At 42.7% G+C, this 59,050-nt stretch overlaps 1 long non-coding RNA gene across 2 annotated transcripts; it reads left to right on the top strand.

Annotated features, from left to right (window-relative positions):
* The first annotated feature begins 319 nt into the window (after positions 1-319).
* Positions 320-43,278, top strand: LOC114230273 (uncharacterized). Of its 2 annotated transcripts, none has more exons than XR_008558596.1 (6): positions 320-404; positions 3,938-4,040; positions 21,853-21,900; positions 31,725-31,831; positions 39,646-39,739; positions 42,962-43,278. It is a non-coding gene; the product is annotated as an uncharacterized LOC114230273 (long non-coding RNA). The 2 variants fall into 2 exon arrangements; XR_003616149.2 differs by having other exon boundaries at positions 344-404; positions 3,932-4,040.
* Positions 43,279-59,050: the final 15,772 nt, after the last annotated feature.

The raw sequence follows: 59,050 nt of genomic DNA on the forward strand, positions 1-59,050 counted from the left end.
TTTGAAAATCACAGTGTTTAACTTGTTAGCAGTTTAATTCACTTTTTAAAAGATTAACCTGACCAATTATTCATCAGATTTCACCATCTTTGTCAGCTTCAATAAGGATCCTTTGTTACAATGATTAAAGTGTTTTAATTGTAGCTTCTCTCAGAGCAATAATTCGATCGCACAGTATTTGACGAAACTATGGAAATCATGGAAATGCTTTGACAGCTGAGCTATTCTTGGGAAATGAAAGTAAAGGAATATATGTAACTAACAAAAAGTGTTTTATAGCATATGATTAATATAGATTTTCCTTCTCTGACAGACCTTACTCTATTGCAGTTCGTGAAACTACTTACCATGCATGTCAACTTGTCATCCAGAAACTCTCAGGAGGTAGAGATCATTTAACACAGGTGACTGGACTTTTTGGAGTTTGTGACCTCAAACATGCTAATCATTGTAATAATTACGGTAAATATACCTAAGTCACAGGAAAAGTTAATCAAATTAGCCAGTGTCTATAAATAATCATCCAATTAAGACACTGGATTCTGTATTGACCACTCTGTTTCCTACCCAATGCTTCATCTTCACTCATCATCTTCACTCATTTACAACATCAAAAAGGTGTCTGTAGAACTGCTAAATAATGAATTGTATGTGGCCAATACTAATTTCTAACTTAAAATGTGTTTTAATGTTATTATTATTTTCAGAGTGGAAAAGGGAGGGAGAGAAAGATAGAAACATCAATGATAAGACAATAGCATTGATCGGTTTCCTCCTGCATGCCCCACACTGGGATCAAGCCTCCAACCCAGGCAAATGACCAGATGGGGAATCAAACTGTGGCCTCCTGGTTCATAGATCAACGTTCAACCACTGAGCCACACCAGCCGGTCAATGTTATTATTTTTTAAAGCACAATGGTTCTAAGCACTTTCAAGCCAGACAGATCTGGAATTGATTCTTGGCTTTATAAGCCAGGTAACCTTGGGAGAAATTAGCAGTACTTAGCCTCCCTGAGCCTCAGTCTCCTTATCTCTAAAGTAGGTATAATAATACTACCTCATAGTAAGGATTAAAATGAGGCATCACATGTAAGACCTACCACAGTGCCTAGACTAAGTAAACATAATAATTATTTCTGAAAAAGCTATGGGCCTTTATAGTTTAAGAAAATCATATGTATGTACCGTATTTTCCGGCATATAAGACGACTGGGCATATAAGACGACCCCCAACTTTTCCAGTTAAAATATAGAGTTTGGGATATACCTGCCCTATAAGATGACACCCGGCGTATAAGACGACCCCTGACTTTTGAGATTTTCCTGGGTTAAAAGGTCGTCTTATATGCCGGAAAATACGGTAAGTATTTCTGTTTCTCATAGTAACTCTGATACAAGTAGGCAAGGTGTGCTGCTGTTATGGTTGTTGTTTTTCACAGAAGAGAAAACTAAGCACAGAGGGGTGTGGTAATCTTGGTAAACATGTCATAATGTTCATCAACTAACTACTTAATCAAGCACAAAGGGTGCTTTAAAACCTACAGATGCTTATTCCCATTCCAGTGGGTTTTTTTGTGTTTTTACTGCAACCTTAGAGGCACCAAGGGCTTTGAATGAGTACAGTAATTAGTCGAGGATAGAATAACTAATTCATTATTTGTTGACAAATATTAGCCCCACTGTTGGAATAAATACATCATTAGTAGCTAAGAGCCAGGCATTACCTGATTTAATTCATAGAGCAAGCCTAGGAGGTAAATATCACTATTACTGTCCTTTCAATAGCTGAGGACACTGTGGCTTAGAGATATTATGTAGCTTGTTTGGGAAATTGAAACCCAGGTCTGTCCAACTCCAGTGTCTGTGTTTTAACATACATATTCTGCCTCCTACCAATCCCACTTTACAAAATGTTGTTCTAAAAAGGGAGTGCTTTGAGACCTATGAGGCCGATAAGATAACCAATTACCATGCTTTAAATTACTGTCCTAGTGGTTCAGGCCCCATGACTCAAAAATTTCTTAACTTCTGAACCAGAGGTTAGCATAATGTTGTTTTTTCACTTAGGGAACAGCATCAGCTATGAAAAAGGTTTATATGGTCAAATATTTGAAAGTAAATTCTCCCTTGGATATTCATAATACACATTTAATTTAGAAAATACCATATTTTAAAAAGGTTAATTATGTTAAACCTGATTCATAAGCTTATTTGACCACAGAACCCTTTTTTTGTTTTTTTGTTTTTGTTAAAATCAGTAAGAAACTCTGGGAACCCATTTAGGTTCATTTAAATAATAATTGTGGCCAAATTTATGAAGCACTTAGTATATCACAGACACTGACCTCAGAACTTCCCATATATTAACTTATGCTATAACTAGAGGCCCGGTGCACAAAATTCGTGCATGGGGGTGGGGGGGTGTCCCTCAGCCCAGCCTGCACCGTCTCCAATCTGGAACCCCTGAAGGGATGCCCGACTGCCCGTTTAGGCCCGATCCCACTGGGATCGGGCCTAAATGGGCAGTCGGGCATCCCTCTCACAATCCAGGACTGCTGTCTCCCAACCGCTCACCTGCCTACCTGCCTGATTGCCCCTAACTGCTTTTGCCTGCCCAGCCTGATCACTCCCTAACCACTCCCCTGCCAGCCTGATTGACACCTAACTGCTCCCCTGCCAGCCCAGTTGCCCCTAACTGTCCTCCCCTGCAGGCCTGGTCTCCCCTAACTGCCCTCCCCTGCTGGCCCAGTCACCCCTAACTGCCCTCCCTTGCCAGCGTGGTCGCCCCTAACTGCCCTCCCCTGCAGACCTGGTCCCGCCGCCAACTGCCCTCCCCTGTAGGCTTTGTCCCTCCCAACTGCCCTCCCCTGCAGGCCTGGTCGCTCCCAACTGCCCTCCCCCGCAGGCCTGGTCACTCTCAACTGCCCTCCCCTGCTGGCCTGGTCACTCCTAACTGCCCTCCCCTGCAGGCCTGGGTCCCCCCAACTGCCCTTCCCTGCAGGCCTGGATCCCCCCAACTGGCCTCCCCTGCAGGCCTGGGTCCCCTCCAACTGCCCCCCCTTGCAGGCCTGGTCCCTCCCAACTGCCCCCCCTTGCAGGCCTGGTCCCTCCCAACTGCCCTCCCCTGCTGGCATGATCACCCACAACTGCCCTCCCCTCCTGGCCATCTTGTGGTGGCCATCTTGTGTCCACATGGGGGCAGCCATCTTTGACCACATGGGGGTGGCCATCTTGTGTGTTGGAGTGATGGTCAATTTGCATATTACCCTTTTATTAGATAGGATACTCCTATGAGAAAAGTGTTTTCAGAATAATCTTATGAAGTAAATGTTTTTCCTAAACAACTTTCCCCAAATCACAAACTACTGACTGGCAGAACCAGGACCTGAATTTAGGTGTCTCTATCCAGAACCTGTGCTCTCACAGCTGCCATGGAAGAGCTGATTCAGCATGTCATACTCAAAGTTAGATCAGATTATTTTCTAAATTAAATATGCAATAAGCATGCTATAGCAAATTTCCATTCTTATTAAATTCATCCCACCGAGGGGAAATAACTGGCAAAACCACCTCCCTGAGTCAGACACTCAACACAATCAAATTTGTTTATCTGATATTAATAACTATATTTTCCCCTAGAATTCTGTTTAATTCTTAAAATATTTGATCCAGTTATAGACATATACTTATATGTTGTATCAGACACAGAAGTAACATCCTCTTATCACCCATCTCTTCCCAGGTAATAATCACTTCAGTTTTCCTTCAGGACTAATGCACCAAGATCAGATAGATAACAGTTCTCACTGAGAAAGTTGGTTGATCACCCATCTGAAATAGGAAAGATGTTATTTATCCCAATAAGGCAAAGGCACAGAATTTTTTCCCTCTTCATTGCTTTTTATCCGCCCCCCCTGCCCCTTTTTCAGTTTTAGGTGGAGCAGTGGCTTGTGGAGTGGCAAAGTTTGGGACTCACTCACTTAACTGAAGATACCCCAGCCTAGAAGAAGGACCAGTAGAAAAAGCAATGCCTCAAAGGTACAAAAAGCCCAAAGAAAGCTTCCAAGTACTGTTATTGCCTTCTTTTTCTTTTGATCCTTTCTCCCCATAGAGCAGCTGTTTTTTAAAGCATATTTTTCCAAGTTGTTACATTAACAAATTTGCACTGATTTCTTTATCTAAAGACCACCTTGTCGGTGGATGGTGAACTTTTCCTTCATGCCAGACCTGCTACACTGTCTAATGTCACAAGTGTCTGCTCACATTAGCTCCCGGAGACTGGAGAAGATCCCGCATGGGGCTTTTCCAGCAAGTTGATTTGACATATTGAGTCTCCATGCTAGCTCATGGCACTTAGTTAGTCAGCCTTCCTCGGGGAGGAGAATTTAGAGTGCACCATATTCAGTTTCCAAATCAACTGCTGTCCCCCCAGGAAGCCATGTGTTGCATTATTAAAAGAGATGCCTTCAACCATAGCACCATATTTAAACATTCATCCCCATAAAAAATAAAAAGTGGAGGGGAGGGGACAACACAACAGGGCTCTACACCCTTCACTGTGTTAACTCTTTCTCCTCATATTTCAGCTCTCCCTCAATGAACAGTCCTATAATTTGGTGAGCATAAACACTTGCTATTTTGTGAATTTTACCTTTATTTAAAAAGGGGTGCTTTTGCATTTACTTGGAATGGCTATTAAACATTCCCCTAAATTGTAAGATCTTGGGGCTGAGACTAGCATCTTCTTAATCTCTTCATTTTGCTGAGCTCTTAATTACAAAGTTAAATCCAAAAATCTAGCCATCAGAAATAGCAATGGCTTATCTGTTACCTACCTGTCCCAGGAGTTCAAAGGAAATGCAAGAATTGGTTCTGAGTTGAAAATTAACATCTCAAACTCATACTTTAATAATTATAATTTTAGATATTTTTAATTTTAAAATGTATGTCTGGTTTACCTTTAGCTTTCCAAAGGAGAAATTGACAAGAATGCTGGAGAAAAAGAGGGATCCTTTTTAAAGCTTTATGTTGATATAAATATGAAAATGGATTAAACTCTGCTTCCAATTTCCAAACATGTGTACTTCAATGAATATTAAATAGAGCCCCTCTCATCATCATGACTTATTTACTCACCAGAGTTTTATCAAAAAGGGTCTGGAATTGCTTATGGAGCGTGAAAGTCTCCTGTAATTGAGTTTAGAGTGGTCAATCCACTAAACAGGCCATGGCCCCAGAGACACCCCTGAAACCCACCTGTCAGCTGGTGTTAGATCACAGCTCAAACAAGGCATGGTGCCTGCTCCTGCTAAACACTGGCCCAAAACAAAAAGAGAAGTTGTTCCCCAGGGGATGAGGAAGGGCTGGGGGCAAATCATGGGGGTTGGGACGGCAGGCGAAAATCTCTCATCTAACAGCTGCCCGATGTCAACTGGTATCATGATCTGAAACTCAGCTTGGGTGGGGAACTGGCGAGGGCCTCACTTGGTAAGGTGTCATTTCTTTATTCTACATCCGTTCGGTAGTAGCGTAATGGAGTGGACAAGAAGCTTTTTCATCACGGTTGAGCCACAGAAATCAAAGCCCAGAGTTTCAGTGAGGATAAAGATACAACAGGCAGGAAGGTCCACATCTGAAAATGGAGGGAAGTGTCCAAATAAGACATGCTGGATCAGCCAGAGATGAGAGTAGGAACATTTTATGCTAAGGAACCATCATTCATCTAATAAACATATATTAATTGTTTACTAGTGCTGATTACTATATCAGTTGCTGACTTTATATAGATAAGACACAGTTCTTGCTCTGAAGGAACTTAAAGTGATGTAGTTGGGGAAACACACAGATACGTCAACTATTACAATAAAGTGTGTCAAGGAGCAAAAATATGTGCTTAAAACAATAAGTTAGGAAGACTTCTTGGAGAAAGTGACCGTTAAACTGTTTTGTTTTTTTAATAGAATGAGTAGGATGTAGCCAGGCAAAGGAGAAGAGTAGGATGTGTGTGGGGTTGCTGGTATTAATAAGAATAGAGATACACCATCAAAAGGGATGGTGTGGTACTCTTTTGGGCTCCCAGAGCTTGATGTGGCTGGGCCATGTGTGATGGGTTAGAGCAGGGGAGGGGAACATCTGGCCCACAGGCCGAATAAGGCCTGCAAAATCATTTGGTCTGGCCCTGCCAAAGCATTAGGGTGAGTTAATTATAGAGTGAGTTAATTAAACGTTTGACCGAATATAGCAGGCCAATTTTTAAGTTGATAATTTTGTATAGCCTGAGAATGATGTTATAAATATCCAACTGGTCCTTGGGTTAGAGCCTGAGAGGAATGGGACTATAGATAGAGAGAAATCTAATGACCAAGGGCTTTATCAACTAAAATCAGTTTCAAATTTATCCTGAAAGCCATGGGGAACTGAGGAAGGATTTTAAGCGGAGAAGTCCTGTGGTCAGGTTTGCCTTTTAGAAAGACCACTTTACCTGTTGTGCATGAATTAGAAGGGATGAGGCTGAAACAGGAAGGCCAAATGGAAGCCAATTAAAGGAGCTTTTAAGAAAGAGAGGGCAGCCAAAACCGGTTTGGCTCAGTGGATAGAGCATCGGCCTGCGGACTGAAAGGTCCCAGGTTAGATTCCGGTCAAGGGCATGTACATTAGTTGCGGGCACATCCCCGGTGGGGGATGTGCAGGAGGCAGCTGGTCGATGTTCTTCTCTCATCGATGTTTCTAGCTCTCTATCCCTCTCCCTTCCTCTCTGTAAAAAATCAATAAAAATATGTTAAAAAAAAAAAAAAAAGAAAGAGAGGGCAATGGCTCGAAGTAGGAAAGTCACATGGAGATAGAGAAGGAGGACAGAATGAGAAATATAGAAAAGAATCAGCAAGACTTGGAATGCAATCAAAAATGGAAAAAGAGGAAGGAATTCAGGATGGCTTGAAGTCTTCTGGCTTGGGTGTAGGGTTGCTAGGTTTAGCAAATAAAAATACATTCAATATTTGTTCTGAGCATTGTCTGTGTTCTGTATTGTCTGATTGCTTTCTTGTAGAGTAAGGGAATGTGTTCCTCTACCCTCTATCTTTCCTGTAAACTGGTAGTTATCTTTAGAGCCTTGCTTAGAGTCAATCAGTATGTTTAGGCACCAATATTTCATAGTGGCGCTGTTATTATCAGGCATATACTGTCTGATTGTTTCACTTTTAATGATGCCAAGATTGATCAGTGGGTAGTGTCACCCACAAAGTTCCCTGTTAACCTTTTCGGTTGCTTCCCATATGTACCTCAACTGAGGATCAATAAAGCAAACTAGGTATGTGCCCTGATCGAATCCACGACCTTTTGGTATATGGGACAATGCTCCAACTAAGTGAGCCATCTGGCCAGGGCTAAAAAAATTCTTTTATTCCTTCTCTATTTATTAGCTGGAACTCCTCCAGCTCCAGAATACTGTTGATCAAGGGAATAATGGAGTTGCCAAGCAATCAGGCCAAGTGAGGGTTGGCCTGGCCTTGTTCCATATTTAAAAAGATTAGTTCAGACTTGTTCCAACTGAAGTGACCCTTTGTGCTCAGATAATATTGAAGTCAGCAAATATCCTATGAGATGGGGGAGTGGAGGGGGGGGGGGGGAAGGAGTGTCTCCCTTTTGCTCCAAGATAAAGGAGTTCTTTTTTAGTTTTAGGAGAGGCCTTTTTCAGGGCACACGGAGCTCAGGGCTGCTGAGCACCTGAGGCCTGACCTCCAGGGGACTGGCTTTGCTGGTGTGGGGAGGCCTCTCTTGAGCCTCTCCCACCTCAGTCAGGCTTGGTCTGAGGCTTTGGCTCTCCTGTTTCTCTCCAGGGAAGCAATGGCCATTCAACCATGAACCCAAAGGATCAAATATCTGAGCCTCTGATTCTGTGACCTCCTGGCCCCTCCCTCTGAGTCCTCAGATGGAAGGCCCTTTGCTACCCTGGTGTGAGCACTAGACTCCACACCTTCTTTGAGAAACAAGAGAGCTGATCTCCTGCCTCGTGTTCCTCCTAAATATGAAGTCTCTTCAGAAAGCCTCATGACAGTCTCCTAGACAGGGCGTAGTTTCTGGGTTTAATACTCAGCTCTGAGACCCCAGGACTGAGTGGAGACTGGGCTCCATCAGGTTGTATGGACAACTCCCTACTCAGCAGCAGAATAAATCAAACAGGCCATTCTCCCTTTCTTACAAAAGACAGGCCTGCATGGAAAAAGCAGCACCAACATTCATTTCTTGGAGGAGATATATTTTAAATTCTTCTAAAAATGTACTTTAGTAGGATTCCATGGTATACATTATTGTCTTTAAAATAATGAGACTTTTAATCCCCTCAAGGGACTAATTGAAAAAAATATTTTGTTTTTCAAAATAGTTGCCTGCCTTTAAGATGGAAATCTGTGTTATTTGTCTTCCCACCAGTATCCATTTAGCTTAGAATGACTTTTAGCTGTTTCTAGAAAATCAAATCCACTCTGAAAGCACAGTGGTTTTCCCTCACGGAGGGTGGTGGGAGAATTTGCCACAGGCTGAGCACAGCTGGCAGGACAAGGGAAGCTGCTTGCCCCTGCACCTCTCCCCCTTAGACACTGGGTGGCAGACTTACCTTCCAGATGGAGGCATCTGGTGCCTTCGATCTAGAGGGAAGCGACTGGCTCTGGCATCCTTTCCTTTGCTTCTAGCTGCCACACACTCTCAAGCAGATCCCAGGAGCATCTGGTGGGCTCCCAGGGAGAGTGTAACTGAGCTTTGGTGGAGAGAGGGGGTGGCGAGGGGAAGAGGTGTCTGGTTTGGACCGCCTGCCTGGCTGGCTGCAGCTGCAGTGGCATCAGGCCAGCGCCTACTGGATCCCAAACTTCATGGTTTATGGCTACAGTGACTCCACTGTGTGCCAGCCACGCCTCCTCTCCCCTCCCTGCCCCAGGTGCGGGGCTTAGAAATGTCTCCAGCTTCCCTGGGCCAACTCAAGGTGCATGGTCTTTCAGATGTCCCAAACCTGGGGAGGTTATGCTTTATGCAAGCTTCCATCAGATAAGGGGTCTTGCCCTGAGGGTGGGCACGGCTAACTGCCAGCAAGGAAATGCACAAGCCTATACTACCATCTGGGGATTCATTAACATTCAAGGAAGTGGGAAATAAATTCATGGAGACAGACCTCCTCCCATCCCACGCAGGGTTTAGATATCAGGATGCATAAGTCCTCTTTGGGGGCAAGAAACTTCACTGGTTTACTTCTGGATCCCTGGTGTCTGGCACATAGTGAGGACTTAGTGAATGTTTGCTAAATGGATTCATGTTGATTCATTAATTAATGTTAAAAATCATTTAGTTTAACCTCTTAGTTCTAGAAATGGTTCTCACTGGATGGGAATGTATGTTTTCTAGGATGCCTGCCTTCTTTCTTCCTTCTTCCTCACTTCCAGTTGATTCCACCCCAGCATCTCAATTTGGGATATGCCTGAACCTGTCTTACATCCAGCTGAAATCTCCCACACTGCAATTTGAGACAGTTCTTTTTGTGTGCGACCTCAGTGCAAGTTGATGATTGGATTGGGTACTAATATCATTATGGGCTGAATTGTGTCCCTCCAAAATCCCTATGTTGAAGGCCTAACCCCCAAGTTCCTCAGATTTGGAGACAGGGCCTTTGAGGTGATTAAGGTAAAATGAGGCTGTTAGGGTGGGCCCTTATCCGATGTGATGGTGTCCTCATAAGAAGAGGATACTTAGAACACAGACCCCAGAGTTCATGCAGTGGGAGGACTATGTGAAGAGACAGCAGGAAGGTGGCCATCTGCAAGCCAAGGAGAGAGGAAAGCAACTCTGTTGGCACATTGACCTTGGACTCCCAGGCACCAGAACTGTGAGAAAACACATTTCTGTTGTTGAAGCCATCCAGGCTGTGGTATTTTGTTATGGCAGTTCTAGCAAACAAATACAAAATGATAGGATACATGATTATATAACACACATGATATGACGCACAATGTTTTGCCTCTTTTGTTGGCCTGTCCAGTGTCTAAAGGGCTATAACCTAACTGATGTGATGGTGGTTGAGTTTTCCACCCCTCCTCTGGCCCCCGGCTCTTGCTCAGTAGGCTGTTGGGGATGAGAGCAAGACCTCCTAAGAAAGGACAGGTGTTGCTGAAATCTGTTTGGCTCAGTGGATACAGCGTCGGCCTGTGGACTGAAAGGTCCCAGGTTTGATTCCGGTCAAGGGCATGTACCTTGTTTGCGGGCACATCCCCAGTGGGGGGTGTGCAGGGGGCAGCTGATCGATGTTTCTCTCTCATCGATATTTCTAACTCTCTATCCCTCTTCCTTCCTCTCTGTAAAAATCAATAAAATATATTTAAAAAAAAAAAAGAAAGGACAGGTGTTCACACCTTTAGTCACGGCATGGGCTGCCCTCCAAAGTCCTTTTTAGAAAAACAGGCTCAAATATGACAAAGGAGAGAGGGCTCCCCAGCACCACAAAAGCCAAGCTCCCCAAAGAGGTCAGCACGGCTTAAGTGTCCCAAAGGTCGACACATCAAGATAAATCAGCTTGTCAGAGAGAGGAAGCAGCAAAAGAGGCTGCTTGTTGGAGATTAGATTAGACCAGAGAAGATTTCATAAAGGCAACACAACCTGGGGGTTGGGGACATGGGAGGGGAAGAGGAGGGAAAGTACTGGCTGGGGAAGTATCAAAGAGAAGCTGAAACTCTGGAGCCAGAATCAGCTCAGTGAACACAGAAAAGGATTCAGTAGCAGTAAAGGCAGGGCCATTGTTGGGGAAGAAACTCCAAGTATTTGTACTCTACCAGTCTCTAATTCTACCCATGTAAGCTCCCTGAAGCAGGGCTGCTGCATATGGTTGTGTAGGTTGTACATTGTACAACGGTAGGAGGCACCATTCACAACCATTGTGCAACTCTAACTGGCAGCTCTCTGTGAAGCCAGAGACCACAGGGAACCCAGAAGCCATTTCAAAAAGACTTGTTGCCTTAACTGGAGTCACTAACCTTTTCACAAACATTGGCGTGAGAGTGAGAGTATTCCAACCATACTAGGATAGCCGATGAAAGATGAGTGGTATTTCCTCCCAGGTATTTCCCTACTAGAGATGACCTTCAAGAAAATTACAAAGCCAATGGTTCTTAAGGTCTCACACTAAAATGGATATTTTTATTTATTTTTCCTTCACGTTACATAGAAGCAGCTTAACCAGTATAATACACTGACAGGCAGTGCTGTGTATTTACATCCCAAAGTGTAAGTTACAGGTTTAATTTTAGCCTAATGTGATTTGAAATGGAAAACCATAGTTGCAAATAGCCCTGAAGGTAATTAAACCCCAATGAGGGTTAGTAATAATGGAGACATGACAGATCCCCTTGCAATAGATTATTCCACACAATAGGCTAGTGAAATTATGGACCTGACACACAATATATTTCATGAAAACTGAAAATGTATTTAACATCTCTGCAGCTGCTATGGCAGATATTTTTTTTCCCCTATAGAGAAGAACATTACATTTTTAATTACTAAGTTGCTAGGGAAAATTGTGATTTGCCATTATTATTTACTGGGGAATATATGGCTCTTCTGAAAAACATCTCCCTTCCTTCATGGGTTTACAAGATAAATTTGGAAGGAAGAGTGGTCTATTGGCCATAATGTTGAGCAGGAGCAAGGTTGATGTGGTCAGAGCCACAGGACTGGGCTTATTTATACGAAAGAGTCATCCTGATTTTCAGAGAAACTTGGAAGGGAATTTCTGTAATCATTGAGTGCTCAAGAGGGCACTTCATTTTGGTAAACCCTGAAGCAGTCCTTGTATCTGGATGAGAGGAAGAAGGGAAGAGCGAGTGTGGGCAAGTGTGTTTTAAAGATAGTATTTTTTTCCCCATAAAAATTCCTTTTTTTATTCCACTATTCTACGCCATTGATCTGTTTTCCTTTATTGCAAAACTTCTCAAAAGTTGACTATTCTCTCTTGAAACTACTCCAATTCAGACTTTTACCTCCACTGCTTCATGAAACCAGACTTGACAAGGTCACCAAAGGCCTCCAAATAGCTAAATGTATTGGTCAGTTTATAGTCCTCATCTTACTATACCCATTAGATATATTTGACAGTGGTTGATCATGCTTTTCTCCTTGAAATACTTTCAGGACTTCACCTCTTCTGGTGTCTTACTACTTGTCCTTCTCAGTCTTGACATCTCTGCTTGGATGCCTATTAGGTACCTTAAATATGTCCCAAACTAAACTCTTAATATCCACCATCCAGATGTGTTCTTTCTGCATATCAGTAAATGCTTAGGTCAGCGATTTCCAACCTTTTTTCATCAGAGGGCACATATAAACTAATTACCAAAATTCTAGGCACACCAAAAAATGTATATTTTTTGCTGCTCTGACAAAGAAAAAAATGTAGGTATAATTTTGATTCATTCATACCAGACAGCTGTTGTTGTGTTAGCTGTTGTCATTTTTCCATTTGACAATCTAAGGGAAAAGAGAACAGTGCCCCTGACTAAATAGTCAGGTATTTCATGTTTTTAAAAGTCTTTGCGGCACACCAGTGTGCCTGCTGCAGCACACCAGGTGAAAATCGCTGGCTTACGCCAAAAATCTTGTGGCCGCTTTTAACTTTGTTTTTATACCCCACAACCAGTCCTTGGACAGTTCCCTTCAGATTTACCTTCAAATGTAACAGCATCTAACCTTTGCTCCCTACTTCTACTGCTATCTCCCTGGCTCAGATCATCTACCTCCCTGCCCTGGACGATGGCAATAGCCTCCGAACTGGATTCTGCTTCTGTTCTCCCTCCCTGCCTCACAGACTGTTCTCAACACACCAGCCTGAGAGAACTCATCAGTATTTAACTCCAATCACAGCATCCAGACTTGTGTTCTTCCTCTAATATTCTGCTGCCAAGAAGGGCATGGTCACTTCTAGGGAGGGGGACAAGGAAAGGTCTGGTAGAATTAGGACTTGAGTCAAGCTTGAATAACAAATAGGATTTGAATAAAGAAGGGAAGACAGACATTGTGCTCTGGAGAATACATGGGCAAGGTCCTCAGAGGAGTGAGTCTCCTGATGCATTCAGACCAATGAAGGACCCAGTGCAGCGGACATCTGACATTCATGTTGGGGAGTGCCTAGAAAGATAGAATCGGGTCAGATGGTGGGAGGCTTTGAATGCCACACTCAGGAGTTTGGCCTTTATCCTGCATTTTCTAGTAGGCTTGGGCACAAGGGGAGTGGGAGCAAGTATGAAATTCACTTAGCGTAGTTATCTCAGCTGCCTGCCAAGTAGTCTATTTAGTCCAATTCACAGGCAGAGCTTTGTTGAACATTGAGAAGTCACTTGCTCCGTGTGAATCCAATCACCACGGCAGGCACACCTCAAAGAGGGAACACACAGCCGCCTCTGAAAAGCCTGCCTCACACTCTGGCAACTCAATTCATGAATATGCTTTTCCAATGTCTGACGCTGCTGCTTAGCAAAGATATTATGGGACAAATCCTTGATTTGACCTTTTGTATCTCTATACATCCCACTGTGCTAAAAGCAATTATGTGCATCTTGTGTGTGGGCTGTTGGAATGGGGAGTCACTTAGCGACGGGTCCTTTTCACACTCCAACTGTCCTCTAGCTCATTCCTTTCCCCCTCGCACAAGGGCCCCGCACAGCAGGCCTCCTCTGCTGCTTGGCAGAGTCTAAAATGGAATTAGGGGGAGGCAAGCAGGGATGTAAACAGGTGGAAACAGTTCCTGTCATAGCGATTAGCATTCCCCTTGGCCAGGCACAGCTATGGATGAAAAATGGGGTGACAGGGAGGAGAAAGCTGGCTGCGGAGCAGGAGGCAGAAGAGGGGTGAACTCATTGTCAAAGGCACAGCCAACTTTCTACAGAAACTTCCTACAAAACAAAGCAACCCCAGTGTCAAGGTGGGTGGTATGATTTCTGTCTAGCAATAGATGATCTGTCAGCCGTCTTTTCTGCCTGTAGTAGATTTATGTGTGCTTATGTTTGAGTCATGTGATTACATATGTGTGCAAGTTTTGTTATCTGCATGTGTGAGGATATACAGTTGTATCTGTGAGTGTCTGCATGTTGTATATATGTTCAAGTGCCTGTATGTTATCTATGTGTATATATTTATAGGCATGGATGCCAAGGAGAACACATGTTGGTGTCTGTCTATATGTGTCTGAAGATGTGTATACGGAGCATGCAAGTATACATGATTGTGTGCATGTCATTTCTGGATGTGGTATATTCCTCTCTCTGTGTACACATGCATGGGGGTACTCCTTGGCATTTATGAGAAAAAGGCTAAGTGAGAAAGAGCTCCTCTGTCCTTCTCTTTGATGGAGCAGCTCAGCAAGACTGTGAAAGCCACTGGCCAGAGAGAGAAGCTTTGATATTGCTAAATAGCCCAAGGGTCTGGTTCTTTGGGAACTGATGCCATTGACCCAGCTCCTCATTTTCCCCAAACTCCAGCTCTAAAAGAAGTTGACAGACAGACTCAGAACTAGGGAAGATGTCCAGGAAGACAATGGAGGGAGAGAGTTAAAATGCTGGAGGCAAGACCCTGGAGGAATTGGGAGGAGAAGATCAAGGATCTTTTCTGAGTTTTTGTATATAAATAATTTACAGAGGAAAAGTGAGCTGGCCTCTAGGGCAGGAAGGATATGCAGACAATGAAATAATGGTGAGTAAAGTGATCTGCTCCCAGCCCAGGTTCTTCCCTGATTGAGTTGAGACTAGACTGGAGAAAGAGAAGAAATTAAATTGGCAGGTGGGGGAGGGTTATCAGAGCTGACCTAGGCCATCTCTGCTGTCTGGAAGAGCTCTCACCTCCCAGTCTACAATCACCTGCTGGGCCACCATTGACTCTGGAAACTAGAGCAGAAAGGAGAAAATTAGCAAAGCCTGCAATCAGAACTATATGCTGTTATCCAAAAAACCCTCCCAAACAGCAAATTCTACTGCAATTGCCAGCTTCTTGCCATTCCAACTTCCAATCAGCAGCATGTGACCAGGGATGATCTTATCACCTATTCCAGACCACCTTTGAGCCTCTCAAATTATTCTCAGGGTAGGGAGGAGTTGATGAAACCCCATGGTCAGGCTGTCTGCTTTTAAAATCATCCAAGAGACTCACTCAGGCGAACCTTTTATGATTACATGTTGATTGCTCATTGTATGCAAATTAAGAATAGAAATAGAAAACAACCCAAAAGTTATTCATGAGGATAGAATCTGGAATAATCAACATTTAACATTTTGACGTATATTATCCCAGTTTTTTTTTTTTTCTAGGTATGTAGCACAAGTTTTTTTCTGTGTATGGGCACAAGCAGGTTTACAGTTGTTCATATGGAAAATAATACAATAATTAATAAATAATAATGCAAGAATAAACTGTTTCATGTACTCACAACTGTAAACCTACTTTAGCCCCACCATGTATATATCTACAAGCCATTTTATAACTTATTTTTTTCACTTACTAATATATCTTAAATGTCTTTTCATGTCAATACAAATCTATACCATCATTTTAAATGGCTACTAAATATCTCATGACATGGATATACCATCATTTATTTAACTAGTCTTCGTTTGTTAGATATTTGGGTGTGGTTTTTCTTTGAATTAAAATTCGTGATAATGATAACTTTTATTTTTAACATTCTTTCATAGTTCCTTAAGTGGGGCTTGACCCTGGGGTTTTATCACTCCCTCTTCACCTTGAGAATAATCGGAGAGGGCCCAAAGGTGACCTGGGTTGGGTGATAAAATTATGCAGGTTCCACTCTGCTGGTCGGAAGCTGGAGTTGCAGGACGTGGCTAGTTGCCATTACATCTGTGGTGTTTGGAGGGCTTTCTGGAGTGATGTGTGTTATCTGATTACAGGCACAACTAACTTTCTCTGGGAAGTAACCTTCCTACCCAGGTTCTAGACTCAATGACAGCATCATAGAGGACCCTACAGGGAACAACCGCTCTCTTCCCTCAGCCTTCCAGACCGCAGAGAGGGACACAATAACAGAGCAGAGACTTCTGGCAGACTTGTTCACTGTCAGCAAAGAGGTGATTGTAAAAGGGGTTTTTCCTATTCTGCATCACTCTGGTTTTCATTCCTACCTGGATCTCCTAAGTTTATTTTGCCTGCTTCTGTTCCCAATTTAGAGTTCTTCACCATCAATTTTGTTTAATCAGCTTACTCATTCATTTATTCCATATACATTTATTCCATATCCACCTACTATATGCCATTCATTATCCCTAGCATCTGAAGACATGAAATTAAGTGTGGACGAAAGGGGCCACATGCTAACCTGACAAGCTCAGGGGAGGCCTGCATGGCAGTCTTGCAAACTCAGAGACCTAAAGTAAACACAAAGAATGGTCTGAAATTAAACTTTAACTTGCCCTGCCTGGTTTGGCTCAGTGGATAGAGTGACAGCCTATGGACTGAAGGGTCCTCGGTTTGATTCCAGTCAAGGGCATATGCCTGGGTTGCAGGCTCGATCCTCAGTAGGGGGTGTGCGGGAGGCAGCTGTTCAATGATTCTCTCTCATCATTGATATTTCTATCTCTCTCTCCCTCTCTCTTCTTCTCTGAAATCAATAAAAATATATTAAAAAAAAAAATAAAATAAAAACAGTTATGGTGGGTAGTTACATCCGAGGCCGGTATCTTCACTGACAAGGTCAGCCTTTACCTTAACTGAGCCTGTCTGTCTTTTTGCATCTATAATAACATACCCTTGAAATGTCTGGGTAACTTGTAACTTCCCTTTTTCTGGACCCCTTGGGGCGCCAGGACAGATACCACAAATTCCTTCATTGTTATGTTAATTGTTCCTGCACCCACATCATTTTACTTTTTATCCAATTCCAGGGGTTTCCCTGCTTTGCTTTCTCCCACCTCTCTAGTCTGTCACCAATAGATTTCATGTAACCCGCCATTCTCCATAGCATTATCTCAATTCATTGAAATTCTGCTTCCCAGCATACGTGGACAGTTTGGCTCAAATAAACTCACAAAATTCTTTACAGGTTTCAATGGTTTTTTACATTAACATAAGTAAAACACAGTCCTTAGCCTTCGGGTACACTATTTCTTGGACATAACTTGGAGGCAAAGAGATAAAGCCAGAATCACAGTTCTCTTCTAAAGCTGGGTGAATACCTCTTTTCTCCATAAATCCCTCCCTGAGCAGGGGCACTTCCCCATCTTGACTCCCATGGTTAAGCCATTACAGCCCTTATGTAGAACTGTCCGCACTTGAGACTGAGAGCCTCACAAGGCTAGGGACTGGATGCTACTTACCTTCATGTGCCCAATACCTGACCCACTGTCAGACACACAGCACAAACAACGCTTAAAGAGTATTGTATAGAAGGGGTCAATGGGGGGAAAACGGGGACATATGTAATACTTTCAACAGTAAAGATTTAATTAAAAAATAATAAAATAAAAATAAGAGTATTGCATAGGAGAACAATGTGGTAACCACTGCCAGCCAGCCTTAAGTCCCCCCGCCACCCCCCCCGCCCCCAACTGGGTCATCATGCCAGTCAGCTGCACTAATGACCAGTCTTCACTCATCTCAAAGACCTCAGCTAAGACTGTGGGCTCTGAAGTCAGTGTGTGGGTTCAAATCCCTTCTCCTCCACTTACCAATGTGATCCTGGATTAGTCACCTAATAGATCTGTGCTTCATTGTCCTAATTTGTGCAGTGCAACTTCTCCAGTCACTGTCTGCGATGGAGGGCCAAAGCCTAGAGACTCCCTCCCATCCCTGTTACCCATTGGCCAGAAGCTACCATAAGTAAAGCATAGGATCTGCCTGGAACTGAAGCAAGTAGGAGCTTCTGCCAAGAGCCCCTAGAGCTGCCAAAAGCAGACGTTAGCACTACCCTAAGAGCAGGCCCCCAGATTGACAACTGAGTGCTACCATCTGTGTTTCAAAGGACAAGAGGAAAATGCTCTGATAAATCAGTTGGAAAGGGGCTGAATGGGAATGTATATGCACCAGTGTGTGGGTGTGGCTAGCAGTGTTGAGTAAAAGGAGCAGTGAAAGAGGAGGTCACATCAAGTCTCATTAAGCTCTATTGACATGGAGGTAGTGAGAAGTTAATATTGGTTTGTAGTGGAAAGTTTTATTGTGGATCAAAATCCAAAGTGCAAAAGGTTGTTTGATGGTTTCCTTTACAAGGCAGCTCATTGATGTGTAGGCTTAGCTATAATTTTGTTTTGCCTCCTGAGGCAAAGATTATAACAAGTACATTTGAAAGCAGAAACATGTTCTCTCCCCATCAACCCCCCCCACCCCCACCCTCTGGGTGGGAAGGAGGAGGTTGCATCAGATCTGGCTAGATTAGAAGGGGTCAGTTGCACAGGAAATGGAACACTTGGCAACCAGGGTCCAAACCCCTTCCCCTGCTCTGCACTGCTCTGAAGTGTCCCCATTCTGTCTGCTTTTATTACCCTAGCTGCAATTTCTACGTCCTCCCTGAAAAGGATCTCTTTCGTGAACATATTTGTTTATGTTTGCTTTTTTACACCAAGTTGTTGATTGCCTTCTAATGTGCTAGTGTTGCATCAAGTTTTCACACTCTGCAGGGGAAGGCAGACACATACAGGTAACATTTACTACAAGTGAAAATTGTTTTGCTGGTAGAATGAGTATAGTGCAATAGTTGCTTGAGGGAGAGGCCATAATGAAGATTCCAAAGTGCAGTCCCAGCACCCACTGCCTCTGTCCTAAGTCCATCATCAGAGGGTAGAGCAAAGGCCAATACGAAGAGCATCCCCTCCAGAGGAATTTGGGGGTACCAGTACCCCCACACTCAATGACAAAGCCCAGGTTGAATGTTTCAATCAGTTGGATAATCCACAAATCTTGGCTCATGCCTGCTGCATGCACATCTGTGTGCTAGATGTTTCTGTGTAGGGAACATGGATAAAGAGGACATATGGGCTGCCCTCAGCAGTTTATAGTCTAAATGGAGAGGTTAAACACTCAGATAGCAAACAGATGTGGCAGGAAGGGTTTTTTAGGTTTTTCTTTCTCCTTCCCTTTTCTTCTTGGAGTACCTACCAGGGTGGAATGACAAAAGGATACAGATGTACAGACTATGCACTACACAGATTGAGGGGGAGCCATTATATAGACAGTGGGTGGCAGAGATTACCATCTATCAATTTTCCTAGTCTTCTTTTTGACTCCTCCACAGTACCCAGGAAGACAGTCAAGAGGCCTTTAAGGTTTTCTCTACTAGCAGAGGACAGATTTAATTTGAAATTCATGTCTAGACTTAAATATATAAGAGTAAATAAATGCATATTTACTCAACTTGAAACTTGAAAGTTTTCAGGTATAATTTTCTTCATGTTTCCTATATTTGGGGTTTACTGTGTTTCTTAGATCAATGGATTGATAGTTTTCATCAAATTAGAAGTTTTTCAGCCATTTATTCCATCAAAAAGGTTTTTTTTGTGCTCTGCAATTACACATATATGAGGCTGTTCAAAGCTATCCAAAGTTCACTGGTGCTTTTTAAATTATTTATTTATATTCTTTATATGTATATATATGATAGTTTTGGGTTAGATTTTTGCTATATCTTCAAATTCACTAATATTTTCTTCTGTAATATCTATTAATCTCCTGTTTTCCCTATCCAGTGTATTTTTCATCTCAGTATAATTCTCATTTTTATTTGGGTCTTTTTTATACCTTCTATTTCTTCACTTAACATTTTGATATGTGAAATACAGTTAAAATAAATGTTTCAACGTCCTCTGCTAATTCTAACATCTGTGTCAGTCTGGGTCAGTTTTGATTGATTGATTTTTCTCCTCTTTATGGTTGTGTTTTTCTGCTTCTTTGTGTGCCTAGAAATCTTTGATTAGATTCTAGACACTGTGAATTTAACCTTGTTGGGTACTGGATATTTTTGTATTCCTATACCTGGTGATGCCAAGCCATCATCTAAGGCTTTTCTCATTGTCTAAAAGTTAATGTTTACCTTCTTTTTGGTAATTTTGCTGGGAATCTACATTGGAAATCACAGTAGTTTATCCACTCAAATAGCTATATAACATCAACAGTGTCTTATTGCTTTCTTATTGCTCTTATTGCAAGGGAGGAAAATTTTTTTCCCTTATAACCTTCTAGGCTGGGGCTCTGATACAGAAGACACATTAAGAAGATAAATGCATATACATTTATTTAATACTAGAGGCCCGATGCACGAAATTCGTGAAGGGGCTCGGCCCTGGCAGCCGCAGTTTGCCTCAGCCCTCGCAGCCCCGGCTTTGTTCAGAAGGTGGTTTGGTCATCCAGTCTAATCAGCATATTATGCTTTTATTATTATAGATAAGTTGTACATGACACAGAGCCTTTGTAAAGAAATGAAGATCCAAAGAAATGGTTACACCTGAGTGTTTTTATGCTAGGTTTGATGAAAAGTGGAAGGTTGTGGAAAAACAAGCTTGGGAACTACAGAGTATGCGCTAAGGGTAGTAAATTTGGGAAACTTAGCAAGGCTTTGCATTTTGATTCCTCTTAGGATCCCTAACTTCAAATATAAGGACACCTTTTTACTCCAGGTATAGGGAGGGCCCTTCACATGAGGATCTTATGACCTACTTCAGGGGAGAAGGACAGGGGAAGGTCAGAAAGATCTTCCTGCAATTTTCTCAAACTTCTTCAGCTTAAAATGTTCAGTATATAAAGGTGTCATATTTAGGGGTAATGTGTCCTGAACCCTGTCAAACTTATTTCATTGGACCCAGTGAAAATTTAGAGTTTCAGAGATTCCTTGTTGATTGGAGACTGTATGCTGATATCTATCTGTAGAGATGAAGAATCATGATTGTTTTCTGCCCTCATATTTAAAATGTGCTCCCAGCTTAGGAGGAGCAAGTAGCCATGGTGGCTTCAAGTTGCTCCTAAAGACTTCTCATTCTGGGCCAACACTATTGCTTCCCCTTGTGGGCCGTGGAACTTTCTTCCTTTTGGGCAGCAAGACATGTCAAAACAAGGATGGAGGAGAGATTGATTGTTTCTGAAATCAGACTTCCTCCTCATGCAGCAACTTCTGCCAGGCCCAAGACAGAAGAACATTACAAAATTCTTTTGCAAAAGGCAGAGGAGCAAGAGACAGTCCACTTACATTGGGAAAAGGCTACAGTTATCACTGATCAGCAAAAGCTTTACCTGGGTTAGGAGTGCAAAACTAGGCTCTTAGATTGACCATTGACTGGTCAATCTAAGAGTCAATCTCTCTCTCTCTCTCTCTCTCTCTCTCTCTCTCTCTCTCTCTCTCACACACACACACACACACACAGATACACACATACACACACTACATATACAGGGTAGGGCAAAAGTAGGTTTATAGTTGTTCGTATGGAAAAAATACAATAATTAATAAATACTAATACAAGAATAAATGTTTCATGTACTCACAACTATAAGCCTACTTTGCCCCACCCTGTGTAAGAACATATTGTTGCCCCGGCCAGGTGGCTCAATTAGTTGGAGCTTCCTTCCATATACCAAAAGGTTGTGGGTTTCAATTCCTGGTCAGGGCATATACCTGGATCACAGGTTCAAGCCCTAGTTGGGGCGTGTACAGAAGGCAACCAATCCATGTTTCTCTCTCTCTTTCACTCCCTTCCTCTCTCTCTAAAATCAATAAAACATATCCTTGGGTGATGGTTAAAAACATAATATGCTGCCCATGTTATAAGAAGAATGAGATACTTATTAAGAGGCTTTGTTTATAAGGTATTTTTCAACTTACATGTTTCCTCCTCAGATAAGGTAACCGAGTGTTGGAGAACAGCTTATCCAGTGTCACACAGTGGTAAGTGTAGAGCCCTCTGACTCCAAGTCTCATGCTATTTTCAGCACAGCAAAGCTGCCTCACATACCTACAGGGAGGCAAAACCACTGGAGGTTTGCAAGCTTTCATTAAAAAAAAAATCATTAAAAATTAATGAAATCTGCCAGGCTGGCACGACTCAGTGGTTGAACATCAACCTATGAACCAGGAGGTCACAGTTCGATTCCCTGTCAGGGCACATACCCAGGTTACAGGCTCAATCTCCAGTGTGGGGCATGCAGGAGGCAGCCAATCAATAATTCTCTCTCATCATTGATGTTTCTCTCTCTCTCTCCCTCTCCCTTTCTCTCTGAAATCAATAAAAAATATGTTTAAAATTTTAATTAAAACTATATGTGACCCTCATCTGGATGACAGTATATCTGTGCATACACACACACACACACACACACACACACACAGAAAACAGGAGGCATACATTACATTGAAATAGATGGAGTTTATAGGTGATGTTTTTTCTTTTCGACTGCCAGTGGAATCGAGAGCAGCACTGTCAATGGAACTGTCTGCCATGATGGAAATGTTCTTTCCATACCTGCACTGTCCAGTATGGAAGCCACTGGACACAGGTGCCTATTGAGCACTTGAAATGTGGCTAGTCCTAATAAAGATCTGCTGCAAGTGGAAAATATATACTGGATTTTTAAAAAATATATTTTTACTGATTTCAGAGAGGAAGGGAGCAGGAGAGAGATAGAAACATCAATGATGAGAGAGAATAATTGATCAACTGCCTCCTACTGGGGATTGAACCCACAACCCAGGCATGTGCCCTTGACTGGAATCAAACCTGGGACCCTTCAGTCCACAGATCATTGCTCTATCCACTGAGCCAAACCAGCTAGGGCTACATACTGGGTTTTTAACACTTAATCCTGTATAATAAAAGGCTAATATGCAAATTGACCAAGTGGTAGAACGACCAGTCTCTATGATGTGCACTGACCACCAGGGGGCAGACACTCAACGCTGGAGCTTCCCCCTGGTGGTCAGTGCGCTCCCACAGGGGGAGCACTGCTCAGCCAGAAGCCGGGCTCACAGCTGGCGAGCAAGCAGCGATGGTAGCACTAAGGATGTGCAACTGCCAGCAGTCGGACATCCCCCAAGGGCTCCCAGACTGTGAGAGGGCGCAGGCCAGACTTAGGGACCCCCCCTCCCCACAAGTGCACCGGGCCTCTAGTATGGGAATAATGTGAAATATCTTTTTTTTAAATATTTTTTATTGGTTTTAGAGAGGAAGGGAGAGGGAGAGAGAGAGAGAGAGAAATATCAAGATGAGAGAGAATCATTGATCAGCTGCCTACTGCAAGCCCCACACTGGGGATCAAGCCCGCATCCTGGGCATGTGCCCTGACCGGGAATGGAACCATGACCTCCAGGTTCATAGGTCGACACTCAACCACTGAGCCACACCAGTTGGGTTCTCATCATTTTTCATATTGATTAAATGTTGAAATGATAATATTTTGGATATATTGAATTAAATAGAACATTATCAAAATTAATCTCACTCATTTCTTTTTGCTTTGTTTAATGTGACTACTAGGAAATTTTAAATTATATATGTGGCTCACAGTATATGTCTGTTGAACAGCACTGGTCTAGAGTTTAAGAGCATGGCATTTGATATCAAGCTAACTTGAGTTTAACTCCCAGTCTTCCCTTTTCTAACTAGATAACCTTAAGCAAGGTGCTGAACCCAATTCATCCCTTGTTCTTTTTCGAATGTAAAACAGGGATTAATGATTATACCTAGCTCCGAGACTTATTGTGATGACTAAATGAGCTGATAATGTAAAGCCCCAAGAGCAGGCAGTGCCTGGCATCTGTTAACTGCTCAGTGAGAATTAGCAGTTACTTATTTCTAAATGTTTTAAGGTGTATGTGAGTTTGCTATAAAGATTAAAAAGAAAATGGGAACAATTAAATTTTAAAACAAAAGCAATTATTTTTAATTATGGTCAGAAGCTTAGTATTTATGTTCTTTTAAAGCTATATAGTAATGTTTCCTTGGTCTTGGGGGGGGGGAGGTGTGTATGTATAAGCCTTGGACACAGTGGAGTTTGAGGCTATTACAAGTGACCATTTATGAGGCAATCTCCTTCTTGCCTTCTGACCCTTGTCCTCCCCCTTCCAGTAAGGGGAGGGGATAATTGCATCATGGTTCTCCCTGGCACGCACTACACACCAAGTGTTCGCCTATATTTAGCCAACATGAAGTCACTGAAATTCTATGCCCACTAGATGCAATTAATGCTTTGTTATTTGTTGCTCACATAGCTTATATCCTGAATGTTCTGCATAGTTTGTGTCCTTAGATAAATTTAAAAGGACTGAAAAATCTTTTGTTGCTGGGAAAATTGCTTGGGAGTAGCAAGTTAATGAATCCACTGATAGGTACCCTGAGGAAAATACTTGGATGTCTCCTGCGAGCCAGGGAGACCTCTGTCATCCTCCTCTTGGATGGCTGGGGGAGGAGCAGGGTGAGCAGGCTGGCAATGGAGGGATTATCTATGTTCTACTCAACTGGTAAAAGCAGCACTTCTGATCAGTGGCTCCCAGTAATGGTCCCAACTCCACTTTCCTTCCAGCAATCAGAAATGACACACGGGACGCAAAAAAACAGAGCAGCGCAGCAGGGCTGACGCTACAAGTGGACAAGGGGTGGGGATGCCCCCAGGTGTGTTTCAGAGGTTCAACCTGTTGGCTGTTGCCTCATTTTTACTCTGGGAGTCTTCTTCCTCTAGCTTAAGGCTCCGAAGTTTGTTTGTGGGGCGGGGAGGGAGGGGGTAAGAAGCAGGGGGCATCGGGGATATTACCTTAGGGTCCCAATTCTCAAATTTTTGTTTTTCAAATTTTTCCCTCACTTTGGACGACAAAGACTTACTCCTATTAGAGAACCCAGTTTTGTTTTATTTAACAAACAAAATAACTTCAGGGGAGCAGGCAAAGAAATAGGGCAAACAGCAGTGAAAATATTTCTAAAGTAGATAAGGTATTCATAAAAGCATTACATTCTAGGTAAGATATTCCTGAGGCCAGGGATTCTGTACAAAATTTAGAGGCCAGTTGCCACTGCTTCATACCCTCAAACATTACCATTCTTTTGTTCTCTATGTCTTGTTTTTTCACTTAAGACTTTTGTTCCACTCCTAAAAATAGTTATTTTTATGTTAAAATATATAAACACTAGAGGCCTGGTGCATGAATTCGTGCATGGATGGGGTCCCTCAGGGTGGCCTGCAGGGATCAGGCCCCAGCTCGTTCCCCCAGCCTCACAGCCCCGCCTGGCACCCCGCTTTGGCCTGGCACTGCCCCCTCACCTCTCTACCATCTCGCTTGTGGGGCGATCAATTGGGGCCAGGCCCCCCCACTCCCCGCACCTGGCTCCCTCAGCACCTGGGAGCTGGGCGGCGGCCCCACCCTCAGGCGCCACCACTGATTACCGATGCCCGCCACATTCTGCGCCACCCCCTGGTGGTCAGCGCACACCATAGTGAGTGATCAAACTCTCTGTCGAACTCCCGGTCGGTGGAACAATTTGCATATTAGGCTTTTATTATATAGGATAGGATAAGTTTTAAAAGAATATTAAACTCTTCTGAAAAACATTTTTGAAACTATTATTTCTTACACCACAGATTATATTAAAAATGAGTAAATATTTCAGCAAAGCATCAACAAACCCTGTTTGTGATGTTTTAAATATTAATTCACTCATTAATTTAATGAATATTTATTGAGTACCTATTGTGAATAATAGTAGTGTACATTTTATTTGTGTTATCACTTTATCTTTTATTAAGTAATCATAATATTTGTAGTTTCACGAACACATATGTTTCCAGCATCATTCTTCCTCACTTACAATATCGATTTGGTGAAGTTATTAAAAATTATCCTTGGACAACATTAAAAATAAAATGAAAGCAGACATTTGAGCTCAACTCCCTCCCAGGGCAATTTGAAGTGGCCTCGGCTATTAATGGCACATCATTATATCCCTATGGGTTGTGACAAAGAGGTCACAGATAATTACCACAATACATTTTTCTTCTCCCACAAAAGAAGTAAGATAGACCAGGTGAATTTATTTCAGGGGAAACATTGAGTCAACTCAGACTTAATAAAAAGTAAAATATTTCAAACTTTAGTACTCTATTATTAGTAACAAGTTAATTTCCACATACCTCACACTCTAAGGAAAATAGCTGTGTTGGGCAGTAACCATCATCAACACCTCAGTGTGAATGAAGACTTGACAGTGGAGTCTAAGAGATGAAGTGAGGTAGAGAGGAGAGAACAGTGGATACTTGGAGTAGGGAGGGGGCACCCTGGGGGAAAATTATCTCTAAGTTTCTAGTTTTACACAGGAAATAATCTCCCTAGGTCCTAGCCCTACTTTCCCCAAAATTATACAAACTGAGTTCTTTACTAATTGCTATGATTAACTCTACTAATTACAATGATAGAAAAGGAAAGTCTTCTTCTGACAGCTTTATATGTTGACAGTCATGATCATGACCATTTATGGTAAATTTTTAAATGCATTAAAGTGGTGGTAGTGAGGTTGGAAGTAAATATTGTTGCTATAATTTTAAAATATAAGTAAATAAAAATAATAATTCCATTAGTACAACAGTTAAAATATGGCATAATAGAACTGACAAGGCCTGGTGCACAGATTCAGGCACTGGTGGGGTCCCTAGGTGTGGCCTGCGGGGATCGGGCTGAAACCAGCATCCAGCATCCCCCAAGGGATGTAGTAGTGCACGAAGTGGAAAGCGGCGGGGAAGGAGCCCGAGCCTGGCGCAGCGCTGCTCCTGCTGATCCTGGCCCCGCCATTCTGCGGCGGTCTCCATGCGCCTGTCCTAGGGTAATACTGGCACACCCATGACCAAGAAGCTGCTGCGGGCTCGCACCCAATCAGTCCCGATGCTGGTCCCGATCCTGATCTCAGTCCCAGTCCGGATGGGGGAAGGGTGTACAGGAGGAGTGTCTGCGGGAGAGGCACGCGCTGCCGCAGCTGCGTTCGACAGCAGCAAGCTCGGCGTCTGGTGCCCGTCGGTCAGCTGAGCCTGCAGAGACCACCAGGGAGCAGCTCCTGCATTGAGCGTCTGCCCTCTGGTGGTCAGTGCGCATCATAGCAACCAGTTGAACCGTCGACTGGTTGTGTAGGCTTTTATATATAGAGACTAGGGGCCCAGTGCACGAATTTGTACACCTTGAAAGGAACTGTGGGCCACGAGGCTGCGGTAGGCACAGGGGCGGGTCTCAGCCCATCCTCCGTGACCCCGCCCGGCCCCTCTTGCCATGGCCCCCAGTCCCCTGTCTGCCAGTAGCCCTGCTCCCGCTGCCACTGCTCCTATGTGCTGATGGCGCCAGCCCCGCTCATACCCACTGACAGCATGGAGCAATTGGGGCCAGCGCCAGCAGTGGGTATAAGCGGGGCAAGCGCTGTCAGCAGGTGTGAGTGGCGGCTGCTGCCCCAATCGCCCCTCAGGAGCAGGGGGAGGTGGAGAAGCCCTCAGGAGTGATCAGGGCCGGCAGCCACCGCTCACACCCGCTGATGGCGCCGAGTGATCGGGACCGGTGCTGGGCACTGGCAGTGTGTGTGAGTGGCGGCTCCGGCGCCAGCTGCGGGTGTGAGCGGGGCCAGCGCTGGCAGCAGATGCGAGTGCTGGGCGGGACTGTGGCACAGGGGAGCAAAGAATTTTCAGAAACCACCAGAGGCTCACCCCGATGACAGAGACCTTGGTCTGATGCCCCCCGCTCACCTGCTCCACCTTCCTGCCATGGCCAATGCCTGCCATGTTCCACACATGCCCCCTGGTGGTCAGCGCACGTCATAGAGACCAATAGTTCAGTTGTTCCAGTTCCACCATTCGGTCTATTTGCATATTAGCCTTTTATTATATAGGATAACATGATTTTTAAAAAATTCATAAAGATAACATATTTCAAATCTGTGTGAAAAGGATAGATTGTTCAATAAATGGGGCACCTATTTGAAAAAGAAAATAAAAAAAAGAAAAAATATCTCCTTATATAAAATACATTTTAAAAGGTCTAAAATTGTAAAATAAAATAATGAATTCATTAAATTTCCAGAAGATAAACTGAGTGTATATTTTTGTAATCTAGGAATAAGGAAGCTCTTTTTAAGCAGATACCTTGAGGAAAAATTGTCAGTTTGGTGTTTGTTTGTTTTTTAAGTTAAAATATCTTCATGGAGTTGGGTGCGGGGAGGAGGGTGTCTCCTTGTTCTCACAGAAACAATCATTGAAACAATTCTGGGGGAAAATATTTGCAATATTAATGACAAAGGATAAGACACAATATACATAAAACGTTTGCATACAATGATGATAATAAGTTTTACATATAAGAACAAATAATCCTATAAAAGAGAAAAAGGGCAAGGACTTGAATAAAGAATTCAAAGAAGAAGAAACACAACTGTCCCCAAATTGTTGAGCACAGTAAGATGTTAGAGTGAGACCCTTTCATGGTCACCAGCCTAGCCCCCCATTTTATCCAGGGAAATGAGGCTCAGAGAGCTTTAGTGACATGCCTCCTGTCATCCAACCCATTAATGCAGAATTAATTTAACTTTACCTTAAAACAGTCTATAGAGATCTTTATACATCAAATGTGAACAAAACAAGTTTGCCTTGCAACCCTCCACATTCAGACCTGTGTGTGGCCCCTGGGCAGGCATCAGGAAGAACCTGGAGATGCAGAGGGAGACTCCAAGGCCCCGATTGCATTCTTGGCTGCAGAAAGCAAGGGGCCCAGCTCATCTGGCTTGTCTGCTCTTGCAGTGGCTTTCAGATGTGAGACATTGAGCTAAAAAGACATTCCAGGTCAGCCCCCATTTATTTGGAAGGCAACCTCAAGCCCAGCTCTGCTAAAGGTTACTGCCTGCAGGGCAAGGCCTTGCCAATGACCAGACCTGCCATCCAGGTCTGGATACTGATACAATCTGAATGAAAACCAATAGGAAGGCATAGAAGGCAAAATCAGTATAATCCTAGTGGCTTTAGGTATCATCTGGGTCAGGGGTTTTGTAAATCTGGCCTGTATATAGCCGAGGGCGTGGGAAGTAATACTACTACTATTATTATTATTACTAGAGGCCTGGTGTATGAAATTTGTGCACGGAGGGGGGGTTGTCCCTCAGCCCAGCCTGTACCCTCTCCAATCTGGGATCCCTCTCACAATCCAGGACTGCTGGCTCCCAACTGCTTGCCTGCCTGCCTTCCTGATTGCCCCTAACTGCTTCTGCCTGCCAGCCTGATCACCCCCTAACCACTCCACTGCCAGCCTGTTTGCCCCCAATTTCCCTCCTCTGCCGGCCTGGTCACTCCTAACTGCCCTCTCCTGCAGGGTTGATCACCTCCAACTGCCCTCCCTTGCAGGCCTTGTCCCTCTCAACTACCCTCCCTTGTAGGCAGGGTGCCTCCCAACTGCCCTCTCCTGCTGGCCATCTTGTGGTGGCCATCTTGTGCCCACATGGGAAAGGATCTTTGACCACATGGGGGCAGCTATATTGTGTGTTGCAGTGATGTCAATCTGCATATTACTCTTTTATTAGATAGGATAGAGGCCTGGTACATGGGTGGGGGCCAGCTGGTTTGCCCTGAAGCATGTCCCTGATCAGGGTGGGGTTCCCTTGGGGTGTGGGGCGGCCTGAGTGAGGGGCCTGTGGTGGTTTGCAGGCCGGCCACACCCCCTGGCAACCCAAGCGGAGGCCCTGGTATTTGGAATTTATTTTTCTTCTACAATTGAAACTTTGTAGCCTGGAGCGGAGCCAAGCCTGGGGCTCCCTCCGTGGCCGGCAGCCATATCTGTTGGGGTTATAATTGAAACTTTGTAGCCTTGAGCGGGTGGGCCCAGCCAGGGTGTGTGGAAAGCTTTGCTTCCCCTATTGCCGGGAGCAACCCTGGCCTGCTCTCTCAAGCTCCATTCTGCCGCCATTTCTGTTTGAATTTGTTTACCTTCTATAATTGAAACTTTGTAGCTTGAGTGGAGGCTTAGGCCTGGCAAGGGCAGGCGGAAAGTTTGGCTTCCTCTGTTACCTAGGAAACCTTGCTCTCTGTGGCTGTAGCCATCTTGGTTGTGTTAATTTGCATACTCGCTCTGATTGGATGGTGGGCGTGGCTTGTGGGTGTGTCAGAGGTATGGTCAATTTGCACATTTGTCTATTATTAGGTAGGATTATTATTATTACTAGAGGCCCAGTGCATGAAAATCATGGTATGGGTCCCTCAGCCCGGCCTGCCCCCTGTCACAGTCCGGGAGCCCTCAGGGATGGGAGGCAACCCGGCAATCAGGGGAAGGTGACGCCCTATCACACCTCTGCTGCTGCCACTGCTGGCAGCACAAGCCTTGGCCAGCCCTGGTTACCTGAGCCTCAGCCGGCCCTGGGCGGCTGGGCAGCTGCCATCCGAGGCTTGCCTGTGCCTCGGGCCAGCCCTGGGTGGCTGGGGGGCTGAGGGGACTGGGGGACTCTGGAGGCAGGCGGGCCCGGCCTTGCTGTGCGCCTGCCACCCCAGCGGGGCTGAGAGGGCTGGGCACTGCCATCTTGTGCCTGTGGGCGCCGCCATCTTTGAGGACATGGCAATCAATTAGCATATTCCCTCCTTAGTGGCTGTAGGCGCTGCAATCTTTGAGGGTGTGACAGCCAATTAGCATATTCTGTTCTTATTGGCTGTGGTTGCCGCCATCTTTGTGATGGCATGAGGGTCAATTAGCATATTCCCTCTTTATTAGAGAGGATTGGTAATACTCAGGGGTGGGCAGAAGCAAAAATAGGCTTACAGTTCTAAGTATGAGAAACAGTTTATTATATTATTATTTTTTAAATATTATTTTCCATACGAATAACTGTGAATCAACTTTTGCCAACCCTTGGAACAGATGCATTTTAATTTTAATGGCCTTGTATTTGTTTCAATATGTATAGACAAATAACTAGCACATAAACATCATGATTTCACATATATAATTTTGTTTTAGGATGAGCCTGCAGTAAGTGTTTAGGTTAAAAAAAATGACTTCATTTAAAGAATGAAGGAATGCAGGTGTTATTTGAATATGACAAAAATTGTGACTGAGGTATACAATTGACTGAAGTTTGGAAAACACTGATATAGTTCATTTTGTATAATTTAGAGGTGGGCACCAGCCCTGAAAAATTCATTTTACAATGCTTGCCAACCCATGCATACACATACATTTATGCAGTTACAACAAAGAGTTTGAGAAACAATATTTATTCCTATTTGTGCGAGGCACTCTGAATCCTCATGTGTCAATCATTCATGTTTGACTCCCTCTTTCCCTTTCTTTCCTCTCATGTTTGATTGTCTTTAAGTCTTGTCAGTTCTGCTTCTAAAGACTCTTTATTCATCCCTTTTTCCATCTCTAGTGCTTCATTCCTGGTCTATGTCCCTATTACCTTTCACCTGGACTATATCTTAACCACCTCCTTGCCTCCAATCCAATGTTTCTCCTTTAATCCACCCTCCACACTATTGCCAAAAAGGTTATTCAAAAACTCTGATCTGACCCTGTCATGCCCCAGTGCACAGGATAAAGTCCAAGCTACTAAATAAGGCTTTAAAGGTAGTTGGTTGTTGGTCTCTGCCAACCCTTCCAAATTCCAAAACTGGCAAATCAGGACTAGATACCCAGGTTTCTTGATTCTCAAATCTAGTGCTCTTCTCAACATACCATGCTGCCTTCTTAAAGACTCTCTGCCTGTTGTTTTCATTCTACAGGTGATACCTGCATAAGTAATGTCTACCCTCCGGGTACAGGGAATTTTGAATAAATCCTGTCATGAGACAAGCGGAATGTCCATAAAGCAGACCTGACATCATCAAAGGTATTGTGTCCCTGAACACATAATGTCATAAGTGGAGGGTATAACTAGAAAGAGAAGTGAATTAAAGGTGTCTATTATGCAATACTGAATTCATGTTGGTGACCACCAATATACCTAAGGATTATCTAGACCAGTGGTAGCCAACCCGTGGTCCGTGAGATCCGAAAGGTTGGCAACCCCTGATCTAGACCATCCTCACTTTGCAATTCTCCCACAGGAAGCAGATATCTCCTGTGAGCAGACAATGACCCTTTGGTTAAATTCCAGTCTGGATCAACTAGAGTAAGCAGGGTATATCCCACTCCCTGCCCTCCACCCCCATTGATGTTGGACTTGTCTCAGCCAATGGAATATTAGCTAACATGACACAAGCAGAATCTTCAAATGTGTTTGCCTGTTTTGACTTGGCCTCTTGAACGGTTCCACCCTCTGCCAGAAGAGTATGCCTCAGGTAGTCACTTGCCTTTCATCTCGGTCCAGAAATGGAACCACGTGGAGCAGACCTATATTTGACCCTAAGCCTGGAGTCCAGATGAGCTCAGCCAACCCAGCTGAGCCTAACTAAGATCAGAGCAAGGCTGACCTGCAGCTCCATTAGCAAGAAAAAGAAATGTTTATTGTCCCCAGCTACAGAGATTTAGAGTTGGTTTGCAACACAGCAAGAACTGACTAACCCCCAAATAAAGTGGGTTTTGTTTTGTTTTTAACAAGTTAAGAATCAACTCTTTGTTGTTCTTTTGTGGATCATCTACAGAAGGGAAAGTAATAGCACACTGTTGATCTAGCCCCCAGCACATTTCTGGGGCAGCTCCCAGCATGGGGGTTGTGTAATGCAGAAAGCTTTGCAGCCTCATTCTCACATTAGTCTGACAAGAAAGTAAATTAGGACTGTTGTTACACTCCTGCACTCCCTCCCCACTAAGTCACAGTGAAGCCCAAAGTACAACAGAAAATCTGGTGGCCCTTGGTTATTAGCATATCCATGCCACTGCCTCCCCCCCCCCCAAAAAAAAAAAAAAAAAAAAACCTGAGAGTTGTTTTTTATCAAGGGCCTACAGCGTTGCGATCTTGTCCCCACGCAGCTTGAGCTATAATTTTTTCCTAGCGGGAGTTTATGGTGCCTGAGTCCTTTTATAAAAGCAATGTTCCCAGGAGGAAGCCAGCAGGGTTAACGCCACAGCGTCCAGTGGCCTGGATAACACAGACCTCGTTTTCCTCTAGCAGAGGTCGCAGAGGAGTTTTCTCTCCTCTCCGTTTAGCCTCCTCTGTATTCTCCCACCCTCCGGGCGCCTTCCCAGCTCACACCCGTTTTCCCCAGTTCGTTCCAGCCAGCCAAGGCCCGCTTTCCCGCAGTCCGGAGCCTCTGCGCCATTGCGGACGCTCTCCTCCAGGTGGCAGTAGAGAGCCACTCCCTGCCCAGCCGCTTACGTCACCTTGTTTACCCGGTCCCGGTCATTTTTAGATCTAAGATCACAGGATGTTAATTGGGCCAATGATTTCCCATTCGTTTTGGCAAGAGGCCCTCCTGTGGGCGTCGGGACAAACATGCTGTCCTTCTTGACAATGAAATTCTGCTGCGGATTGTATTTATTTACAAACCCTTGGAATCTCATCTTTAGGAGATGGGAAAGCTACGCGTTCGTCTGTGCTCTGAGCTTGTGTCAAGTCATTTTGGATTCGGAGCCCGAACAAGGGTGCCGTTAACTAGGGAGCGAGGAGATCAGAGATATTACCATGGTGTCTGGAAAGCATCGCCAGCGCCCCTGAGGGCCCTCGGGAGCCTGGCTTTTTACTTCCCCTTCCCTCTTCTAAAATAACTACTCAGCAGGAAAGCGTTTGCACTTTGGAACTTGGAGGAATAAGGAAAACAGCTGATTTGGTCAATCAGTGTCCTGATTTATGGTAGGGAAACTCATTGACGCCCCTGCCTTAGATGCCCTCGCCCAGGAATTGGATCTGAATGTCTCATCGCCATAAATCACACGTTTCACAGGCTGGAACTTTTCGTCCCAGCAGCAAGCTCCACTTCTTTCTTACTCCTTATTTATTACTCCCACTCCCAGCTACTGATGAGGAAAGGTGAGGCACAGAGGAGCTGAATGTCCTAGCTAGAACTCTCTCATCTCCAGGCCCTGTGTCATTTTTGCAGAAGTGAAAACATCAAAGGCACTGGGCCAGCTTTGGTAGGCAGGGGGTGAAAGGGGCTGGGAGTGTATCTGTGACTGTTCAAGAAGCAAGATAAACAAATACAATTCCTCAGCTATGCACTCGTTTACAAGAAGAGGGTAGAAGCATCTATGCTAAGGAGAAGAAAGATAGAAAGTCATCTGTGAATAATGTTAAAAATAAACAAGACTCCAAGTTTCTTAAGTGCTGGTTCCTCCCTGTCTACCTCCCATTTCATCCTTTTACACACTCCTGCTGCAGCTGCCAGTTAAAAACCAACTCCCAGAGAAGGCGAGGTTCCTCTCCCTCAAGTAGTGTGCAACCCACTGAAGTGATCACGCTGGCCTGGAGAAATAGACAGTTTTCATGCAGGCAGGAAGGGATAGAAAATTCAATTTAGTTTGTTTCAACAACCTTGAAACGAAGCTCCTAATCTGTGTCAATGACTCAGGCAATATAGGTTATAAAAACATGAAAAGATACAGTTCTACACCACTGTGGAACTTTGAATCCAGTAGAATTTTCATAGGGAGTTTTTTATTCCTTTGGAAAGCACATAATGAAAGAAGGTTTGAAAGAGACACTATAATAGAAAGGGAGAATGCCAGGTAAGTGCCTTGGAAAAGCATTCCTCCACTTTGGCATCTACTTAAGAGTGGATTGGGGACAAGGCCTGGCAACATGGCAGAGGTGCTTGGTAGAGAACAGGAGCCCCACACTCTAAGCTTTTAAGAGGCTGAGAGAGGAAGCCTCTTGTTCAGGGTGCATCAAAGGGCAGGGATTTGGAGCCAGTCAACAAGAACCATGGCATTCTTCAAAGAAAGGGCCAGAGTAGGGAGCATTCGGGTGTACATATAGCTGCCTTCAGGTGTACATTCTATACAAGCATTAGACCCAGCCTCAGAAGAAATATATGAGTAGGAAGAAATAAGTGGTCCTAGATCCACTTATCACCAGTAAAATCACCACTGGTGATTTTCAAATGCCTTTTGTCAAGAACCTGGTGATAATTCAGACCCATCTAGTCACAAATGGAGGGAAAGCAAACAATGAAATAGTTTTATTTTTTATGGTTATGTGAAATTTAGAAAATATTTTAAAAACATTTAAAAATGTTAAATATTAAACAAATGCAGACAACAGCATAAACCAAATGTACAGTTTAGTAAATTATAAGGCCAACACTCTAGTAACCTTGCAGCCACCCACAAAGTGAGCTAGAACCATGTCAGCAATATCAAGAACTTTTGAAGCCACAGTTTAACTGCTGCAGGCTCTTAGGAGAGACTTGATGGGTCCTTTACAGGATATTCTGAGACCTCAAGTAAAGAAAGGTCCCTTCAATCATCAATCAAGCAATATATACTGAGTACATGTAATAGGGCCACATATAAATTTGAAGACTTTGTCCCTATACACTTACCTGAAGAAGGTGAGAAAGGAAAGGAACCAGTATTTATTTTGTGCCTACTATATGCTAAGTGTGTTATCTAAATGAGAAAAATCAAGGATTAACACTTATTACAACTCTGTGAGGTTGGTGTTATGATCACAGCTCTTGTTAGGTAGCCCGCTTTACAGATGAGGAAACTGATGCATAGAGAGGTTAAATAACTTGCCCAGAGTCATGTGGCAAATAAGAGGCAGTTGGCACTTGAACCCAGCCAGCCTGGCTCCAGAGCCCCATTCTCCACCCTAAATAGTAAGCTGGTTAGTATGCTAAATACTTCTATTTGCCCTTCTAGATCTACTCTTCACCCTTTTCTATCCACTATATGCAAACTGAATCAACAGGCTCCCTTGCCCTTTGGTTTTTGGTTGGGTTTAGCCAGTGGAAGCCCTGGGCAGGAGATCAGAGGGAAGAAAAGTATGAGGGAGACCTGGGGGAAGGAGAGGGTGAAAAGAGGGCACCTCCGGTCTGGCTGCATCTCCTGACTCATGGTCACAGCTCTTGTCAGGTGGTGAACCACACAGGGCCCACTCTATAGGTCCTGGTGTTCACACCTTCCCTACCCCTTCAAGCCTAGGGGTGGTCAAGTAGCTGTTACTTATTGCACTATTTCTGTGGTTTCCCTACATCCTGCCCACACCTTTGTAAATAGTCCCTTTATTCAACTCTCCTCAAATTACTCAATTTGAGTGTGCCATCTGTTTCCTGCCTGGCTCTGACCTGATATAAATAGGAAAGCAGCAGCTCAGAGTCCTCCCTCCCTGCATGAGAAGCATTCCTCATGGGGACAGGACCAGTCGCAGGTGAATTGAGATGACTTCTCATTAGAAGGGCTTCAGGATAGGCAGTGTGTGGGTGAGGACCAGGGGGTGGGGGTCGGGGGAGTGGTCTCCCGAGTCAAGACAAGCCACAAGTAGTTTTACAGGTTTAAAGGAACCTAGGCCTTCTGGAGGAAGAGCCAAAGGGAGGAAACAGAATATGGGGAGATTAAAGAGATGAGCTTCCAGAGCCACACTGACTGGGTTCAAGTCCCGGTTCCTCCACTTACCATATATATGACCTCTGGCAGGTCATTTAACATTTCCTTGCCTCTGGGTCCCCATCTGTAAGGTGGGATAATAACAGTAAGTGGGACAATAAATGCAATGTCTGGCCCATATTAAGAGTTATATTATTGCCCTAGCTCAGTGGTCGGCAAACCACAGCTCGCAAGCCACATGCGGCTCTTTGGCCCCTTGAGTGTGGCTCGACGTTAGAACCACTTCTTCAAAATAGACTCGCCCAGGCCGAAAACCGATTTCTGCGCATGGGCCACGAAGTTTCAATCGCACTGTACGTGTGCGCCGGCACGTGGTATTTTGTGGAAGAGCCACACTCAAGGGGCCAAAGAGCCGCATGTGGCTCGCGAGCCGCAGTTTGCCGACCACTGCCCTAGCTAGTTTGGCTCAGTTGGTAGAGTGTCGGCCTGCGGACTGAAAGGTCCCAGGTTTGATTCCAGTCAAGGGCACATGCCCAGGTTGCCAGCTCGATCCCCAGTGGGGGGCGTGCAGGAGGCAGCCAATCAGTGATTCTCTCATCATTGATGTTTCTATCTCTCTTCCTCTCCTTTCCTCTCTGAAATCAATAAAAAAATATATATTTTTTAAAAGAGTTATATTATTGAGGGAGCTCAGACATTAATTTTTTGACCTTTGAAAAATGTGCCCCAGACCTCGGGGATAGTACACTGGGAAACTGGAAGCCGATTGCCACAGCTTGGATCCTAAAACCAGTATGCAACACTAAGAGAAGCTCTTAGCATGGAATCTCTCTAATACCTCTTGACTCTGTCCTGGATTAGACTACCACGTGAGGGCACATGGAACATATGTCCATCAGAAGACTAGAGGAAATAAGTTACCAGAAAGATCTCACACTGAGAGAATAAAGTACCCCCACTTCTTACCTTCCTAGAGGGTTCCCTTCTGTAAATATCACTTCTCTCTCCTGCATTCTCAATTTCTCCCTCTTGAAAGGATATTCTCATCAGCCTATAAAGATGCCCTAATATCCCTTATCTTAAACATTTTTTTATTGCACATCCTCTTTCATTTCTCTGATCTCATTCAAAGCAAAATTTCTTCAGAGTTGTCTGTAGACACTTCTTTTTCCCTCCTGTTCATTCCTCAACACAGTCCATTAGCATTTCAGTCTCAAACTGCTCTTCTAAAGGTCCAGTAAGCTCCACATTGCTTCATCTAATGGTCACATTCTTGGTCTCTTAGCTGCATTTGGCCCAGTAGGACGACACTCTTCATGTTGATGTATCTTCTTGCCTCGGCTTCCATGGATCTCCTGGATCCAGGAAGCCTGCATCTCCACCTACCTCTTCAGGTTTGTCAATATGCCATGCCAGCAAGCCAGCTACATGTGAGCTCTTGGGTGTATGGTGTGCAGAGATTAGCTCATTTATCAGTTCTATACAGTGGCTCAGGAAATGTGAAGAAATTTCCGACTTTGATGACCATTAGATTCATGAGGCTGATGGGAGTTGGTGAAGGGTGGGGTAGCCAAGGAGAAACTGGGGTGATACAGGGATGATCTCTAGTCTGTCTCGTGCAGGCCTGGGAGCTCACAGCAGTCAGGTGCTGACATTCATCTCTGGATTTTTATGGTCAACTAGCCTTTACTATTCCTGTTTTATAAGGGAAGAAAATGGAAGGGGGGAGGATTTGGGGTTTATTAATTTTCTCAGTTAAGGTCATATAAGGAGACACAGTGGTCCATTAGGGCTTTTTATAGAAGAAACTCCCACCCTTCCCCACTCATGTCCTGCAGGATCCCCAGAAAATAAAACTCAGTCTGTAGCACTTTTTAAGCCTTTACCAGAATCAGTCTTCTCTTGAACAAACCAGGATCAGACTTTGGACCAGAGCTTAGTCCCAAGAGCTTAGCACCACTTGGTATTCTTCTTTGTCTTTACTGGGTACCCTGTTTTCGTGTGGTGGGGATTGTTTGGGGCACAGGAAACAGATATTTTTCTGTTTAGGATTTTAAAATCTTTTAAATCCTGTCTTCAGAGACTATGTCAAGAATATGAGAGACAGGATGTTCCTAGGTGAGATATGCTTGAAAGAAGCCAGTAATGGTCTTTACAAATTATAAGTGCCATGACCAGGTTTGCAGGACTAAGTTGGAGGCCCAATGTCAAAATGTTGGAGAGTTTCCCACCTCTTCTTATTTGGAATCTGTATCCAGGGTCTCTGGTAAGGGATGGTTTTGTTTTTGTTTTACTATAATCAAAACAATATTTTATTGACATGAAAATAGATAAATAAATAACTGGGATTAAGTAAAAAGCCCAAAGAAATCTTGCTATATGACAAAGGTGGCATTTTAGGTTTTTTCTTTATTGATTAAGGTATTACATATGTGTTCTTATCCCCCCATTCCACCCCCCCCACTCCCCCACTCATGCCCTCACCCCCACTGGTGTCTGTGTCCATTGGTTAGGCTTATATGCATGGTAAGGGATGTTTTGAGGACAGTGGTTTCATTACCCATTTAGGCAGTTTCAGGAGATGTGATGTCCATTCCTTTCTTCCTTCTATCTTATAACACAGAAATAAGTTATAAGATAGAAAGAACCACGTAGCCTTCCTGTGTGTGTTCATCCTCATCTCTTCCAATGTGTCTTTAGAAAGCTAATGAGAGGTGGAATGTAGAGAAAAACAGAGTCAGACCATATCTGGGTATGAATCTGAGTTGCCCTGTATAGTAACCGGGTGATTTGCATAAGTTTAGTTATACTCTCAAAGCCTCCGTTTCCTTATTTATAAAAAGCAGATAATAAACATCATCTCATGGAGTTTTTGTGAGATTTAGAGTCAGTGTTCATAGGGTACTGGAGCATGTGTGTGGTCCATTCTCAGTAAGTAGTAGTGGTTATAATCAAGTTCCCAGTAGGCTAGCCTTTCATGTAAATCCCTTCCTGTGCAAAAAAAATCTGGTGAATCACTTAGATCAATTAAGATGTTTTCAGCTATAAGCTGCAGGAAATGCAACTGAGAATAGGTTAACAATAAGGAAGATGTATCATCTACTTAAGAAATCCAGAAGTCGCTTCAGGGATGGCTGATCCACAGCTTAACAATGTCACAGAGGCCGCACATTCTTCTATCTCTCTGATGCATCCTTAGCCTGTCTTCTTTGTCTTCAGATAGTCTTCCTCCTGATTTCAAGATAGTGGTCACAGTCCTAGGTGTCACATGGAAACACAACCACGTCCAATAGCTGAAGAGGACTGTCTCTTGGTATGTATGCCTTTTTAAGCAAGAAAATCTTTCTGAGAATCCTCCCCGTTGACTTTCTTTGGCCAAAATTATCTCATGTGCTTATGTTTAAGACAATCACGACAATTGGTTGTTTAAATTAGGTTTTTATTCCTGAAACAGGAAGGATGGCTCTTGGATAAACAACCAATCAGTGATCTGCTCCATTGTTTGTTTAGCAACATCCAAAAAAAGGTTCATTGAGCACCGATAATGTATGGGCTCAGCCTTTGGAGATACTGACATCGTAATTTAATGTCAACCACGACATTTAGAACCTAATGCTGGAGATCTTGACTCACAGAGAAAAGGTGCGCAGGAAATATCCCGGGAAGCAAGGAGCTAAAGGGCAAGGTGGAGGTGCCTGGGCCAGGTTCATTCATGGCCAGGAAGCGGCTGTCTTGGAAGCAGAGCTTGCCAAAGAGGTGAGGGAGCTCCCCGAGCTTCAAGCTGGCACTCAGCTCCCAATTATGTTTCCAGAATTATTAGCTTTGATTCTGTGAGAAAGGAACACATCAAAGCCAGAATCCCATGAATTAAAATGTTGACTAATCGAGCTAATTATAGTTCAGTCATCTGAATTTTCACACAATGAGCCTGAGTCCTCATGAAAGCCTTCTCTTGGGCAGGAGGCTTTGATGATGAAGCAGCTATTTATGTCCCAGACCCAGTCGTACTCACTTTGGCGAGGAATCCTCACTGGAGTGCCATTGCCTGCTCAAACCCCTATGGGCTCTACCCCAGGTTTCTTGAAAGCTGAAGCAAGCTCAGTTGAGGCAGAGATTATAAAGGTTTTGGGAGCAAGATTCCCCTGCCTGGAGAAAGATTTAACCAGTGTCTTAGGATGTCATGATGGGATTCTTTTCATTTTCAATTTTATTCCAGATTTAAAAATACTTAAGTGATTTACATAGTCTAATTATACTTTAGGGAGGACCTTCTCACTTAACATGTCTCAGTTATCAGATGCAGAGTGGTATAATAAATTTTAATCACTGTTTGGATGTTCTTTGCTGCAGAGTTAATAATATAGACTAAACCTAAATCTTTGATGAGCTACTAAAGACATTTTTTGGTTGTCACAACTGGTGAGGATGGATGCTGTTGGTATCTAGTGTGTGAGGACAGGTATGCACAGTTTAGACCCCCACAACAAAGAATTATCTGACCCCAAATGTTAACAGTGCTGAGATTAAGGAATCCTCTGATAAAGGGTAAAGGTTCATTCCACATTAGTCATCCATTCAATGTGACAACATGTTTACTTAAACAGTGTCACCAAAGAAAAATTTGGGCAAACTCCTTTATCTTTAGCACTTCTGAAAGAGAGCTGGGAAGAAAGAAATGGATTAAATCCATGACAATCATAGTCTCAAATCTTTTTTTAAAATATATTTTATTGATTTTTTGCAGAGAGGAAGGGAGAGGGATAGAGAGTTAGAAACATCGATCAGCTGCCTCTTGCACACTCCCTACTGGGTATGTGCCTGCAACCAAGGTACATGGCCTTGACCAGAATCAAACCTGGGACCCTTGAGTCCACAGGCTGACATTCTATCCATTGAGCCAAACTGGTTAGGGCTATAGTCTCAAATCTTATGGAGGATGATTAATTCCTCCTAGTCAATACCTTGCTCTTTAGGTAGCTGGCACTTGATAAATAACAAAGATGTTTATGGATGCATAGGTCCGTCCACTGGTCAGCCATTCTTCCTATAAGGACAATTAAAGAAATAGTGTATAGAGCATGATCCACTCAGTATATTTCTGTTCCCAAACTACTTTTCTAAAAAGGAAGTTTTAATTCTATTATAAATATTACACAAGAATTAACAAGGTTTAAAATCATGTAATACCTAGGTACAAATTAAGTACTCTTGATATTAAACTTAACTGTTATCAAGCTGTGCCTAAATCAACTAAAGGAGCCTTAGCCTTCCCTCTTGCTTCCTAAATCTTTCCTATGTTATATAGTGCATTTGGAGCTTAAAGGTAATTGGCCTTTTCAACACACTCTTAAGATGTTCTGTTCTGTCTTGTACTTCTGGAGAAAGATCACTTAGAAATTGTTTTAATGAACACATGCCCATAATTTAAAAAGTCAAATAGCATTAAAAGTCTAATGAAATTCAGCAGTTTCCTTCCTCATTCCTTCCTACTCCCCTTAGTCTTCTTGTTTCTTCTGGCATTTATACATTGCCATATATTAAGTAATATACATGTGCTGTTCTCCTTTGGTTCAGCAATTTAGATGTATTATCATCCTTTTATGGTAAGTGAAGATTTAGCACTCTTTTCAGCTATCCCTTTGTTTTAACTCTCTAATCCTTCCTACATAATGATATTATAATTTTTGGTTAAATTAATATTTGGTGCTTACATCATTATACACATGCAAAGAAAGTTACCTTTTGTTTTCCCTGATGTTAATAATTGCCTTGTTTTTTCACTACTGACTACCTTAAACTTTTTCCTTTGCAGTATTTGTGGTTAAAAGTATTGTACTTGTGATCTAATTTATTTTTGTAGAGGCCAAGTTTTCAGCCCCTGAATGTCCTTTAACTCGTGACTCACTGAAAAGAGAGTCTAACGTCTAGGCCTGCCCATTTCCTATCATCAGCTTTATCTTCCCCAAATGGGTCATTCTTCAGTCAGAAGTTTTTGTCTCCATTAAAGAGTCTAACTTCAGCTAACCTTCCATGCCACTTGCTAGGGGCCATGTAAAAGTACAGGCTTAAACCAGTCAGACATTTTAGATCAGCTATTAAGCAGCTAACGTTGGAGTCTTCAGAAGAACTCAGGGATAGTTCTCAAATTTGGTAGCTTCTAGAAACTGTTGGTGGGCAACGTTCACAGATGGCTCCCTCTAGGATCAGTCTTCTCCTTTTTAGCTTTATATTGTTGCTAGCTGCCCTTCAGGTTCAGGAACTTTGAGTTGCCTATTGCAAATAATCCTGGAATGTGAACAACCTAGGGTTTGTTTAGAACGGTATCGAACAAGTAGTAACCCTCTTTGGCTTCTACTTTCATTGAGCATGGTCTGTCATATCCCCAGGAGTTACTGCCCTCTTCCTTGTCCTTTCTTCAAGGATCTGTGCTGGTATTCCAGTCCCTAAGGTGAGTGGGTCTGTCATAGAAGATGAGAACTTCAATGTTAAGGAGAACAAAAGCTCATTAAAAATGTGTGTGGTTCAATTCATCCAGACAAAAGGCCTCACTCAGCAGAGGATCTCCATCTGAAGAGCTTCTCTCCTGAAGTACGCTGGCCTCTCAAGATGCTGACAGCAGCTTCCTGACTTAGCTGATTCAGCCCTGGTCGGTCTGCTCTTGGAGGATGCTTCATCATGTAAGCTTCCTGGTGATAACCGGCCCTAGCCCGCCATGCCTGTCTATTCCTGTACCCTTTCTTATGGAATTTCTGCCCATCCAAAACTGAGCAGTTGTGGAAGTAAGTCTATGCTATAAAACCTGGAAGCCCCCAGATCTCTCCTCCAAATTCAGTGACCCCTGCTTCTAACAGAAAGACATACACAGATGCTGAAAACTGGTATAGTATCTTTTTCTTAAAGGCAGGGTTGGCTTTGTACTTCTGCATCTCTGCTCACTTCTCCACAGAGAACAAAGGAATTTTTGTGGAGGCAGACACAGCCCACATTCTTAGTTTACAGAATTTATTTTTAACCAGAACTACATTTAGAAATATATGAGCAACTATACTAGTAATAATAGGCGGAAGAAGAGAAGGCGTGTGTGTGGATTCATCTTTCTGGGTAGGTATGGCTCAAGTTAATATTTAAAATGGTCTCGAATTCTCTGAGCACACACTATCTGATGGGGGAGGTTGTGAAGAGAGAGACAGGTGGTGGTGGGAAAGCTGACCTAGGATTAAAAATTAATTGTACTCAATTTGGAAATTAGATCATTGTAGGCAGACGGATATGGAGTTTAATATGATTTTGTATGTAACTTTTTTGAGGAGATTTAAAATCTTATCCACCAACTAGGCAATTTATGAACTCACATTTCAGCTTTAATTCTACCTCATCACAAGTAGAATTATAGGGCTGGAAAAACTCCACCAATCATTCTCCCTTGGAAAGAACCACACCCGGAGCCAGCCAAGGCAACAGGGATCCCTAACACATTTTTTTTGAGACTTCTAATTTCAGGTATTCTACAGCCAGTCTCCCTTGGGAGCAAATTCTGGTGTTCTACTTTTCCGTTCTGTTAGCCTCTGTTGTGTTTCCTCTTCCCCTGCTCCAGGCAGCTGGATAGACCAAGAAACCTTTACCATCAGCTTCAGCCTCAGCTTTAGCATCTTCAGGGGCCTGCTTTGCTGTTCCATGGGCTGTGAAGTGAGAGGCATGCTGGATCACGGCACAGCCCTGGGCCAAAAGGGAAGAAGAGTAAACAGGGAGGGTCCTGCCCACTTAGGGTATAGGATTTGGGCCAGAAGGAACTAACCTGATTCTAGAGGCTGGCCCACAACAGAGCTTGATTGATTCAAGATACAGTGCCCAAAGGGGAAAGAGGGATCCCTGGGCAAATGACGGTCCTAGGGTGTCCTGTTTGGTTGGTGGTGTAAGGTAGGGAGAGATTCTGGGCAGCAGCAAGCATGCAGGAATTGGATCCAGCAAAGATGTGGTTCTGGAAGAGCTGAACATTCATGGAGGTATCAGCAAATGGATGGGGGCATAAAGAAGAGTACTCTTTCTTTCAGGGAAAGATACTGGCAAGCAGGCAAAGGGTGTCAGGGCCTGAATAAGCAGTCCAGGGATCAGAATAATACTCAAGTTCTGGAGGCAAGGTGGGCTCCCTTTTAGTGGTCATTGCCGATGCAGCTCTCCTCATTCTGCCCACTCCATCAGGGTACCTCATTACCTCATGACTTTGGAGTCAATGACCTCTTTGGTGATTTCCTACTTTAAATCTAGTCCCGACCTTTCCAGGACTCCAGGCCTTCATCCTGGACCCCTTAACATAACATGTTCAAAGAAACTCACAGCTTTCCCCTACCTGCTTTCCTTCCTATGTTCTTTATGTCAAGGAAAGGATTCATTCTTGATTCTTCCTGTTCTCACCATATTTAGTCTTTCATCAAATCCAATCGTATTTTCCTTCTAAATAGCTCCTAATTTTGTCCTCTCCTGTTTCACTGGCAAAATCTTAGTCCTGGTCACCATTGCAATTTCACCAGAATTTGCACTATAACCTCTTAACTGTTCTCCTTGCCTCTAGTCATGCATGTCCTTTGCCAACTCTTCCTCCTAAATGCAACTTGGATTTTTATCTCTCTTCTACTTAAAATATTCACTGCCCCCAGGATAAAATGCAGAACTCACCAGCTTAAAGACTCATGACCTGCACTGCCTACCTGTCCACCTCTTACTTCTTCTTCCACATCCTCCTTCAGCCATATTGAACTCCTTAAGGTCCCCGAGGAAGCCTAGATTTCTCTGGATGCCACATCTGTATATATGGAGTTCTTCATGTGAATAACTTTTACTCATCTTTTGGGGTTCAATTCAAAGTATCATCTTCTCTAGGACCCTTCTCTGGGTGGGTGCCCCTCTTACCTGCTCCCATAGCCTGAGTCTCCCTCTGGCCCTCATGCTTGTTTCCTGTGTGTGTCTTCCTGACTAGACTGTGAACACTTCCTGGCAGAAACCAGGTCTTTTCCACTGAGGAGCAGTGTGGCAATGTGGAGACCATGGGTTTTGGAGACTGCCAGACCTGTGTTTGAAAACCAGACCTGGAGTAAGACACATGGACAAGGTCTTTATTATCTCAGGATCTCTATCTCATTAACTGTAAATAATATTTCCTCATAAGTTGTTGTAAGGATTGAATGTGGTAATAATGCAAAGCACTTGGCATTGAACTGGACACATTCAGGGGTAGGGAACCCTTTTTCTGCCAAGGGCCATTTGGATATTTATAACATCATTTGAGGGCCATTCAAAATTATCCACTTAAAATTAGCCTGCTATGTTTGCTCAAACATTTAATTAACTCACCCCTAGACCAAGTGATTTCGTGGGCCTTATGCAGCCCGCGGGCTGGACATTTCTCACTCCTGTTAGATGCTTAATAAATGTTGGATGAAGCGAGTACAGGAAGAGAAGCTCCAAATAGGCTTATAGGCTTGTGGTCAGTTCTGAGAAGCTTACGTGGGTCACCGTGGCCTCAGCCATCTTGGCAGAGAGATGACAGAGTTGAATGGAGGTAAAGCCAGATTCAGTCTAGAGAGGAAATGCTAAGTGAACTGGAGCAAGGCAACACCCAGGACCCATGGAGAGCAAGACAAGAAAGACAGAAAGTGAATGTGGGAGGTCTCAGTAAGACTGCCTGCAGGGCCGTAAAAGGCTGGCTCAAAGGGGCTGACTTGCCAAGTGCCTTAAGCTGGCACTGGACAATAGGAAGCACATTCTCACCTCTCACTCTGGAGCTTTGAAAACGTACTTGCCTAGTCTCTACCTCCAGAGGTTTGGTTTCAAGTGCTCTAAAGTAGATCCAGGACTGGGCATTTGAAAAGCTCTTCAGAGAATTCTGGTGCAGGGAAGACTGAGAATCACCACTCTAGCATGAAGGCAGCCCACCCAGAAGAGGGAAGAGGTGTGGCTTAAGTTTGCATCTAGGCCCCTAGACTGTTCCCCATGTATAACTGAGGGAATGGATGGTGGTGGGTGGGGGTGGCTGCTACTCTCTTACCTACTTTGGTGAGGACTAGCTTAGCACTAGAGCTGGCCCATCCACAGACCAAATGGCAGGGAACACGGAAAGACAAGGGTTGGAAAAAAGGAGCTATAGACGCCCTTCCTGATCTCAAAATTCAGCCTGCCTCTCACCCCTTGCCAGAGGAGACCAGCTACTCTTTGAGAGGAGGGAGCTCCTTTGGGGAGTGTCGGGTGGAGGAACGCCTTTCCCTTCATACCCACTGCAACCAGCAGGGGACAGCCAACGGAGAACGGCTGCTCCCTTCTCCTGGGGAATAGCTCAGGGGTGGCAGCTTAGAGCTCATGGCCATTCTAAGAACGAAAGGAATTTATTTTAGATTTAAAAAAAAAAAAAAAAAAAAGGAATCCCCAGCCAGCTGCAACACACTCTTAGTTTGAAGAAGTCATAAATAAGAATGAGGGGGGGAAAAAGAGGGGGGGAGGGAGGAACTCCTATTAAAAAATTAGAATCAGCTGATATTTATTTGAAAAAAAAATGCCTACTTCTCTACTCTGAATTTCCACAATCTGTATATGTAAAAGGTAATCAGGCTAATGACACCTATTATAGTTCACAGGAATAGACCCATCAAGGAGTGGTATCAGGAAATGTCTTCAAGTAAAAGCTGGCCTTTATTTTTATCACGCTGGTCCTCACTAGACCCTTCAAATATTTAATCATGCAAACCAGATCAAAAGTCATTGATCATGAGCCTATGCAAGGCAAGTCTCTGCTTGGAAAGAAATAAAAAAAGATGGCCCCAGATCAGTAAAATATAAAAGTGGTGTCGCCTCCCCTCCACTTTCAATGCAGAGGCATAGCCCAGGGAAGGAAGGTGAAATTAAAAACAGGCAAGAGGCTTACCTGTTACTGACCTTGATGTGACCCCATCTCCCCAGCCCCACCCCACCCCACCCTCATCACACTTCACCTACATACACGTACATATACACCAATTATACCTCTTATCACCTTATTGTACAATTAGTGCTGTAAAAAACTAAAGCTTTTGTGTCAGCAAAGTTTTCCCTCCCTATCCACCCCCACCCCCCCAAAAAAAATCAGAAAATTTTGTAAAGTGGCTCATGATCTTCCTGGAACGTACCTAATTGTAGAAAGACCTGAAACTAAAGGGACTTCCATTCCCAGTGGGCAGAGACTCGACATGGGCTATTTTAGTTCAATCATCTCTTCCTTTTTGGAAATTAACAGCTCAAGTCTCTATTGATTTAACATGCTGTCCCTGTGATGCAGTGGGGACTTCACACAAGTAATGAGGACAGAACGTTCTGTGATATTTTAACCCTTCTGGTCTTTTGTTTTTGTAATTTTCTCTAAAATGAAAACAACTCAAATACATAAATTGATTAGAGGGAACAAGACCAACACCTGCATTTTCTCTTGAGATATACTAGTATATATATATATCATACATATTGAGTACAATAAATATATAGAGAGAGTATATATTGAGTACAATAAATAAATATATATATATTGAAATATATTATAGAAATAAGGAATTTCAGTCTGTATCTCTGCAATGTACTTCTGAACCACAGATATTCTTGTAAAAGAGCAGGCTCCATAGTACAATAAAACAATAGGCAAGTGATTGGGCAGGGAGGGAGGGGGGCATGAATATGGGCCTTGATTTTCTTTCTTGGGTCTCTGCCTCTTTGTCTCAGAGTAGTCTGGGGTTGTGCTTGCTTGCGATGATATCAGTTTGCTGTGGGTAGAAATTATGATGATGAACTAAATTAGACATCATGACTTCAGTGTATGGAGAAGGAGGAGGAGGGAGGAAGGGAGGTGGAAGCTGCTGTTTAAAGTACAGTTAATGGAGTAATTGTCAGGATCAATCAATTACTTTATACAAAATTGGATTGTAAGGAAGGAGTCTTCCTTTTGTTTTAAGGAAGGAAGAAGCAGTATCCTTTATTCCTCAGAATTTTAAGAGCAAGGAAAGTCTTCAAATTGTGGTGGGTGGGGGTGGGGAGATAAAAAGAGAAGCCTTATTACTCAGACCACTTCGTGAATGTTCAGTGAGCACCTGCTATGTGCAGAAGCCTGAGCTGGGCAGAGGAGAAGCCCCACCCTGCCATGGACTGGGGATTTGTGTCGGGGGAGAGGTCACTGTGACATCCTGGCTTCTGCCCTCTTGCTTAGACAGTGTCTCAGTCAGTCTCATACACTATTGTAAGTTAGTGAAATTTATCTCTGGAATCCTCCTCTCCACCCCTACCTTGTGGTCGTCACCCCTGTGTGGTCACCAGGTTTTGCTCCTGGGGCTCCCACCTGGATCATTCCATTTCATTTTTCCTCCCTGAGTTTATTATTCTTAGTTCCTTCTCTCACTGAAACTCTGAGTGGGGTGGTGTCCAACAATGTAGAACACTGGTTCTACCCTCACTGGGTGAATTTGGGCAAGTCTTTTCACTTTGTTGACTTTTAACATTTTCTGTAAATAAGAATGGTTTGGCCCTAGCCTGTTTGGCTCAGTGGATAGAACATCAGCCTGTGGACCAAAGGGTCCTGGGTTCGATTCTGGTCAAGGGCATGTACCTTGGTTGCAGGCTCCTCCCCAGCCCGGGCCCTGGTCAGGGTACATGCAGGAAGCAACCAATCAATGTGTTTCTCTCATATCGATGTTTCCGTCTTTTCCTCTCTTTTGCACTGTCTCTAAAAGATCAATGGAAAAATATCCTTGGGTGAGGATTAAAAAAATCAGAATAGTAGGAACACTTGTATTGTGAAGATTAAATGAAACAATAAAAGTGAAATTATCTGCAGTTAATTTTTATAGGGAATGTAGTACATGCCAGGCACTGTGCTGAATGCTCTGTGTACAGTGTCCCATTTCACCCATACAACAGCCAGTCTGGCAAGCATTCTCATCCCCATGTACAGGTGAGGAAACTGAGGCTTAGAGAGATTATGTAGCTTGTCCAAGTCACACTGCTAGTTTGCAGAGGTGACAGAATTTGAATTCAGTTTTGTCTTACTTCAAAGTCCATGCATGATGCTGGTACCCACAGTGCCCACTGCCTCTATAAATGCCCCTGTAAAATGCTATGTCAACAAAGATAATTTTATTAGGTATAGCAATACCAAGTGCTATTCCTTATTAGACAGATTTGAAGGTACCACAGATCACATCATTTACATGTAAAAAATGCAGAGTAATAAATTTACATAGAACCACAGGCTTTTACAGGTAAAGGGGCCTTTGAAATGATCTAGGCTTGGTTTTCAAACTCTGCTTCTCAGAGGCCCCATACCAAGTTCTGCTTTTATTTGTTTTAAAATGTATTATTTCTAGAAAGTGTTTTGTCTTAAGAATGGTTCTAAGGCTTACTCTTTTCTAATTCACTCACAATAATTTTACAGTGGCTTTTGGGGGAACATTTTGCCAAATCCTTAAGAGATAGCAAGATTCAAGGTTTCCTGACTTCTGGATTAGGTCTCTCTTTACTCCTCAGTCCTAACTTTTGACACAATGTGTCCAATGTAGAAAAAAATTGGGAGTATTAAAAATTAATCATCAAGAGAGACTTTTTCTAAGAAATATCTTAAGAAACCACATAGGTCTGGCTGACCTAAGCAAAAGCAGTAGAAGACTCAACCAGTAGAAAGTAATAGTAAGGCATGGTAGCAAAAATAAGAAAAGAAAAAAAGATTTGAGAGAGGCTTTGCAGTGATGTCCAGTAGTGACTATTATGAAGTTGTCTTCTTTGGGAAGAAGCAAAGAACTAAATCCTATGATGCCCTTAAATTAATTTATTCATTCAGCCATCATTTATGAAACATCTACTGTATGCCAGGCACTGTACTAGGCAGAGGGACCACAAAGGTGAATAACAAAATGTCCCTGCACTCAAAGGGCTGATTAACTAGAGTGGGAGGTTAGGTTGCAGAGGAATTAGTGTGGTGAGAGCAATGATAGAGGTTTACAGAGTTCTAGGGATACTTCAAGAAGGGATATCCCCCTATCCTTGCCTTGGTGGAGAGAGGATGGTGGTTAGGAAACCCTTTCTGAAAGATGTAAAATTCCAAGATGTACTTGGGAAGAATTCAAATTAGAGGAGACTGACATTAGAGGACATTGTTCTGGCCTTAGGTAGAAGTGAATTTAGTTTCTTTCTTCTTTTTCTGGTGAAACAGATATGGCCATCCAGCAAGGCTCCTTGACCATAAGCCACAAACCGATCAAAACACAAACCGCATTGCCTCAGAGCTATTGCTAAGTAGAAGTTCTGTTTTCAATTACTATAAATAGCTTCCTAAGATTATTTCTTCCTACAAAGATGAAAACAGTTCTTCCTCAGAATCAGAGCCTATTGGCTTTTTTCTCAGTGATCACCTGGCTCTTACCTCCTTTGTGTGATTTTAATATAAGTGTATGCTATGGGAGGCACACTACATGTCTATTGGATACTTGAAAAAAAATATAAAAATGAACCCATGCTAGTTATGGAAGGCTATATTCCTGAAACAAATGAACCCTAAAATACAATGGTCAAAAATCCAGCAGAAGTTTATCACTCATAAAACAGGGTGAACATTCCAGTTATTAGTAGCTCTCATCCACCTGGAGAATCATGGCCCCAAGCTCTTCCATCTAAGATTCTGCTCCCCTACAGTCTTGATGTATCTCACAGCATCCACTTAATGGAAGAGGAAAGAAGGTGCAAACACTTTAAGAGCAACATTCTCCCTCAGAGTATATGATTTATTTTATTGGCAAAAATAAATCACATGACCATATATGACTGCAGGGGCTGCTGGGAAGTGTAGTTCCAGGCTGAGCAGCAGCTTCCAGGCTCAACTCTATTGCCAGGGACAAGGAAGATTTTGGTAGGCAGCTGTTGTAGGTATGGTCAGAAGTAGAAAGAATTTGAACAAAGTCTTAAAGTGTGGGTGAAATGTTGATAAGTGTAAGGGATGGGAAGATGTTACATGTATGAAAGTTCCAGAAGCAAAAGAGAACCAAAGTATGTGTGAGGAACAGAGAGGAGATCATCATAGATAACAAAATGGATAACATTGACTCATTAAAATGGCGATTCTTTATGAATGGGTTGAGGGTATGAGAAATGGGGAGTTAACTTTCTGCTTCCTTTGTAGCTTAGAATACTCCCTAAGTAATGCTGTTACGTGTCCTCATTGAAACATTTTGAAATACAATTTTAATATGTTATATTTAATTATTTTTTCCTTTTTCTTTAATAAAAACCATACAGGTTTTGCCCTGCTGGTATGGCTCAGTTGGTTGATCATTGTCCCATGCACTGAAAGGTCACTGGTTTAATTCCCAGTCAGGGCCCATACCCAGATTGTGGGTTTGATCCCTGGTTGGAGTGTGTGCGGGAGGCAACCGATCAATGTTTCTTTCTCTTCCATCTCACTTTTTCTCTCCCTCAAATTAATTTCTTAAAAACCCATACAGGTTTCAAGTGTACAACTCTATAATACATCATTTGTATATTGTATTGTGTGTTCACCACACCAGGGCAAGTCTCCTTCCATCACCATTTATCCCCCTATATCCTCCTTCACCTCTCCACACACCCCTCCCCTTAACAGTTTATTGAAAATATTTGACTTTTATTTTTAAGCCTAGATTAGACTTCAAGTTTTGAAGCACCTGGACAATCTTTCAAACTAAAACTAAGATTCCACTTAGCATGACCATAACTGGTTCTATGCACTTAATAAAGGACCAATAGATTATTGAATTGATAAAATGATTGGTAAACACCTTAAGACAGGTTCATGGAATAACCATGTGGCAGGAAGAATTCTAAAGATAGCCCCCAAGATTCCTGACCTCTGGTTATTCAATGAAAACTAATCAAGGCAATGTTGTGAGATTTTACAGATGTAATTCAGTCCCAAGTTAGTTGACCTTAAAATACAAAGAGCCTATTAAAAGCAGAGCTTTTTCTCTGGCCAGTAGAAGTCAGAGAGATCTGAGTGTGAAGACTTGATGTGCCATTTCTGACTTTAAAGATGGGGATGGCCATATGAGTAGGAATGTGGGTGGCCTCTAGTAGATAGTGGCCCCACTGTAGATGGGGACCTCAGCCACAAGACACTACATTCTAAAAACAACCCAGCCAAAACCGGTTTGGCTCAGTGGATAGAGCATCAGCCTGCGGACTGAAAGGTCCCAGGTTTGATTTCGGTCAAGGGCACGTACCTTGGTTGCGGGCACATCCCCAGTGGGGAGGGGGGGTGCAGGAGGCAGCTGATCAGTATTTCTCTCTCATTGATGTTTCTAACTCTCTATCCCTCTCGCTTCCTCTCTGTAAGAAATCAATAAACTATATTTTTAAAAAATAAAAATAAAAACAACCCAAATGAAGTTGGAAGCAGATTCTTTCTGAGAGTCTCCAGGAAAGAGCCCAGTCTGACGAACATTGGATTTTGACCGTGTCAGACTCTAAGTGGAGCCCAGTTGAACCTGCCCAGACTTCTGGCCTACAGAACTATGAGCTAATAAATGAACATTGTTTTGAGCTAAGTTTGCAGTGATTTCTTACATAGCAATAGAAAACTAGTAAGAATGATACCTGAATTCTATTTAAGGAGAGGTTGTATATTTTAAGGCTCAGTTCTAATCAACTATGAAAATTTGCCTGATTACCCCAGAGTGATCCTTTTCTCCTCCCTGGTCCTATAGGACTTTGTTTAATCATTCTGGAGTTAGATATCATATAGTATGGCACCTGTGTACTTGATCCTTTTTTAAAATATGTTTTTATTTATTTTAGAGAGAGAGGAAGGGAGAGGGATAGAGAGATAGAAACACTGAAGACAGAGAAACATCTATTGGCTGCCTCCTGTACACCCCATACTGCAGTAACCTCTTGGTTCATAGGTCGACACTCAACACTGGCTGGGCAGTGCTTAACCTTTCTCCACCAAATGGTAAGCTCCTTGATGACAAGAATCAAATCAAGTCTACAGTTTCTACTTCTAAGAGTATGGGAGTGGCTCAGCCGGTGTGGCTCAATGGTTGAGCGTCGACCTATAAACCTGGAGGTCAAGGTTCGATTCCCGGTCAGGGCACATGCCTGGATTGCAGGCTTGATCCCCAGTAGTGGGAATGCAAGAGGCAGCCAATCGATGATTCTCTCTCATGATTGATGTTTCTATCTCTCTCTCCCTCTCTTTGAAATCAATAAAAAACATATTAAAAAAATTTTTTTAAGAGTATGGGTGTGTAGGAGGAGGTGGTGGGCAAGCCTGATTTTCAAGAATATTCTATCAACAAAAGCCAATGAAATGTTGTGAGAAAGAGCAAGTGGCTATTGCTCTCTCTCAATAAATAAGAACCTGGGTCAACATTCAGTTGCTACGATCAAAGTTACAGATCTTCTATGAGTGCCAACCTGACCAGGGTAGTATCCCTACATTTGGGCAAACCAGAATGACTAGTCTGACTCATAAAGGTATAATTGAGACCCTTCTAGTTATGAGTCTGTTTTATTCTTAGTGCCAGTTATTACTTCATAACCACGGCTTTATCCTGTCCCTGTTGGTTGCTGAGGCTGTGACCATGACAGGGCGTAAAGGCCTAGCTTACAAATTACAACTTTCTTTTCTTATGTAATCGTGTAAGCAACAGTCTTACCAGCCTCCAGATGCAATATCCTTTATTTCAGAGAAACTCCTTAATGCACATGTATTTCTAATAGGACTGAATTTTATTCTTTTATCTACATGCATGTCCCACTAAAGCATATAACTTAAATTTTAGAAGTGCTCAGCACATTTTATACACCTGCAGACGATTCTGTAGCGTGTTGGCAATGTGCTCACCGTTCTGGAAGAAGGCGTCTGAGGGCCTCCTCCAGGACTGTGAATTCATTTTTCCTTCCTTTCTCCATGGGTAGCCAAGGACGAATTATCCCCCTGTTAGTGCCTTACAGGACCAGAAAGAATGATCAGAAAATCCCTGAAATAGAAGAGTTTTGCTTGGGATCAATGTTTAACCCGAGGTTAGAAAGTCTGGTTTTAGGAAACTGTCATGACACCCAATGGTGATTTTTATTTGATAAGTCTCAGAAACTAAATCAAATGCAGTTTTCTTTTTCTTATTTTCAGATGAAAAAAAGACTTGAGAATTTACTAGCAATATTTTCACTAGATTTCCCTGGCCTTATTATGTGTACTAACTCTGAAAGTATCTCGAACTCCTCCGACTCCACCTACCCTCCCCCCAAAACATCACATTCAAGTCCAAATCCAGGATGTTCAATCTCCAAAATATCTTTCAAAACCATTCTCGTTTCTCCATCATTATCCTCACTGCCCTGAGTAAGTTCCCTAGTCTCCAGCCTCTCTCTCCTGCAAAATAGACCTGAGATGATTTTTCTAAAACATCAGTCTAGTCATGTCATTCATTGTTTTGCTTAAAGTCCTCTGTCCCTTTGCCATCAGGGTACACTTCAAACTCCCGCGCCAGACTGGTTGTGCCTTTGCCTATTTCTCCAACCTTATCTCCTGTTTTCACCCACTTTCTTTCCTTTTTCAGTGTTTCTCAAAGTGTAGTCTTTACACTGTCCCCAAGAAAATTACCACTTATTAAAGTTACAGATTCCTGAATCCTGTCATTTAAAATCAGGACTGTTTCAGAAAATCTGGAGCATTGTCATTTCTATTTATCGAGTGGTTAAAAACAAATGGCATAGTATCCCAAGAAATGGTATTAATTTCTTTTCCATTGAAAATAGTTTTAGTGGGAACAACAACAACAAAATAACACAACAACAAACACACCCCCACCTGTTTTCAGAGAAAACAATAGGCTAGAGCAGTGATTTTCAACTTTTTTCATCTCATGGCACACATAGATGGACCCTAGATTCCCGAGTCAGCAGTGGAAGGAAAGCTTTGTCAACCTTCTTTTGACTTTGAGTAAGAAATAAATTTTTAATGTGTTAAGTCATTGTACATATTAATTTTCCAGGGCTGCCATAACTAAAATTTTGTGGCACACAAAAAATATATATTATATGTAATATAATATAATGAAATATAATCTGACAAGAAATAGGTATAATTTTGATTCATTCACACCAGACAGTTATTGTTGTGTTGGCTATTGTCATTTTTTAAATTTGACAATCTAAGGGGAAAGAGGTTGGTGCCCATGACTAAATAGTCAGGTACTGCATGTTTTAAAAACTCTTGCAGAACACCAGTTGAAAATCACTGGGCTAGATTGTGTGTGTGTGTGTGTGTGTGTGTGTGTGTGTGTGTGTGTGTGTTGGAAGGGGTGGAATAATTGTTGAGGGAGAGTCTTGAGAGAGAGTCTGAAAAGTCAGCATTTGATACAAAAAGTGCTCTGGAATAAATATGAATTCAAGCAGTGCATTTTCCAGTGTTTCCTAATGTTCCCCTAAGATTGGTCAAGAGTTTATTAACACTGGAAATTATATTTTAACAGAAGTATAAAATAATGCATACTCAATGATGAAAGCAAAATCATAAAAGAAATCTCAAGAGGGCTAAAAGTAGCACAAGGAAAAAAAATCAGCATGTATTTTTTTTAAACAATGGAAAGAATTCCCATTTGTTTGTCATTAAATACTAATAAAACCCTGCTTTCCACAAAGGTATAAATAAATCTGTTACTACTCTTTTTAAAAAATATATTTTATTGATTTTTCACAGAGAGGAAGGGAGAGGGATAGAGTCAGAAACATCAATGAAAGAGAAACATCGAATTAGCTACCTCGTGCACACACTGGGGATGTGCCCGCAACCAAGGTACATGCCTTTGACCGGACTCGAACCTGGGACCCTTCAGTCTGTAGGTCGACACCCTATCCACTGAGCCAAACCGGTTAGGGCTGTTACTACTCTTATTAAGAGACAATCTGGTTCATTGGGAAGCTATACTTCTCATTTGTTTTAACCAAATCTTCAAATAAATTAGTTTTGTGACAGAGAAAATAGTGTAACCCAATATTCCATGGCCCTAACCAGGTAACAAAGGAGGCTGGCATGGGAGGTCAAATGTATTTACTAAGTCTTTCTATTAAAAATAACCAGCTTACAATAATGTCCCCAAAGGCATATTTTGGGGTGGCAAACTCTGCTCCCCTCAAATATTTTACTCATGCATGATTTTATAACATCATGCATTGTCTGTCAGAATATATTGGTTCATTGAGAAATGCAGATCTTCTAAGTGTTGACACTTGTCATTATACAAACCTCCCCCCCCCCAAAAAAAAAATCACATTCATTAATATCATCACCTATCCCTATCCCATTGGAAAGGTCTTTAAAGTTCACAGTGGCAGACATAAGGTTTTTGAAAGTCTAATTTCCACAGGAAAGCCCAAATTTTATCACTGGCAACAAATACTGTCAATTATTTTCATTGACATGACAGGCCCACTAGGATTCATCTTTAAGAAAATGTTTCCTAAATATCCAAGTTTCAAAAATACAAATTTTTTATCTGTAATTCTTTTAAGTCAAAATGGTGTTCCATGAAAAAAGGAGTTAGTTCAGCTTGCAAACCAAAGAACAAGTGCTTTTCCTCAAGATAACCCCTGTTTCAGCGTGCAGCACCAGGGCTTTATGTATACAACCCATCTCATCACACAGATGTTAAAAAGATGTGTACTCAAGGGTTAAGAATGAACAAAATGAAGAATTTTTGTTGTTTCACCAAGAACATTCTTAAGTGAAACTGGCATCTTAAATTTATTTACTTATTTCTCTGTTTACATACTTATTTTTTTACAGGCAGTCTTTGGCAGTGAACAATGGAATCACTATTATTATAGTTCGGTGCTTTCATTACTAAGGCACCAGCGGTTTTACCCACCAGTGCTTCTGTACCATCAGTGCAAATAGCAACATAATGAAAAAGGCAGATAATGTCATAGTATTATTAGGAAAATAGTTTTGACCTCATGGACCTTCTGAAAGGGTTTTGGTGAGTCCAGGGGGAGGCAGACCACACATCGAGACCCACTATCACAGAAAATAACCATCTTTACTGACAAAGAATCTCTAATATCTGAAACAGAATGTTGGAGTAGATCGTTGATTAATCTACCCTTTAACATTTTTTTTATTTTTCAATTATAGTTTACATTCAATATTATTTTATATTAGTTTCAGGTGTACAGCATAGTGTTTAGACAATCATATACTTTACAAAGTGTTCCCCCCAATATTTCTAATACCCACCTGCCACTGTACATAGTTATTACAATATTATTGACTATATTCCCTATGCTGTACTTTACATCCCTGCGACTATTTTGTAACTGCCCATTTGTTCTTCTTAATCCCTTCATCTTTCACCCCTCCCCTCTGGCAACCAACAGTCAGCTCTCAAAATCCATGAGTCTCTTTCAATTTTGTTTCTTCATTTATTTTATTCCTTAGATTCCATGTGTAAATAAAATCGTAAGGTACTTGTCTTTCTCTGACTTATTTCATTTAGTATTATGCCTCTAGGTCCATCCATGCTATGCAAATGGTAAGATTTCATTCTTTTTTTGTGTGTGGCTAATATCCCATTGTATACATGTACCACAGCTTTTTTATCCACTCATCTATTGATTGGCACTTGGGTTGCTTCCATATCTCGGCTATTGTAAATGATGCTGCATTGAATATAGGGCTGCATATATTCTGTCCAATTAGTGCTTGAATGTGCCCTGACCAGGAATCAAACCCACATCCCGGGCACACTGGGATGACGTTTTAAGCAACTGAGCTGCCTGGCCAGAGCCTAGCTAGTCTTCATTTGGTTATTTGGGTTGATTTTTCCATAAATTTGGTCCTGGGAGGAGGTGAGTGTAACTTCTACCTGCCTCACTGCCATCTTAGATCCCTAGATATATATCCATTTAATAGGGTCACTACTATTAAAATCACAGAATGAGAAAACAAAGGATTTAGTACTAATTTAACTTTTTATTTTATTTTTTAAATATATTTTATTGATTTTTTACAGAGAGGAAGGGAGAGGGACAGAGAGTTAGAAACATAGATGAGAGAGAAACATCGATCAGCTGCCCCCTGCACACTTCCCACTGGGGATGTGCCCTCAACCAAGGCACATGCCCTTGACCGGAATCGAACCTGGGACCCTTGAGTCCACAGGCCGACGCTCTATCCACTGAGTCAAACCGGCTAGGGCCTAATTTAACTTTTTAAATAAATGTGCTTAAAAATGAACTTAGGGTAAAAAGTTTGGAGACTTTAAAGTTAGCTTAGTTATTTACATTTTTGTTTTTAAGCATTAATAGTTCTATTAATGAAATAGCTTTCTCTCCCTTGCTATTTATTACCTACAATTTTATTAATGTGAAAGGATTTGAAATGTCATTTCTCCAAAGAAGATATATAAATGGCCAATAAGAATATGAAAAGATGTTCAACATCATTAGTCATCAGGGAAATACAATGAGATACCATTTCACACCAGTAGGGTGGCTAGAAATCAGAAAGTCAGAAAATAACAAGTATTGCAAAGTATGAGGAGAAATCAGAACCCTCATACACTGCTGATGAGTCTAAAATGGTCCAGTTACT

The sequence above is a fragment of the Eptesicus fuscus genome, chromosome 16 (assembly GCF_027574615.1).
Source record: "Eptesicus fuscus isolate TK198812 chromosome 16, DD_ASM_mEF_20220401, whole genome shotgun sequence".
NCBI classification, from domain to species: Eukaryota; Metazoa; Chordata; class Mammalia; order Chiroptera; family Vespertilionidae; genus Eptesicus; species Eptesicus fuscus.